We start from the raw sequence: 72,089 nt of genomic DNA, 5'->3' as shown, positions 1-72,089 counted from the left end.
TCTTCTAATATTGCCATATAAATTTTTGAGACTTCACAATTTACATTGCACCAATTACTGACCAATATCTAAAAATTAAAAATTTAAGCAATATAGTAGTTGCAACAATGATGATAATGATTGTATCCTTATTTTGGTGGTGACGGTGGTGACAATGGTAGTGGTAAAATGGTAATGTCAACGATTAGTGATGGTGCTCACAACAACTGTGGGTAGTGGTGATGGTAATGGTGCTAGCGATAGTTATAGTAATGACGACGGTGGTGATGATGGTGGTAATAGTGGCAATGACAGTATTGATAGTGGTAGTGACAGCAATAGCGGTAATGACAATGATGATATTAGTGATAATGATGGTGGCAATATGAAAAGTAGTAATGATAGGTATAGTGGGTAAAAAAAGATCTTAACACAATTTATTTATTCCCAGGTAAACCACAACAAAACCCAAAAATCGGGTATGAGTTAGAAACTTATCGAATTAAAATGAGTTTCTATTCTTATAACCCTTACCTTATTTTTTTATTCAGCGGTCGGGTAGGTTAACGAGTTTGGGTCTAATTTTACTTGGTCTAAACTCTTTAAATATTTTTAAATACCAAATCTTATTAAATTTTTACAATTCCCAAAGTTTTACCATTTATGTTTGAAAATCTCTAACCCACCCGTATATCTTACAATGCAATGGGTGAATAGATCAAGTTGGGTTAACACAAAATTGGGCACCTAAAATACTATTTAATTAAATTTAAGAATTAGTATTCACTTTACACTAAATTTACCGTATTTATAATACAATATAAACATTATCAAAAACTCTTGTTCAAAGCACGAAGAAAATACTAAAAATCCAATGTAATGTTTTTGATTATTTCATATCACTTAACTTCAAATCTTCAAGTTCTAACCATCCAAAAAAATAATGCAACAAAAAACTACCTAAAGTATTATATAAACCCTATTTTTATTAAATAAAATTAATAATAAAGATATTTTAGACCTGATTATTTCGGGTACTTAAGGTGTTAGATGCAAAACCTTTTCAAAAAGTTTAGACCTGATTTTTTCCTAAACCCATTTAAAAATTTCAAAGATCCCTTACTGTTATTATTGTCGGAAGTGATAAGCAAATGTAGGAATTTATATTAAAAAAAAAAAATCTACTCTATTATGATAGATTTCCAATCAGTTGTTTGAAACTCGTTATGTGCAACCATCGTGCACATGTTTGAACTATTAGGGAGACAAACACATTGAAGAGTTTCCTTAAATAATTAATATAACATATAAAGATACAATTTAATCCAAAAGGCCTAAACCCATATATAGGGGCTTGGGCCTGGGTAACCAAGAACGACCCATGTAACCAAGGCCGAAGGCTGGCCTGGGTAACAAAGGCTATCCCAGGAAACAGAAACTAGCTCAATATTGTAGGGATAGGCCCAACCCAATGACAAGTGTGCAAGGGTTCAAAGATTGACGCTCGGGGAAGTCCTATTGTGTCCGGGACAGGTTAGACCCAATATCGACTATCAAGCCAAGGGGAGGCTGATAAGGGGATAGACAAATTCAAGTTGGTCCCCAAGTACTGTTAGTGCCTTTGGGAAGTTCATTGTCGAACTCTATTTGGCGTCTGGAACAAGTTTCAAGAGAATGCTCAAAAGGAATGATTTTTCCTTGGGATTTTAGGCAGAAATGGGATTATGTGGGAAATGATGAAAAAGTAATTATTTGAACCCCCACTAAGGAGAGACTATAAAAGGGGAGGGAAGACGAATAGTGAGAAGGTTCGAAAGGGAAAAAAGGGAGTGATAAAGGGAAGGTGAGGGCAAGTTAAAAGAGAGGGAGAAGAAAAACCAAAGGGTAGGTAAGGACTGGGCTAGAATCATGTAAGTAAAAGAGGTTGGGCTGTCAAGGCAGCGTTTGAGGCAACTACCCATAGGAGTGCAAGGAAACCTACCAACAAGTAAATTGGGAGCCTAAGTCCTTTGTCCCTGAAAGCATCACTCTTGGGTTTGGGCACCACACCACACAAACGATCTTGGGAAAAGACCCAACAAAGGAGTGTTGCTAATGATGCTAAATAACGGTGTGACATGAGATTCCCATGGATATGGACGTAGGGGGTTTCCATGGATGTATGTGCAGGGTTGACACGTGGTTCTCATGGATGGCACACGGGAGGCCCATGATGACGCGTTGATGACAAAAAAGGTCCATAAGGCAAGGGAGAGTATGTAGGACTCATTCAAGGCTCACAAAGAGGTCTTGAAGCCCACAGAGAGGCAAAGATTCACATGTGAAAGGGAGATTGTTGGGTATACACATATGAATGAAGTCTCACATTAAATAATGATGAGAAAAATGAGTAGTTAATATAACATAATTGAGCACGTACCCATTAGGCTTAGACCTTTTAAGTTAAGTGTGTTTCTATAGGTTATATTAACTACTCAAGAAAACTCCCTAATGTGTTTATATTCCTAACAAGAACCCTAATCAGTTAAGCATGAGCATGAGTAGAATTGAATTGATCACATGTTTTATAGTTAGTTACGGAAGTTGGTTGTTTTTAGCACATGTGTGAATTATCTTAATAAACTCGATTGGTTTAGTTGTTTGATGTTAGTTGGTATAGATTGATTAACATGTACTAAATGTAATTCCAAACCTTTAGCATGTACTATTGTAACTCCACATCTTTAGCACATGCTAAATTGGTCAACCATTAGTGATCAAGCTTGGTAATCTATGTAAACACTCTTGTAATTAATTGAAGTCACAGTAAGAAAACTGAAGCATTTTTTTTCTCTCTTTTCCCTTTAAAGTTCTCTCTCACTCTTAGTTCTCTTTTAGTCTTGTTTCTCTTGGAGGTTGAACCGACTTAAGGTAGTCTTCATTACTTGCACATCCATCCCTAGCTCTGATACCAAGTTAATACATTCAATTTGTACACACACCTCCCATTCTTTGTCTACCTCTCCTGTCTATCTTGATTCTTGATTGGAATTAGGGTAAGGAAAAAGATTAATGTTGAGTCTACAAAATGGAAAGCTAAGAATGGTTTTCTTTCAAGGAAACGAAACCTCCAAATATTAATAAAACTAATAAAACTTCTAAAGAAAACAACTTAATAAAAACCACCATGCACCCTTGGTGCGGTGGTTACTCCATAAGTTTAAGTACTTGTGGGGTGTGGGGGGCAAGGGTCGGGGTTCAAGTCTTTAGGAGGGGGTTTCACACACATATACACTTAGGTTATACTAGAGTGGAAATTCTATCTTGTATTTATACTACTATTTAAGGGGTTGCTCCTGTTTGAACCAAATTTTTTTTTTTTTGTTCCAAAATACCCCTATTCCCTAGGTTTAAATAGGAACAAAACTAAAGGATAGTCCGATAAAAATACACTTCTAACTTTTACTAAAACATTGCCTACAAAATAGGACCACAATTTTTTGTTTTTTTTTTTTTACAATTTCAAGCAAAATAAATCCTAAATTTTAGGATTTTAGAATCCTCTACTAATAGCCTATTGACCAACACGGTTTTACATTTAAAAAAAAAATGTTTTAGGTATTTTTATTCCTAAAAGTTTGCCTATTATTCAGAAGCAGTTTCCTCCACAATTTTATAATTTTATCTTTAAAGATAATTTCCCCAGTATCATTTTTCTCTTTCAAACTTTACGTATATAGCAATTGTTTACAGAGTCATCATATGAACAGTCGGTTTTTTTTTTTTTTTTTTTTTTTCCTTCTCATTTTACTTTGTATTTTGCAATTATATTCTAACACAATTGATTCTCTATTTTCTGTATAGTGATGAGATGGTGAAGTTGAAGTAAATGCAAAGGAAATTAAGAAACTTTAAGAACTAGAAAATTCATTGACAGAATCCTCACATGAGCAGTTGGTACATTTTTTTTTTCTTTCTCATTTAACTTTGCATTTTGCAACTATTTTCTAACAAAGTTGATTCTCTATTTTCTATATAGGGAAGAAAGGGTGGAGTTGAAGTAAATGCAAAGGAATTTAAGACCCAAACAATTCATTGTAGGTATGTTCTTAAATTCTTAGGGTCTGTTTGGATTGAGCTTATTTTTGCTGAAACTGAAAACACTGTAGCAAAAAAAAAAAAAATTTAAATGTGTGAATAGTATCGTGTGACCCATTTTTAATGAAAAAATTGCTGAAAAGTGGAATTTGTGGGTCCGTGAACAGTGCACGGGTACACTATTCACTGTGGAAAAGTCAACCTTTGCGGCTACTGTTCATGAACAGTAGCCGCATTACTCCCTGAAATGCGTGAAAACAAAAAAAAAAAGCTAGAAAACGCAAACTTGTAAACGCAAACGCCCAATCCAAACAAATACTTAGTAGAAACTTTCATTAAAATTTTGCATTCTAATTATAGGCTTTTCCTATTTCATATATTCAATTACCGTTTTGAAATATTTGTTTTGGTTTCTTATATTAAATGCCTCTCAAATGTGTATTTGTGATAATGAGATGTTATTGTCACAACCATGCTCTTGATATCATGCTTCCACTAGATCAAGAAGGGCACAACATAGCCACGATTATGTTTCAAGCCATTGGCTCCTCTTGCTTTGTCAATATCTCACCAGCAACCAATTAACACCTATTTGGTGAAATCTTGACTTCACAATATGTATTTGCTTGTCTCCTGCCACATGACAATTTCTATTTGTTTGGTATTTATTTTTCTTCTTTAATGTCAAACTGTTCTTTCTTTTCTTTTCTTTTTTGAATTCAATAATTTTGCATCTAATATGACAAATGAGATCTTTCTTTTGGTTTCCTTTATTTATATTTCTTCATTTTGGCTTCTATTAATGGTTGTCTAGAAAAGTTTTTCATTTTTTCTTTTAGTTTCCTGTCTGTTTAGAATGATGTTGTTTCAAAGTGTTTCACAAGATTAACACAAAGTTTCTATTTAAATTCTTCATCTGCATGGTACGTGCCCAAGTTATTGAATCTTTAAAAAGTTTTTATAAAATATGCTCACCACATTGAGTATTTTCTATTAGTTTCATGTTATTCACGGATGTGAGTTTTTTTTTAGAACACTTTCTTTTAATTTGAATCTATATGCAGTTAGAAACTATTAGGAAATCCAAAAGAAAAGGGGGGAAAAAGAAACTAAAAAGCCTATAAAAATGTGCATAGAGTGTGTGAAATAAAGAAGGCTACACACAAATGTTCTTTTCATGGTTTAGAATGCAGCTGACACATTTTGTTCATTTATCTTTATTATTTTTGTATGCATATGGATATTTTATTTTTTGTTGATAAATATGTATATGAATATTGTACATACGTTGTTTTTCAATGTCATGTAAAAGGTTATATGATTTTGATATTGTATCAAAATAAATTGTTGAGTTTCATTTTAAATGCTTTTGATAATTTTTGAATGTTTTAATTGGCTTCCTTAAATAAAACTAGCCACTGAGCATGCGCTCATGTGCGTGCTCAAAGGCTCTTCTATTTTTTGGGTAAAATTTAATGATTTGCAATTATAATTTGAGATTATTACATTTTCTAATCACAAAAAAAAAAAAACAAAAAACAAAAAAAAAAAAAACCTAGAGGTTTGATGAGTATTATGCATTTAACTCCAAGCATTACTCCACGTTTTCACTTTTTCTTTCTTCAGTTTTTTTTTTTTTTTTTTTTTTTTTTTTTTTTTTTTTTTTTTTAATTTTTTCAATAACCGGTTTCCCTTAATCTCATCTCACGTTTGGTTTTTTTTTTTTTTTTTTTGAAGAAGAAAATATACTAAAAAGTAGAAATCAATCATATCCAAAAGAAATCCAAAAAATTTCAAATACCACATTCAATTAAACCCACGTTCAACTTTTATAAAAAAAAAAAAACCACTTTCAAATTTATCCAAAAAAAAAAAAAAAAAAAACCCTACTTTCAAATATTTAACAAAACTTTCGGATAACTACTACTCCCTCCGTCCCACTTTTTTTTGTCCTCTATTCCATTTTGAGATATCTCAAAATATTGTCCTATTTCTAAAAATAAAAGTCATTAATTTACTAATGTTCCTATTATACCCCTATTAATTTACTAATTCAATTTTTTGATAAAATTTTTTTAAGGGTAGTTTTGAAAACTTATACATTTTTAAAAAGTAGACAAGACAATAAATGATGTTCCCTTAAAAAATTTGACTTTTCAAACAGAATAAAAAAAGTGGGAAGGATGGAGTACTAAAAAAACTTAAGGAAGTTAAAAATATGCAACACATGTATATGTTCTGAAATTCAAATTCTTAAAAAAAACTAGCCTCACGCGCGTGCTCAAAGACTAATAATAATAATAATAATAATAATAATAATAATAATAATAAAACTGCTTAAAATTAAATGATCCCTATCCTAACCTAATAGCTATTTTGGCCAAGTGATAAGACTTGTTATTTAAATGTAAACATATATTATGAACCTAGCTACGGCCAATTACCATCTTATCTTCTACAGTAATATCAATATACATAATAGACACTTTTTGACATATAAAGGATAGTTACATACGTATATTTTAGTTAAAAATTTAAATACATTCATAAGTTTTTGTTTTTTTTCCCCTATTTATAAAAACTTGGTAACGAATTGTGCTCATGCTCACCAAATGGCAGGCAGCATGTTTTCAAAATTTCTCCTTTCTGTCATCATGAAGAAAGTGATTGGGCAACCGGCAAGAATATATTCTACCACGTTTTGCACTTTAGGCCGTAAAACTTTATTGGCATTGTTTTGCCATGATTATTTCTCTAAAAATCAACTAGTTCTTTTTTTTCTTTTCTCTTCTTAAATTTACTAGAGTTTTGTCCCTTCCGAGACAATTAATAAAATTGGAGCTATAGAGTGAATTTATGAGATTTTATATCATAGGATAAAGTCCATAACGTGTTGTGTTGATTGGAATTGTATTAACAGTTACTCCATTGCATCCATAAATATAAAATAAACACTCCTTTCCACGGTGAATATAAAATTAAGGTTTTTCTTAAGGGAAAATTATAACTTATCGATTTGTGGTTTGGTTAAAATTTATTTACTTACATGTGATTTTAAATTTGACACATTATCCATCTGAGACTAACTCAGTTAGAGCTTCATAACCCATCTCTGTTAAAAATAGAGCTAAATATGTAATTTTACTTCACTTTTATGTTTCTCTTCTCCAAAAACACAAAAAACATAAAAATATAATATCAAATAAGATAAAAAAGAATCCAGTAGAACACTTGCATAATGAGATTTCAAACTGTAAGTAGGCAACTTAAATTTCAGTCAAATCTCAAGTGGGAAAAGTGTTAAATTTCAAACCACATGTAGGCAATTTAAATTTTAGTCAAACAATGAGTGAGTTCTAATTTACCATTTTCTTAAATTATTAAAAAGAAAAAAAGAAGAAGACAAAAGGTCAATTCAAATCTTTATAAAAAATGTCCTTTTATAAAATAGAAAAACAAATAGAAATATTTAAAGTGTGTTTTTTTGTCTCCCTCATAGTTTGCAGTGAAACTTAAGGCTGGAAAGATATTATTTTACTTCAAATGTGTTTGGATGAGAAATTTTGATAAGAATGACTATAAGAAAGAATAAAAAGTGTATCTGAAGGAATGTGTAAATTTTTTTTAAGAAAGAATAAAAAATTATATTTAAAAAAATAGAAAAAAAAAAAAACTATAAAGTTTGTAAAAAAGTGTATTGGAAAAAGTATATAGTTAAAATTAAAAAAAAAAAAAAAAAAAACCTTTGCCCTTTTAATTTGGTGAGAAAATACCTACACGGTTGGAGATGCTTGGCCCGTTTGGTAGCTAAGTTTAAGTAAGGTATTTTGAGTATTTTTGATATATGTGTAGATGTAAAAGTGTGTTGAAATATGTGTAAGTGTGTTTAAAATGTGAAATAGCGAGTTAGAACTCACAAAAAAAACAAGCCCTAAAATGTAGTTGAAAAGATAATTACTAAACTGCAATTTACTCTATATTTTCCCCATATTTCTTTCATATTTTCTTTTCATAAAAAAATAATAATAATAATGGAAGCTCAACAAGCCGTAGTGTTTTCAATTTTTTTTAAGGAGAAAAAAGTGTTTTCAATCTTCCGCTCCTCAATTGAAAAACACTTAGGATATGTTTGGATAGAACTTATTTTATTAAAACTGAAAACGCTGTAGCAAAATAATTTTTAAATGTATAAATAGTACCGTGAGACTCATTTTTAATGAAAAAATTGTTAAAAAGTGATATTTGTGGGTCCGTAAATAATGTACGGATACACTATTCATAGTTGAAAAGTCAACATTTGTGGCTACTGTTTATAAACAGTAGCCGCAAACCTCCTGTAAAAAAATAAAGAAAAAAAGAAAGGTAAAACGCAGACATGGATCCAAACCTCCTCTTAATCTTTTTTTTTTTTTTTTTTTTTTTTTTTGAGAATAAACCCCCTCTTAATCTAAATATCTAGAATTTAAATTTTACAACCTTAGTTATGAAATTATCTTAAAAAGAAAAAAAAAAAAAAAAAAAAAAAAAAAAGAAAAAAAAAAGAAAAAAAAAGGGCGAGGATAGGCGTTGGGTAACGAAGGAAGAAAGGAGACATATCGACGTAAGCATGGGATAGGTGTGTCTGTAGGTGTAGGGTCCGTGCACGGTTCCCTAGAAGCGTGGAATCCGGTAAAAGAAATATTTCTTCAAGGGGGACCGCGCCTAGGATCTTGACACGTGGCAAGCACCAGCGTTGACCTGACGTGTTCTCTAAGGGGTCACTCACACCTCACTTTCTTTCAATACAACCAAAAAAAAAAAAAAGGCAGTGCATGGGACCCCTTTGGATTTCGCCAATCACGCCACAGAGATCCACGTGGGCCTGTCGTTTTTAACTTTTGTTTTGGTCGGCCCCAACTTATAACACTGTTTATTTTTGACCCCACTTCTGATGGATATGCTTTTTTTGTTAGTTGGATTAAACTCTGCTGTGAATATTAAAATTATTAAATTTAGTAGGATGGGATCAGATCCCACAGTATATTTTGTTTTGTTTGTTATGTGTACATTTTTCGAAAAATGAATACATCACAACAAATTTTAAGTAATGAATTATTAATGATAATTATTAGTAGGTAAAAAATTATTTAATATTAAATTCAAATTAAAACGAATAATAATTTCTCATATTTTTATATTTAGGAGTTTATAAAACAGAAATACAAATAAAATAATTATAAATTTATTGTTCACTATTAAATATTAATTCTCAAATATATGCTTAGAAGGAATATTTTATCCATTCTTTTCTCATCTCCTAATTGAATTATGGTTAAAGGAATGACTCAAATGTTGTAATGTTATTAGTATTTTAAAAGATAATGATTTTTTTTTTTTTTTTGTAACCATTTAAGATATTCATGATATGTTAAAATTTGAACTATCATTAAGAGTCTTGTACTTCAATTGATATCCTTTGATATATATATAAGGTTTAAATCTTTTTGTTTTTTTTTTTTTTTTTGGTTATAAGTATTGAACTTAAAAAACACACCGAATTGTTCATTTAATCATAAAATTATTTGAATTTTAATAATTTTACAATTAAGTGATCCTATAAACTATAGAGTAACTTTTTCAAATTATCAATATTTAAAAATATTGATTAACATTATTTAATATCAATTTAAGATAAATATGTTAAGTGAAAATCAACCATTTATTTAACCATAATTTTTATATATAAAAAAATTACTAAAAAACCTTGTAGTTTACTTAGTATATATAAAGTTCAAATTCCTCTACCCTCAACCATGTAATTATCAAAAAAAATTATTCAAATTAAAAAAAAAAAAAAAAAAAAAGATCTAAAGGGAATTCAGGTGCTGCCAAAACTCGCAGTGGTAGGTGGTCTAGGCATAATAGGTTTTTTTTTTTCATGTGGAGAAAGTAACGTAATAACAATGACTTTTTCGTTTTTTTCCAAACTTCAATTGCTATCGTGGATGGAGTTGAGTGGGGGAGACCATCACTCATGGTATTCTGATCTCCATATTACCTCAATCATTAGGTTACAATTTTTTTGTCCCAAATTATTAATAGGCCTGTAAAACTAGCTAAAGTGCTCAAGGCTCAAGCTCGACTATAAATATATAAATATAATTTACTCGATAGTAGTAGTACTTTCTCAGTACATTACTGTACTATATTTAAATAATAAACAACTTACTGCACTTAGGGGAAACGAAAGCTGCTTATGCTTTGTTGGCACTTCTCTGTGGAGAAAATAGGTAACTAGCACTAAAAAACTAACTATTTAGTTAGTAGTTAAGGTTTCAAATTTTTTTTTTTTTTAGCATCTCGAGTCTTTTAAACTTGATTTTGGCCAATAAATCGACCATCAAAAACTCGATTTCTATGCTCTGATTACTGCCGACGTGGCAAACTTTACCACGTGGGAACACAGAAATCGAGTCTCTAAGACTCGATTTCTAAGTGTTATATATACGACCAACTCAGTGAGGAACCACAACTGATATAAGGATATTATAAATCTTTCATATATCAAATTGCTGCTCTAGATTTTGATTTCATTTTTGTTCCTAGATATAGTAATATGTTTGGCTAGATTTTGGAGATAGAATAGATAAACAACATAATATTTAAGATAGTGTTCAAATGGACTCACCACAAAACAAAAACACATAAAAATGATGTAAAAAAGTCAGTGAAAGATATTAGTATCATCAAGATAGAATGCTCCTTTGTGATGGTTCTTCTTAGATATTTTTTAACAAGTTATTCTAAATTTTACGAACCAATATTAAACTTAAACAATTAATGACTTACGTATTCTTAATTATAAGCCTGCTCAAATGGATGAAAAGATGCGTAGTAGGCTTGATGCTCATGCACCTCATGAAGTACTTTTCTCAAAAGTATTGTTCTACTCTATCCCCATAATTTGTCCACTTGGTACTTTTTTCTTTGTTTTTTCATTACTTTTTTAATGTAAAATTTTCTACAATCTTTGTATTTTTAAGTACAATAATATTTTTATTAGTTTATTCTTAAGCAAAATAAGCTATAACACACAGAACCAAATATATATGATCAATATATATATATATATATATATATATTTTATAAAAAGTTTCTATTAACTTTTTTCCCCCACTATGATCGTAGAAGTGACATTTGCTGCTTCGATCGTCATTGCAATAATTTGGTGGTGGAAAGCTACATCTATGACATTTTATACGATGATTAACTGGTTCACGTGTAAGTAAAACGATAATAAAACAAAAAAACAAAAACATAATGAGAGAGGTTGGTTTCATTGAGGGGAGAGGATTCCCAAGCATCTAAACAGCGATGATGAAAACACAGTTTTGAGTGTGATTGAAAGATATATGAATGAATGAATAGGGATCAGATGGAAAGTTTTGAGACTATTACTTGACAAAAAAATATTAGCAATGCTTTTCGCGACAATTAGTCCAACAATGACAGAGATAGCGAGCACTTATAACTGCATTGAGCTTGATGACAAATCAAAAGTGAAAATTTATATTTCAGGGGAACAAAAAAAAAAAAAAATCGATGGATAATGAAAGTTGTGACAATAATTAACCATAGGATGATTGATAGATGATTCACTGTTCAGTGTTCAGCATGCAGTCAGGCTTGTTGCAAGAAAAGTTAGCTGAAAAAGTGAAAGAATGACATGGGAATTACGATTTTTGAGAGTAAGATGATAGATATATAGCTATAAGATTAGATGAAACCAAGAGAATTTTTTTCGTTTTGTTTTTTTTGTTTTTGTTTTTTGGATGAAAACATTTTCTGCAAAAATAACTAAGTATTTTGTTATTATTAATATATTATTCCCTTTGGTCATTACTAAAATATTCTTACGGACAATATGCTTTTAATTCCCTTAATTTGTTGTACTGCAATATTCTTTGGAACAATACATATTTACCTTCGGAAATTCATAGATAAGAGAGGGCCATGAAAATTAAATGAAAGAAAACAAACAAAAGAATTATATTTGTGGACATATTTCATACAAAGAAAATAATAATAATAATAATTTCTTTTATTATTTAATTTATTTTTTTGCCCTCTCATCTGGGTGTTTTCTTAATCATCATACATGATAAGTGCTAGACAGTTCAGTTCACCATTATCCAAATTGAGTCAAAAAGTTGAGAATTCAAACAAAAAGAAGTCCCCGTAGTGGGTAACATGTGTATATATTAACAAAATATATATCATACTACATTATTATAATATTAATATGAAGAGCCAATACTTTTAGAAAAGATATATTATATATTATATATATATATATATATAGGTGCAGTATTGTTGGGCCAAAACACACGTGAAAATGTAGGGTTGAGCACGCACGATGAAGGTGACTGGTTAAAACGGCACAACTCCGATGGACACGTCCGACAGTGGACACAAAACACGTGTGCATCCTAAAAGAATGTTGACTTTGACTGGCCCACCCACACGTGAGGGCTATAATCTATGTTTCCTATATGGGCCCTTATCGTGGGTTTTGGTCGGCCCAGTTTGGGCCCAAATACTTGTCATCCACAGTGGTCTTAAAGTCTTGTAACTATATCATGAGTTATAGCCTTCTTCCATAAAGATTAACTCCAAACCGATTTGAATGAATTGAAAGAGATTCGCTATGTGGTAACTTATAAGGTCTATTCATATATATTATTTAAACAAGTTACATGATTTATTAAAAAGTTATGTGAATAAAATCACATATAGATAGTCTTTACATCACCACATAAGGACAAAGTTTGATTACAAACTTGATTGTAGTCAATGGTTACAAACTACTACTAAAAAATATTAACATGATTATATATTTTAAAAATCTTCCTTTGGATTGTATATTTTTTATGTTACATATCAATTAGATGTTATTTATTGTTCAATTTATAAACTTTAAAAAAAAAAATTAATTACAAAAACTTGAAATTTAAACATTTAATTGATGACATAGCTATTTATTTTTAATTTTTTTGAAATTTTGTAAGCATGAAAGATAGAAGAAGAAAATATTATCAAATGAAGATTTGTTAAAATTCATATCCAATAAAAAAAATATTGAAGAAATTTTTGGAACTAAACTTTGTCCTATACCCTTAGCTTTAAAAATAAAAAATAAAAATTATACTTCCAAACCGGTTGGGAAGAAATTTTTTTCAACCCACCACATGGCGATTGATAAAACCATTCACATGTACTTTTAGTTACATAAAATATTTAATGAATTATATGACTTATTTAAATAATACACAATGATGATTTTATGAATTACCACTAATTTAAATACACTTATTTAAATATATCTTCTTCTTTTTATTTTTTTATTATGGATATAGTCAAAATTGAACTTATGGTCATTGCTCTATAATGATTGTTTTTTATTATCAAGACAAAATATCAATTAATTTTTTATATAAATGAAATTTAAATGCATATTCATTTATTTGCCGACGACCTACTTTACATGTTGGGTTAACTAGAAGTCTAGAACTAGAAGCCACGAGAAAGCATACTTCCTGTACTCATTCTAAGAGTTAAATCTCACTTGCATATAATTGGTTCCAATAATTGCAGGAGATTTAACTATTATGGCAGAAAAGAAACAAAGACGCAACTATTATGATAGGAAAGTGGTTTAAATTTGTAGCCATGGATGTTGGACTTGTGTCTTAACAGAGAACAAGCAAGTATATTGAAACTACTTAATCAATGTCAGATTTTTATGCAATTTGAATGAAGTATCTATGTCAAACAAATAGCGTTATGACAAGATTCATATAACGACATTAAGTCTTACATAATCTGCTTCAACATTAGTTTAAAAGATCACACAACACAATCATGCCATGACAAAACACCTAACTTATCCAAATATTATTGGTTAATGACAAACCCAATCATAATTAGGTTCATTTGTGGCGTGTTGTTATAGCAAGTTGTAGCATAACCTTGGAATTTTATGGGTCCTAAAAATTAAATATATACACACACCTTTTCTTTTCTTATACATATTGTTGTAGATTTTTTAATATGTTTATAGAGAACATGCTTTTTTATATATTAGCATAGGGCTAAGATTCTTCACTAAATAACTACAATGTCATAGTATTATTAGTAGTAATGGTATCTTTCTTTCTTTTCATTTCTTTAAAACTCTTTTTAATATTATCTTGTTGAGGACTGTTGAGCAGTTTATGTCTTGTGTCCTCCTAACACCTAGCACTGTTGAATTCAAATAACACCTGATAATTACATGAAAGCTATAGAACAAAAAAGAATAGGGATTAACAAATAAGAAGGAAGTTGATGTTGAAAATAGATAAGTGAAAAGATATTACAGAATATTAATTTGAAAAGAGACACTTAGAAAATATGGATAAAGAAATAGTCACCTAAACACAACCATTGGTTAGTCATGGATCACTCCAACCACATGTCATATTTTTTGACCGCACAAGCTATTAAAACAAAGTCGTAAAACCAAGTTTCATCACTGATTACTACTTAAAACATTCTTAAATACATAAAGAAAAGGATGTTCCTTTTGTTTTCAAATTAATATTGCACTCTCAGTCACCCAAAAGAAAGAGCAAAAAAAACTAAGGAAAAAAAAAAGTGTCATAGTCTAGGATGGTGACCTCAAGCATTACATTCATGAAACACTTGGTTAGCACCGAGCCACTTTTTTTATACATATATATAAAAAAAAATTCCCTCCATTTCTAGTTTCTTCTGCTTCTTTTACCCTTATTTCTAACTTGTTTAGGGGTTTTGATCTTTTCAATATGGGGTCTGCGCATGATGCCACAATAGAAGTGGAAGCCTGAAACCTGATAAGATTAAATTCACCCCATATTTGAGGCAGGTTGTATTGAAGCCTTGGACCACTCTAATCACGTGTTAGCTTTTGAAATGCAACGTGCTTGGGTTTTTAGTTTCTATGCTCTGTGAGTGAAATGCTTGGATTCTTTAGTGCATGATTGGAGTATCAAAGCATAATTACTGGTTAATAATTGTTATCTAGTTTGGACCATCAGGAGTAGTATATATGTGCATATCTAGTGTAAAATCACTCTAAAATTGAGTCAGGTTCTATTCATTGTAACCTTTTGGACCACTTAATATAGTAGGCTAACTCCTGAATCACATTGTGTTTGGGCTTTTCCTTTCTTCAACTTTCATTAGTTGGACAATGCTTATGCATGCTTCTTTTGTATATTAGATTACTGCTAAGATTCCACAATACTTGCCTGCTTCAAAGTATGATTGATGGTTAATGAAAGTTGACATGCTTATGCATGCTTCTTTTGTATATTAGAGTACTGCTAAGATTCCACAATATTTGCCTGCTTCAAAGTATGATTGATGGTTAATAATTGTCATTATTCGTTCAGTTAGGGCTGTTGAGCAGCATATATATGTCTTCCTAATATCTTAAACAATGCATAATTAACTAACTCTTGTTTTCTTAGCCAATGGCTACGTCCTCAAAGCTATTAAACAAGCAAATAATAAATTGATTTGTGTTGATGATGAGGTTTTAAAGGGGAAGAAAACATAATTATATGGTTAGGCAGAGTGTAGTAGACAAGTTTGATAAAGAGGTAGCTACGAGAACCACTCTTTTAGAGAGCTAATTATATTGTTGTTTACTTCTTGTTGTTCTCATTCTATGAATGGACCACATGACTGCTAGAAAATTGTGGTAATTCAAACTTTAGGTAACACTCTCCTGTGTGATTACTGCGGAAAAGACTTAAAGGAACCCAATTTAAAGTAGGAGCCAATTCTTTTCTATAACACACTAATTTTTGTTTTTGAATTATCAGTCACATCTGGGATGTAACGCTTTTGCTTTGGAGTCAATACCGTACTGAAGGCTGTACCAATTTGGCCAACGGTATGATATATTTCGGATACCAGTCAATACCGGTGTATTGTTTCGGGTTTACCGCTATTTTTTATATTTATAAATATATATATATATATTTATATATATATATATATATATATGTATGTATGTATGTGTGTGTATATATATTATAATAAATATAAAAGTTTACCATAAAATATTTCCTCAATTAAGAACTAATTATTTATGGTTTTAGACTTTATCAATTAAAAGAAAAAAGAAGAAAAAAAACACAATATAAAAAATAGAAAGCTTAAAAGTTACCATTGCATACTAAGAAAACAAATAATACTAATAAGTTAATGCAAATAAGTTATCATTTTGTCTTAACAAAAATTCAAAAATTACAAAACTTAAAAAATAAAAAAAAAATAAAAAAAAAAAATAAAAACATTTTCAGTACCGGCCGGTATTGCCCGAAATTGGCCGGTATGGCCAGTACATAGCCGGTACGGCTGGTATTTAAATCGGTACGAAACGTTGATGTTTCAATACCGATATACATAATGGTACGATACATACCGGCTGGTACGGCCAGTACCAATACGGTATTGACTTCCTTGCTTCAAAGAAGAATCTATTTAGAGACATGAGAGTTTGTCTTCTTATTAACTTTTGTCTTGTTCTTTTCTCCTTTTTCTTCTTCAAATGGGGATTGGTTTCATTATTTTTCTATACTCTGTCTATTATGCTTTGGATCACACATGCATGATGATTTTTAGAAAATATTTTACGAAGCAAACGGAAGATCTTGTAATCCTTGTTTTAAAAATAAAAAATAATAAGTGAACGGTCCCAAAAGGAGAGGAAAAATTATTCTCTTCTATGATATTTTTTCTAACATAAAAACAGTCTTATTTGGTGAGGTTGTTTTTTACCTGAAAAAGGGCTATATATGTTTAAATGTGAAATTTTCTGCCTTTGTTTTTTTCAAGGTTTTTCTTTGCTTTTTACTATTCTTTTCATCATAGTGTCCAATGTGCTTGTAAAGAGATCTAGTATTGAAGTGGAACATTAAAAACAATGGGCATCAATAATTAATAATTAGCAACCTATATTCTTTCCCTCCACACCAATGGGTTCTAGCCAGTAAGAAAGCTGAATCTACACACCTTATTTCACGTTCGATTCCCCAAGAATATCGTGAGCATTGATGTCACAAAAAAAGTACTTGTATACATTATGAACATTTGATATAACAAAGCACTTCGAGCGTTATAGGCTTATAGTCCTTTTTTCATGCATGATTAATTCCAAAGTACCAAATTCTATAGTGTGGACAAAGGAAGAAAAGGGGAAAAGGAAGAAAAAGGAGAGGGGGGGTAGGGCATTTTTACGTACAATTTCAACAAAATGTCTTGGTTAGCACAAGAGACAAAAATTACATAATAAGAGAGAGATAGAGAGGAGTTGCTTGAGTTGAACATAATCACCGTACTCATATTATTGTTTTTTTTTTTATTGTTTTTTGTTTTTGGGCATGCAATACCATGTTTTTTTTTTTTTTATATGATTCTTTAATTGTCTTTGCTAGGATAGATTCGAATTTCGACCTACCATCACATTACCCCACCTCATTTCACATACAACCAATTTTATTGCCCTTTTGTCACAATGGAGAAAAAGGAGGCCCTCTCTTCATGTTGATAAAATTATCATTTGCTTAAAAATAGAGAAAAAGAAAAGGCAGTAAAGTAGAACATGAAGTGAACAGCTTTGGCATGGGTAATGTGCATTCACCAAAAAAGTTGTCTATTTGTTATTGGATTTCTCCTTGCTCGACAGCCTCCCTAAATTCCATCCCACCCCCATTACCACCTGACCCAATGGACCACTGGTAATAATAATGCATGACTCCAACTTTGCATTATGTGCACAGGAAAGATACATAGCTCCTCCCCACCCACCACTATACCCCTTTAGCAAATATCTATGAGAAAGAATGATTTGGTTTAAGTTAAAGAGAACGAAAAATGAGAAAGAATTATTTGATTCAAGTTGAAAGAATGAAAAAATGACAATTAAAAAAAACATAAAATAATACTAAAAAAAAAATTACATGTTTATTAAAAGGGTGTGGTTGCTTTTTAGCATTGCACAAAATCATAATTCTCTACCCCAGGCCCAATCCAGCCCATTTTCTATCACAAAATTGTGGCAAGGGGATCTCCTTAAAATTCTGACAGGGGTCCAAGTCCATACCAGACTAACATAGTGTTCAATTCGTGTTATTACACTATCCATTATCCATATGAACATAACATATATGTGAGAATACAGAAAACTGGTTCCAATGAAACCCGAAAAATGTACAGATCGACGAACCAGGCCCAACCAACTAAGAATAAACTCAGATGACTAAGACAAACCCACCCCAAATTCTATCCAAGCACGTTGTAGAATGAGATTTTAGTAACCCAACACAATAGTAAGAAAAGTAACTCAAGCCCAGTTTAAATATAGAGACTAGAGAGTTTAATCTGAGCAGGAGCCAAAATCACCAGTCTCCCCGGGAAAATAAATTTTCTGACCGCCGAATATGATTATTGAACAATTTCTAGTGTCTAGCATTCCAGAAGAACCAGTAAATATATGGGATTTAACAAGTTTTCAGGAAAATAATGTCAAATTGTTAATCTTCCTTTGTTGTCCATTCATATCCTAAAACGTACTCCAACAAGCCCATGTCTCTCACTTCACCATTCATTCATAGAAAAGGAGGGAGAATAGACTCTCAAACCTTGCAAAGACATCATTTATATTCAGGGATCGATTTCTTGGTAAAGTAAAAATACAAATAATAATAAATTTAGATAGTGCAAGTTTACAACACTGGCTTTGGGAAGCAAGACAAGAAAATATTTCTCTAGATTCTAGAGGGGAAAGAAAAAGTATTTTAGGAGATTTCAGACAAGCATTGGCTGCAATGAGGAATCTTCAACTAGCTATGAAGTTTCTTTTTAATTTCAGGAATGACTCTCAAATGTAAAAGAACCAACATACCCTGAATGCAGATTAATAATTTTAGTTAAAAGAGTAACATTCCATAGATGTAACTATGTATTGCTCTTGTACTTATGGATGCGAAGAGGAGAAATAAAACTTATACAAGGTAACGGCATTATGCATGACACGGTTCAAAATCATTGCTTTCTGATTTCAAAGAATTTGACAACACATACCATAATCTGGAATGGAATTCTGTAAATATTTCCACCAGAAATTAATTTTCAACAAAAAAGATAAACTAGCAATCCTCACAAAAATATTTGCGTTGAAAACCAACGCTGAGTCATGTTACACTTAACAGGGGCATTTAAACATCAAAAGGAAAGATAACATGAATCTGAAATTGTAGTGCCTGGCCATGTGAGTAAAATTTCTGTGGTAGCACTGCTCAAATTGCTGAATCTTTGTAATAGGATAGTTCTCTGTAATGACAAAGTAAAAGGTATTAGTACCAGTCTACCAGAGTAAGTGCTGTTAGCAGACAAAAGAGGTATTTTTCAAATGGAGAGAGACATTCATAATAATAGAAGTAATTCACACAAAAACATCAGATTTAAAGAGGTGCAGGTTCTTATAACTCAAGCCAAGAGTTCAGTCCAGCTCTGCACCACGACAAATTCAAAAACCGTAAAGGAATCAAGAAAGTCAGTATGGTCTATGTGCATCCTCTCTAAACCAGCGGACTAGAAGTAATAAGAAATGACACAGACCACATCACCCATCAGGCCACTTATTATAAGACACGCATTCCCAAAATGAGCAAAGCAATCCAAGTGGATAACCAGAAATAAGGTAGAGGAAGCACCAATTTGCATCTGGTTTAATTGCCTATACAAACTTTATCAAGTTAAAGAACATAGATAATGCAGCCATTCAAGTGATGTGCTATTGTGTGGAAAGCCATGAGCACAGCAGTTCAATTTTGTGGATGGTTTAGGATTTAAGGAAAATAAACTCAGCCATTCAGTGTCACGGGCTTCACTCATGCAGATTAAAAAGGTAAATTTTTATTATCCATTTTGAGCTGAAATCAAACAACCATCTTAAAATGGCTTGATTTACTCAATCAAAGCTTAAGGAGGTTGAAAAAATATAAAAAAAAGGATAACAGAACCAGTGACTATTTAACAAAAACTTTTATTTAAGAAAAAAAAAACACCTTTTACATATCTGACTATTTGAGAGCTATGAAGCACAAGTGCTTCCTATGACCCCTATATTTTAGGCACCAAAGTTTCTATAATTATGATATGTGCTATTATCCTTTTCAACATTTGAAACCAATCAATGGCAAATACAGAAAGAGATCCAGCCATGGAAAATTAATTTATTACTATTTCACAAATTCATCTATTCAAGACTAAGCCCTGTAGCCTAAATGTCTCTACTTTCCAAAATAAATGACATATGGACACTATAGAGGGACATCACAAACCTCTTACATATGCAAGTTAAATTTAAATCAGACTACATACATTCCAACTCTGATCAAGCAACTCAGTGGCAGAAATAAAATTAGAGAGATATATTTTACAAAAATATTTTATATAGACAATCCAAAGAACTATTTTAAAAACCTAAGACCAAGTACTCAAATTCTACAAAATAAAATAGCTTCCACCTAATGCGATAGCTAACATGGGTTGACAGATTGCAAATGGATTTTCATATTGGTGTGTAGTATAACTTGCCCCACCTTCCTTAAAAGTTACTATAGCTTTTGAGTAGAGTTGTGGCATGCCTTTGTGTTAGAACCCCTTTCTCTCTCCCTTGTGTGTATGTGTGTTTGTTTCTCAAAAAAAAAAAAAAAGATTTATTTTATAAGTCCCATATGTGAAATCCAATTAAAGTAAAAGTCGTATGGTTTTAAGGGCCTAGTTATAGTTAAAACAGTTTTTAATTTGGGTTATTATTTTACAAGTTAAGTTTAAATTTGTATTCAAGGGCAGAACTGTAGTTTATGCAATGCAATTCCTGTGAAGTAAGGGTATTTTGGTAATTTACTTGAATATAGAAATATCTATGAGATTCTAAACATCCTAGGCTTATTTCCTTTATTTCCAAGTTAATCTTTTGTTGACCTTATTAAGATTTTAGTCTTCTACTCAAAGTAGGGATCCTAATGCTACCAAGACAAGAAAGAGGCCTACATATTCAAGGGTACTCAAAGAATAAAGAGGGTTGAATAATAGGAATTCAGTATTTTGGTTGTGAAAGGCATGTGTGCCTTAGTGCGATCTTCACTCCTTTCTCATTTCTTTTCTCTTTCTCATGGTACTATTCACGGGTACTGTTCATACAGCTTGTGAACACCCATAATTTTCTCTGTTTCCCTTCTTTCTAACAGCTTCAAACCAAGTCACTCCTCATACCTATCTAAACCTAAAACTCCATGTACTTTCTCTATCAAATAGCCATCAAATGGCTCATCAAACTACCATTTTATTCCTAAAAACTACCACTGTGCATAATTTTCTAGCAACTTGTTTACTTCAATAATTCTTGTCCTTTTCCCCATCTTATCAAACCCTAGATTCACAAATTCTCTTAACTTTAAACCCACCACAAGCATATTTAGATAGGTGTCCCCAATTTTTCATACATCAAAGATGCTATGGATACCAACCCACATTGCATAAAAGCATATGTACTCAATTCTGTATACATTTCTTAAGAGATATAAGGCAACTTCATTTAATATACCTCTGTTTAAAAGACGTATGTAGAAAATCTTAGGAACATGCAGCAATACTTTTTCTCCTTTTTTTTTTTCTTTATAAATAATAAGGAAGAATCTCATGCACTCTTGGTGAAAACATGGAATAGTCCTAAAGAAATAGGGAAAATAAATGAGAATTACAATCGAAAAGAACAAAAATTAATAAAATCCATAATAGAGTGGATCTTGCTATGGCCCAAAACACAACCATTTGAACAATGATATCATTAAAGACGATGTTAATCTACCAACTAAGAGTTTCGCCTCTTCCAAAGTTTGCTGGTTCCTCTCCCTCCATACTGTCCAAAATTAGACACAAAGTAGTTAAATTCCAAACAAAATGAGGAACGTTTGTCAGGAACGGAATGCGGCAATAAAGGCAAACAATATATAGTCACCTTGCCTTAGATTGATGGCGCAACCATAGCGTGGTTGGAGAAGAAATATCCTCTTTGGAAGCCTAAGATTAAGGCAAAGCCCAAGAGTAAGCATCCATGGTAGCTAAATGGGGTTTTATATTTTATATTATATTTTATTTGGTTATTCTGGAGTCAATGGTATTTTCATAATTCTACAATTGTTGGGTATGGGAATAGCTCTAGGCCTTGGTTTTCTTTTATTAAGAAGTAAGTCTTATTTAGTTCATGGGCCTTTATGTGGGAGCTTTAATTCAATTCAATTAAGATTTGGTTTACTAATCAAAGTAGAAGACCTACTTTCACTAGGAGATGTTTAAGGTCTATACAAGTGACTTATTATACTCAAACAATAGGAGTTTGATTTATAAAATATTGAGTGTTTTGAGTATTGAGGCATGTTGGCCTTAGTGTTCCTTTTCCTCTCTCTCTTCTTTCTTTTCTTGTGGTACTTTTCAAGGTATTGGTCATGGACACTATTCAAAGATATGAAAAAAATTCTATTTTTGCATCTTTTTCTTCACTCTTTGACCATAAATCAAATCTTTTTTGTTTAGAACCCTAACCCTTCTTTTAAAAGGTTCTAAACCCAAAATTCACAAACTTCCCCAATTTTTCCTATTTCAATTTGGTATCAAAACCAAAAATCCTACCACATGTTCTTTGCTAAAAATTTCTTCCGCCAACTACTTGACAAAATTCCTCATCCAAAATAATTGTGACTAACAATTAGAGTCTCTGTTTAAGTCTTCTTATCAAGACAAAAGAAGACTTTTAACTAGTTGCGTGAGAAAGGGAATTCAGTGGAAGGAAAGCTTGAAGAAATTATCCATTATGAAAGGAACTTTGGATAGACTATCAGCCATCATTCTTGGTAAATTTTGTTGAACCCACCATGATCAAGACCCCAAATCCTATAAATCAAGTCCAAGTTCAGCCCCAATATTTCCCTCAACTTCAACACCTTTGTCCTCCATAAATTCTTATGGACCAAGCACAAACCAGATGCCACCATAGCAAACACAATCCAATTCTGTGTTCACACATCAAAGTTCTGGTTTTATGGAAGGGAATCAGCCTTATCATCTCAAGGTGAGCCTAGATTGGCTGATGCAAACGGTGGTGATAGACTAGAAGTTAATGATTTGTTTGGAGAGGGCAATCCAAAGGTGTTCTTTGATTGGTTGCATAGTGTGTGTGTATAATAACAATTTTATTGAAAGCAGACAAGCCCAAGTACACCAGGGGTGTACAGTGGGAACAATACAGTCTCTTACTATGCTCAAACATATCAAAAAGATTAAAACACAAAAAAAAGATTGAAAAGCTATACTCCAATCAGGCAAAGTATGAAAGAAAAGGGGCTTAATCTCAAGGATAGACCATTCACATTCCCACCAAAGACACCACATAATATAATGTGGCAAATCTTCAAAATAGTGATATTACGATGCCGGCCAAAATTACCCTGTCAAGATGCTAACAAATCTAGAACCCTCTAAGGCATATCTCATTGAACTCCAAACAAACAAAACACCATGGACCACAACTTATGCGCTATAGGATAGTGAAGAAGAAGAAGATCCAGGGACTCCCCCACTCCATTTACACACATAGCACGAACCTAAAACAATACTGCTTCTCTTCCATAGATTATCTATAGACAATCTTTCCTAAGACAAGTCCATGAAAAGGGACCTTTGATCTCTACACAATTTTCCAAGGAAACAACGTGACATTAGACGAAGATGAAATCTAAGCTTTCTCAATTAGTATAGCTTAAGTGAACAACAAAAACTCTTATTCACAAAGGCTAAACTCAAAGAGATAGCAAGAATACAGTGGGAAGAGTATCAAAAAGCTCACTATTAGCCATTCAATCTTGGGAGAACATTCAAAATGCTATGACTCGTTACTCTGTACCACATAATTACAAGCAACGAGCTCACTTGCAATTTACACAAATGGGGTGAGGGGGTTATACCATTGAAGAGCACACCAACAACTACTATAGCTTGGCTAAGAGGTCAAGTTTTCCATGAAATGAAGATGTGATGATATTACTAATGTATAGGAGTCATTCCATTGAAGAGTACACCAACAACTTCTAATGTAAAGGAGTTGTTCCACACTACCATCGCAGAACAAAATGGTATCATTAGTGAATAGTGAATGCGAGATTATTTGTATCCTTTCTAACTTTAAACCAAGTGATTTCCCAATTCTCCTCAGCATTCTACATAATACCCCCATGAACTATATAAAAGGCAAAGGCAAAGGCAAAGGTAAAGGAGGATTACCTTGCCGTAGATTGATGGCACAAGTATAGCATGGTTGGAGAAGAAATATCCACTTTGGAAGCCTAAGGTTAAGGCAATGCCCAATAATAAGTGTCCATGATAGTTAACTAGGGTTTTATATTTTATTTTATGTTTTATTTGGTTATTCCAGAGTCAAGGGTATTTTAGTAATTCTACAATTGTTGGGTATGGGCCATGGGTTAGTTTTCTTTTATGAATAAGTATCATATACAACTTATGGGTCTTTATGTGTGGGCTTTAGTTCAATTTAATTAGGGTCTGGTTTACTACTCAAAGTAAAAGCACTACTACTAGGAGAAGTTAAGGCCTATATTAAGTTTCATATTGTACTCAAACAAGGGGAGTTTGATCAATAAAATATTGAGTGTTTTGATTATTAAGGTAAGTTGGCCTTAGTGCTCTCTTTCTTCCCATTCTTTTCTTGTCTTTTCTTTTTCTTCTCTCTTTCTTGCAGTATTGTTCATGGACATTGTTCTCACAGATGTGAAAAAAAATTCTATTTTTGTTTTTCTTCTTGTTTCAACCGTAAATCAAACTTTTTTTGTTTTGAACCCTAATCCTTCTTCTAGGAGGTTCTAAATCCAAAATCCATAAATCTTTCTAAACCTTAACCCATCACAACCACACGTAACTAATTGCCTAATTTTCCCTTCATCATAGACCCTCGAACTAGTTGAAAAAACCTATTGGGGAGCTATTTACCATCACTGAAAACCATATTATAGTCACACAAAAGTGAATCCGTCATTTCTACCTATCACCAAAACCTATTCTCTACATCAAATAGAGTGGAGTATTCCATTTTGCCTGATCATAATGTCTCCTTCCACCACCCACCAATAGTGTTGAAAAAATGTTGTTGTAAAGCCATCAAGTCCAAAGACTTTATCTCCCCTCATCTCCCTAAAAGCCTTTATTACTTCTTCCTTCCCAAATTCCCTCCCAAAGAACGACTTATCTTCCTTTTCAATCGATGAAAAATCTAACACGCTGACTGATGGTCTATAATCCTCCAATTCTTCATACAAAGATTCATAGAATTGGACAATCTGGTTTCTTACCGCTGCTTCCTCCTTGTAAGTAAACCTGTCCACCTCCAAGCTCTCAATGCGGTTTTTGTTCACATATGTGGCTATGTGAGTTGCCAATTTATGGAAGAACCTAGTGTTATTGTAACCTTCTTTTAAATATATTGCCCTTTTATCTCCTTGAAACTTCCTCCAAACTTTCCACCCTCCCCACTTCTGGTTTTAAATTTTCCCTAGCTCCCTTCCTCCTATGACAACCCGTTTTCTTCTTTCTCATCTATGCTTAGTATGTCCCATATCCCCAGATTACCATTTGCTCCATTCCTTCAAATCTTCTTTTCGGGTTTTAAGTTTCCTTGCTAGAGTGTAGCTAAGGAGACCATTAAAAGTGAATTCATTCCACCAATTCTGAACTCTTGACCACAAACCCATCCACTCGCAAAAATATTTTCAAATTTAAAAGCACACTGACCTCACATCATAACCCTTACCCCTACAAGAATAGGGCTATGATTGAAAACTGGTTGTCGCATTTGCCTTTGAACAACATCCATGAAATGCTCTTCCCACTCCAGTGAAACCAATGCAAGGTAAACATGGGACGTGGATGGTGGATCATAATTATTTACCAAGTAAATGTGCCTGCCTCAAGTGTCAACAAAATTTTGTTCTGTTATGAATTTGGAAAACTTCCAACATTGCAGAACCATTACAACAATACAAACTAGTATTTCGCTAAGAAATCTAAGCACATTAAAAGTCACCTACCACACACCATGTCATTCCCCACTTCTACTTGACTTCTCTCAACTCCTCCCATAAGTTGTTCCATTCTCTATTATCATTTGGGCTATAAACCCCATTGCACGCCAATATAAAACCACCATCTATATTTTTCAGTAAGAAAGACAACAATCTACCAACCTAAATGTCAATTCTTTCCGCTATTCATTTGTCCCAAATCAACAGGACTCCCCTTGCATGAATTATATCAAGTACCACCTAATCAACAGAAAGGCTTCTAATAATATTGAGATCCGTGCTGTTAATTATGGTTTCCTGACAACAAAACAAATCATATTTCTAATCTTTTAACATGTTCTTCATCCCATTTGTTTATTATGGTCATTCAACCCTCTAAGATTCTAGGACATCTTAAATAACATCATTTGATGTAAGTTAATAACCTTGGCACTGAGGCACCCTCCTCTCTCTTGCAGCTCCCTACTCTTCTCTCATTATAATCAACAATGGATACCATATTTCTAAGCTCCTGGATACCCCTTGATTCTGGATTCACTGTATGACAAGAACTGTCCATCCCTGTTGGCCTCCTACAATATCCTCAACGGCACAAAACAGGGCCATTGATTGTTCCTCAAACCCGTCAAATTGGAAAACCCAAGTACTTGTTAACGCCTCTCAACTTCCTCCCCACCCATTCTGAAGTTTATGGCACACTAGCAGTAGGTTTTGTTGCATACTTGTAATTGGGTCCATTCGACTTAACAATACAGTAAGGGGCTTACCCCCTCCCTTCTGGCATTAAGTATCAATACAATGTCAGGATTAGAATCAGGCTCCCATTTTGCAGATTTTCTACCCACAAAACCTGGACTGCATTTGCGGTCAAACTCAACTTGATTAAAGCTTCCTTGTGATTTGGGTTCATTGCATTTGGTTTTGCTGCCAAAAATTCGTCCTTGACTTGACCTTCCTCCAACAACTCATAGATCAGCAACAATATCATCACCCCTCAACTTATTTCCTTTTCACTGATGCCTCCTACAACTGGATGATCTTCCATCAATTTGTCTTCAAGAAGCTAGGTAGAAGAAGATCCGAGTTTGTTTGAAAACGTTGTACCTTGTTCATTCAATAACCGAATGATGTCCTATGGAGCTTGTGCTAGCTCTATTTCTTCAGCCTTGATTCTCATGGTCCAAGCTTCTCCTCATTACTAACTGATACTTTACATTTTAGATCTGAGTTTATTTTAATCCCAATTTTAGGCTTGAACCCATGCTTCTTAACCCACCGAGCCGCCATTTACTTAGGTCAGCCCAGCAAACTTGCATATTTCTTGTTGGCTCAACTGTGATATGCAACATTTCTTTAAAAGTATCAGTTTGAAAATTGAAATTTCAAGAAGGTCACATGTTAATGGTATAGCCTTGATGTGGACTATTTTCCCTACTAGGCTTTGACATTGAATTACCTCCCTCTGTGCTTCTTAGAATAACATGCTTTGTTTCCTTACCTGAGTAGGTTCTGGGTGATAATCATGTATAGCAATTAATCTTCAATGCGCAGAACACCACTGTGAAGGGCCTCAAAAATTGGCACCCTTTTCACCAGCTTGGCATGAAAATCCCTCTTCCCCATTTTTACGTGTTACCTATAGATAGCCCTTCAGTACAGTGTCAAAACTTTCCCACTCATTCCTTCCAGAACCTGAATAACTCCTTTAATCCTTTTCACGACTTGCATGATATTCACAAATTTCCACAAACCACCCTCGTTCATCCTACAAGTCATCTTGGTTGCACAATAGTCATCCTGACAAACTTAAAGGTCTTGGTCACATTCCTCCAATCCCTTACCTCTTCCGTGCAACTTGTAAGACATTTTATGCTCCCCAATCCCATACAATCAGACCCTCAACATCCGCTACTCCTACTGCTCATGTCTCCCAACATTAAAATCGAGAGAATGAATGCTTTTGATTCAATTTTAAACAATCCATCTCCCTTATTGCTATTAGGTAGTTCTGTGTTGATAGGGGTTTATGAATCTCCCCATAGGTTTTCTGGCTTTCCCAAAGCATAGGAGTTTGTGAGAGATGAGGTATCGGTATTAGGTAGGCAGAAATAATGGGTTATAGATGATCAGCTGTACATGATATGGGATAATCTATTGATGATAAAAATTTGGAAAATTGGGTGTAGGTTGATTGGGTCAATTCCATAACTTATGCAGTGGTTGAGGAGAGGGACGTTGAATAGGTTTACTCAACTAAAGGTATTGAGGTTGGTTTTGAGTTTAGTTTGCTGGTGGGGGTGTTTATTGTAGATGATGGCAGAGGGTTGTAGTTTGCAGCAGAAAGTTATTCACTTTCAGATTATCTTCTCTCAATAATATATTAGTGTGACACTTGGGGTTTGCAACTTTGATTGATTCTCCTACTATCAAGTGCTGCTTAAGTCAAGCACCCTCTACAAATTACCACAATCTCAACCATTAACTCCAAGAACTAAACAAGTAGGCACAGCAACCACACTCAATATTTAGCCACCTCTAATTAGTAACAAACCTATTCCTCTGAGATAAGACACTTTCCTTAGTTCCTCCCCCAGCCACTTTGTATAGTTCCTTCTCTCACATTGGCTTCTCTCTTTTCTTTGGAAAAAAAAAAAAAAAAAAAAAACATGTAAGGAGCTAGGAATTGAGGCAACAAAATTTCTCAAATACAGTGGGATTAAATTGGGATGACAATATAGGCTTTCCATGTTTAGGGAATCAAAATATATAATACAAACGTGTTGAAAAGGGGTTGCAAACACGGAGATGCTAGGTACAAATTTTTGTTAAGGAAATCAAAATACATGCCACAAATATGCATCAGAATTATTCAGAAAGTGTTTAGTAAATTGAACCATTTGTGGGTTTATTCTCTTAAACCTATTTTCAGCTTTTGTAGTTCAGGTTTTAGATTAAAAAAATAATTAATATAACAAAAATGCATCTATAAAAAATAATGGCACATCACATATCTATATCATATTGCATTGTAGTTTGACGTAATAGAGCTAGGGCTTTTTCTTTTTCTTTTTATAAGTAAAGACTTATTATTTTAAGACATTAAAACTAATAAGACTTTACTTTAAGAAAAATGACATGCCAATTAAGTAACAAAGAGTAGGACTTCAGATAGAATAGAATGACAGAAATGAATACATGTAATCTGACTAATCTGTTGAAGATCTATAACTGAGCCTAAATTTTTAAGATTAAGGTTTGGTTGTTGTTCTTCTTGTCGTCTTATTATTTTTATAAGGAATCATAAATAATAAGAAGCAAAAAAAATATATTGTTTTCATCCTTAAAGTTCACATGAAGTTAGGTTTTCGTCCCTAAAATGTCAAAAGTTTTTTTTTTTTTTTTCCTTTTTTTGATAAGTAAAAGAAAATTTATTGCAAGAGACTACTTCACGTACAATTGACATAAAGAAGTCTAAATAATTACAGATAAGCAAAATAATGTACATAAAGACAACAACTTTATAAATTTTGAGATGGAATTGGTAGTGGTGAATCCCCAAACGTGAGACCAATCAAATAAAGAACTAGTAAATAGAGATCATAAATGAGTCCCTATAGTTTCCGCATCCTCAAACATAAAATTTCGTTCCCGCCATATTGTCCACATCAAACATAATGAAACTATGTTCCAGATATCCGACAAGTGCTTGACAACCCAATTTCTCCACCCAAACAAAAGATCAATAACCTTTTTCCTGTATCACCCATTGAACACCAAGTGATCTAAAGGCAAAATTCCACAAATCAAACACAACAGTACAATGCAACAAAAGATGATCCACTAACTCCCCGGTGCACCAACACATACAACACTACCCAACAAGCGTATAACCTCACTTCAAGAGATTATCACACAAGAATTTTCCCTAAAATTACAGTCAACACTACCCAACAATAAACTATATTTCTTCTCAACCTCCACTGCAATTGGTCCCCACCTTCTCTTAGTGGGAGATGTGCATAAAGAAGATACACTACCGATTCAAACATCCAATCATTAAAGTCTCAATGAAAACATCCCAACCCCTCCCATCCCCCTCATTTTGTCTTACCAAAATGGATTCCACTGACATATCTCTAGCTAATGAACAATTATAACAAGACTGGAAATGCCTCCCTCAAAGGCAGATCTCCAAACCAACTGTCATGCCAAAAATGGACCCTGCTACCAGTACCTACTTAAAAGTAACAGTATTGCAGGAACCTATCCCACCCCTAGTGCTCTTACATAAACACCATCCATGAGCTCTTCAAACAGATTTTGTACTCCAACCACCCCAATCCTCACTGAACTTCACAGATACAACATTCTGCCAAAGACATGTTTCCTCCATTTCGAAATGTTATGACCATTTCCCTAGTAGAGCTTGATTAAAGGTGACTAACTACCTAACTCTCATTTGTCAAGGTGCAGCCTAGTAGTTGGAGGCTTAAAATGAGTTGTAAATTTAGACATCCTAGGTTCGATCCCAACTAGGAGTTCCCTTAGATTACCTAATACACAATTCTGGCCAATGGGGTTGTGTATTTGTGGTTTACTCTCCAAGGGTGGGTCCAAAGAGCCCTACCTTGGTGAGGCTCCATGTCATAAAAAAAAACTACTTAACTCCCAAACCCCCATTAGCAATCGGAGTACACGCCGTGTCCCATCCCACCAAATGATGTTTGAAATTGTCACCGATACCACCCCACAAAAAATTCAATTGTAATCTCTCAATCCTAATTACCACACTAGTAGGAATGGTGAATGAGGAACTATTGAAAACATTACATGATATCCTTCTGTCCACATTTGTTAACTTTCTAACCTACATGTCTAACAAAATGCCTAGGTGGCATTACTTAATCTAACATTCACCAATAAATAATAAAATAGAGCATTGCTTTATATGACATGGACCAAAACATTAAAAAAAATTTTAAATCTCTAAATATATCAATTTCCTTTCCTTTCCTACATTTACTCAACAACCAAACATAAGCTTCCAAAAAATCAAAACTCAAACACCAGAACCATGGCCAAACCTCATCAACCAAACCAATAAGTATCAAATAAGGGTACCACACTAGTCAAAATTGCTAAGGTACTATGTTTCTAATCGATGTGGAAGAAGAGAGAGCTACAAGCTTTTGAATAGCGCATGGGAGCTACAGATCATAGCTTTCCATCTTAATTTAGCTCTAATCTTAACTTAGCTCTCTCTCTAAATGTTAGACTTCAAAAAATTATGAAAGCTCATCAGAAAAACAGATTTGATCATACCCATTTTCTTGGTATAATATAGCTTCGGCTTACAGATTGAGAAGCAGCTAGCAAGGACTTCGAACCTGGGTTGTTAATCTGTTTCACTAAGCTTTAAACCCTCTTTTTTTTGGGATAGGGAAATAGTTACAAATTTTCTTTTGTTTCTTTAATAAATTTAAAAAATAAACCATATGGAATTTTTAATGCACATGCAACTTAAAGTTCTATATTCCCTGGCAGCCTCTTCCCTACATATTCTCTAGACTTGTCTTTCATGAACCTGTTTCTTTTCCATTCAAGCCAACCCCAAAACAAAGATTCAGTGGGTTACTTTACAATTTCGTGAATACAATTGACGCGCTTATAACTTATTTAATTTCAAATAATTCTGCAGTTGCATCAATAGTACCTCAAGTATGTGCGCAACTAGTGCCTCAGGCACTGAAGAAGAAATTATATAGATGCCCTAAGAAGATAATAACAATGGGTATCTACCTAAGGAGGGTTAAACAAAGTGTTGGGAACGCCACAAAGTTGGACACATATACGGCAAACATAAATGCATGCCAAACAGTAAGAGCGACTATGCTTGCTACTACCTTTTAGATTAACAGGAATAGGAGTCATGGCTGGAGCTGGATTAAACATCTGCACAGTTGAGGGACTTGACATTGGAAGCATTGATGAAATAGTGGGATGCCAGAAAAGCCGGCCATTACTAAAGATTTTAATTTTTTTAATGTGTTTGTCCATGTCATATCAAGTAATGTTTTTTATTTATTTAGTGCTCCATGTCAGATTAAGTAATGTCGCATAGGCATTCTGTTAGGCACGTAGGATAGAAAGTTAACAAAATCGCATAGAAGGACATAGAGTGTAATGTTTTCAATAATATTTTGGGACAAAAAAAACTTTTAATAGGTTAGGGACCAAAACTGAACTTCATTTAAACTTCAAGGACGAAAACAATATTTTTGCCATGAAATAACCACAGCCATGCCATATAGCTCCTCAGCATGAAGGAAACGTGGCTTTGTAATTTGTGAAATATTTATTATCTTCTCAACAATACTCCATATTTAGTGTCAAACTTCCAATATGAAATATACGACAAAATGAATTAAATGCATTTGCATCTCAGGTGGAAAATGTATAAAACTAGCACCCAAGAAATGGTCCTAGTTTATTTCATTTCCTTATAAGAAGAACACACACACGCACGCGCACGCACACACACACACATATATATATATATAGAGAGAGAGAGAGAGAGAGAGTTTTATTTATTTAGTACTCTATGTCAAATTAAGTAATGTCACATAGGCATTGTGTTCGACATGTAGGATAGAAAGTTAACTGAAGTAGACAAAAGGACATAAAGTGTAATGTTTTCAATAGTTTAGGGACAAAAAATAAATTGTTGATAGTTTAGGGACAAACAAAAATTCATATGAACTTCAATGACCGAAACAATATTTTTGCCAAGAAATAACCATAACCATTGCATAAAGCTCCTCAGTGCATGAAGGAAACGTGGCTTTATAATTTGAAAAATATTTATTATCTTCTCATAAATTCTCTATATTTAATGTAAAACTTCAATAATGTGTTATCAAAATGAATTAAATGAATTTATTGCACCATTAATATACATTTAAAGCGGAAAATGTAAAAAAAAAAAAAAAAAAGTAGCAAGAACACCATAAATATATAAAGTGAAATCCAACGGTGGGATTTTCAAAATATGAATTCAATAACAGGTTATTAAGTGGTGTAACATTGCTTAGTATCACACCAGATGTAACTTGAGCCCAACTCATATATATATATATATATATATATAATGAGAGAGAGAGAGAGCGAGAGGTATCAATAAAGTATATAATAATTTTAATGATTTTAGAGCTACATGAAATAAACTTATCAAAAAAAAAAAAAAAGTGCATGAGATAATTTGATGAAAAAAAAAATGAAACACCATATATGATAACATTAACCCATTTGAAATGCTAAAAATATTGTCATTTCCATATTCTTTCTTTAATACACTATTAATTATGTTCTAATACATTGTTATTAAAAGATAAATTAAAAATGAAAAAAAAAAAAAAAAAAGAGTTAAAACAGCATACCTTTTTTTTAACCAAGAATGGCATTAAAATCATTGCAAGACACTGCAATGGTAGGTTGGTAGCTGTCAAGCAATACAAACACATGTCGAAAAGAGGTTGCAGTGTTGCACACGTCTCTTTTCTGTGACTGGCTTATCTATTGATATCTATATATGATCTCAGTCTCTCAACTTCCATGCATCTCCATTGCTCTCCCTTTCATGTTAATTCAACCCTTGATGATGAACTAGCATCTACTATTTATTCCATTACTCCCCTGCAACAATCGCTAGAGGTAAGAATGGTTTAAGGTTGCCTTTCATGCTTTATTATTCCTTTAGCTTCAATAATCATCTCTCTAATGAATATCATGTCAATGGAATCTCCAAGGATTAGTTCATACTAGCAAATAATCAAAGTCACTCATTTTAAAGAAAAACTAATGGGTAAGCTTGATTTGGTTACCACCCAAACTTTGCTATCTAGATTGTTTGGAACTTTGCAGCAGAAGAAAAGAATATGATAATAATCACCAATGTTCAAGAATAAATATAATTTTATGGGTAAGCGGTAAGCCTTAAATTGTTAACTACTCCATTATGTTTCCAAGATAAATGATACTGACTTACTTTCCCATGAACTTCCCAGCTTTTGATTTTTTTTGGATATTCTATCTCATAATTTTTTTTTTGGAGTTATTTTCCCTCTATGAAGCACATAATAGATCATTCATATCAGAAATTTTTTTGCATTCTTTGAACTTTACTTTTGTTCCATTTCAAATACAACATCCTACCCCAGAAAGCAATTTCCATTATATTACTGATTAGGAAACTTGTTTGGACTTTAATATTTTTTTCAATGCTCACCATCTAAGTACATGATTGATTTGCCATGATCTGACTATTGAAACGAATTGACAAAAGTTTCCATAAGATTTTTTTCTTTTCTTTTCTTTTTGCATGTAATTAAAAATTTTCATGGAGATTAAAAATTAAAACCCCTTATGAACATGAACCAGTTTTAAGCAAGGAGGCAGGCACAAAGGATAACATAAGGGAACACACCATCACATGTGCTCTTCTGATTTAATGTATAGTTTATTGATTCTTGTGCCTCAACTTCATTGATTCACTAACTTGTCCATGAAATTAAACTCCAATCTAGCCTAGTTAACTGATTGATGATAAATAGCTCACCAAGTATATAGGCAAGCAACAAGTTTTCTTCCTTTAGATTTAGATATTCAAAGTCATACCTCCCTGATATGCTAACATTTTTTTACACAGCTCTCAATCAAAGATCAGTTCTCATAAATGAAGAAAATTAGAGGCAGCAATAACAGTAACAACAAAGGCAAAAATGAAGGTAGGCAAAGTAGAAGAGAGAACAAATCTGAAGGAATTGATTACATAAGCCACTTACCAGAAGCAATTATACTTCATATCCTCTCATTCCTGCCTTTAAAGGAGTTGGTTGCAGTAAGCTTTTTATCAAGACTCTGGAAAAGCATGGTACTGGCCCTCATCTCAATGGTACCATCAAACTTAAATCTTGATGAAATTAAGATGATGGGAAAATATGTATGTAGGAGAGAAATCTGCTATCCCGAATATGGCGATGGTCATACCCCCAATAGTGCTCATCAATGCCTATGCCATTCAGTACGAGCAGCAAGGAGGAAATTCGAGGAGTTTGTGGACCGAACTCTCCTGCTTCACACTGGATGCACCATTGAGAAATTACGATTATCTATCTGTTATGACCAAAACATGCCACTAAAAGACTCTACTGAGACTTATGATGCACACAGTGAATACACCAAAAGAATTGACAAGTGGGTTCAATTTGCTTTTAGAAATAACATAAAAAATTTGGAATTAGACTTTTCCAAAGGGAAAATGTTTGAGCCCACAGGCTGGGATAAAATATATGACATGCCTCATGGCAATTTTGCACCCAAAAACTTGAAAACTTTTATTCTCAACTACTGCAAGCTAAGACCATCTATTTTTGTAGTTTTTGGTTCTCTTCAAAGGTTATCTTTTAAGCAGGTGAAAATTTTTGGCTGCTCAGTACTGACAATAGGAGAGCTTGTAGCCAAATGTCCCACTCTGGAAGACTTAAGCCTGGAATACTGTATTATTCCTAATGACTTTATGGTAAGTGACCAAGACATGAAGATCAAAAGATTGTCACTGATCAACTGTAAAACAGATGAGTGGCCCATGTTTCCTATAGAAATATCAGCTCCAGACTTATTGATGCTGACAATGGTAGGAGTATACCTTATGAACTCAACCGTTCGAAAAGCATTGCATCTAGCCGATGTTGTAATCGACATTAAACAGAAATATGGAGACCATATACAAGGAGATGCTCTAGGTATACTGCTGACTAGTCTAAAACATTGCCAAACTCTTACATTGAGCACTTGGTGCATTCAGGTACTAATCCGTGCTCTTTGTTATGTATTTTTACATATTTAATTTTGGTATATCTTCTGTGATGAAATTTCCTGTTCTTGTCTGTAAGGTTCTCCCTACTGGTGAAAATTTGCTACAGCAATTGCCAATTCAACTCCTAAATCTTAGGCAGTTAAAAATTGTAGTGGGCTTAACAAAACAAGAATATCCTGGAATAGCTTGCCTATTAAGGAGTTGCCCCAACATGGAGAGATTGACTCTAGATATGCGTAGACCTATGAATGTTGTTTGGGTGGGTATTACTAAACACTCCTGTTTGTTTTGGAATTTTCTGTTGGAAACTTCTTAATCTAAGGCTTTTATATGTTATTCATTTAACCATACAGAATGCACTCCAAGATTTCATTCCAAACATATTTGACTTTGAAGAGCACAGCTATTGGCAATCACAAAATCTGCCATACCAGTGCCTGCAACACAGTCTTAAGAAAGTCGAGGTGAATGGGTTTGTTGGAAGAAGCAATGAGATGAAGATGATTCAGTTTTTACTGGAAAATGCAAGAGTACTTGAAAAGATGGTCATCTCCTTCATTGGAAGGAATGCTTTTGCAGCGAGCACCCAGCAACAACAAAATAATTATATGCAACTCCAGAACAATTCACTTCAGCTGTTAAATTTCCCAAGGGCATCTTCTCAAGCTCAAATAGAAATTTTTGGAAACCCTTACAACAACACCATGTGATATTTTCTAGAATTCTCTTAGACCTTGTCCATTGTCCTGAAGTATATCATCATCAAGCATATCTTCAACATGAAGAATATGACCGTCCTATTTTCAGTCTTTGAAAGGCTTTAGGTGTCATATGCAGAGTTGTCTGTGTTTCTGTGTGTCAAATCTGATATAAACTTCTTCTTTGCACAACTGGAAATCAATTAATATTCTCTAGTCTATTTTAAATTGATTATAGCCAAGAGGTAATCCATAAGAAATCACTTTCAATATCTTGGCCTATCATCCACTGGCAAGAAAGATCTCATCTGAAGGGAAATGGGTGTATTATATTTGTGTTCCAGAAGGGCTGGTATGCCTCCAAAAACAAACAAACAAAAATAGATTATACTGAAAATTTAAGATTTTGAGACATATGAGCGTTAACACAAGAAAAAATTATCCAAGAAATACATTCATAAAAAGTCAGAGGTGCCACCAATCAAAGATAGAATAAGGGAAACTCTTGGTTCCTTCTTTTGCAATTATAACTAGCGAATGAATAGGATTGGAGGCATTGTGAGAAAGACACAAGGATGCATAACATCAAGTCTATTTGTATATAGACTTGTGAGGAGAAGAAGAATGCTGACAATAATAAGAATAAGTAGAAGCTGAACCATGAGGCTTCATTGAATTAAAAGAATAAATAGTGATAAGTATTTCTTCACATTTATCTTCCTATATGTGAACTAGAGCTCTTTATAGGCATTGAACCCAACAATGCTAAAAAAGACAAGATAAACCCATTTGAAATAACAATCAAATGCAATGATATATTAGTATTTAAAAGTACCACCATCAATCGAATTTTATAACAATCTGTGACAACAAAAACAAAATTAAATTCCTAGAGTTAAACCAATTACACAACCTAATAAAAAAAAAATACAGCAATTTGGAAAGTTCATCACATGCAATCACTACAAAACATGTCTCACAAAAGAACTGGCCAACAATGAAACAGTGTATCAAAAGAAACAATGTGTAAGTAATTACGAGAACCCATTTGAAGATTAACACAATCCTTGAACAATTAATTTCAAAAGCAAAATTTTGGGAATGTTAAAATTCAAAAAAAATAAATAAATAAATAAAAGAAACAACGTTTGCAATAAAATTTAAGGAAGTTAAAAGACATAGTTACCGGTAACGATTAGTGTTTTTGATAATTCCGGAAGATAACGAGAGGCCTGGCATAGAATAGTCCCATGAATTCAAAACCAGAGAGAGAAACTAATAAACATTGCAAACACAAAAACAAAAATATATATATATAATAACATCGCTAGCATTAAAGCGGCGTCGTTTATGTTCAGGCCCTGCTAGTGTGTCAAAGTTGGGCCGGTGCAATCCAAGACTGGCCTATACTGGACTTTCTTGGATTAAGCTGATGGGCTGATAATTGGGCTTAATTGATAGTAAGAGTACTATAAGAGAATGTTCTTCTTTTTTTTTTTTTTTTTTTTTTTTTAATTCCAGTGAAAAAACTTACAATTTTATAAGCAAAGACTTTTACTCTAAATATTGGGGTTTCTATTCTGTTGTGCCTCTCGTTTTAAATTTAGTTACTACAAAGAATTTACACACTTAATGATTGATTTTTCCTCGGCTAAGAATTTGCATACAACCAACCAATTTTTTTGTTTCTCATGACAAAAATTAAAAAATTAAAAACACCAACCAATTTGATGAGCCGACCCAATGCAACTCAATGCCCGAGTTTTTTTTTCCTGGGTTGAAGGCTTGGTTTGGGTTCTAAATTTTTTTTTTTTTTTAAAGATTAGGTTCATGTTTAGTTTATTTTTGTATTTTGATTTAATTTTAGTTTGTTAATTTGATTCTTTTAATATCTTGAGAACTATTTTTTTATAAAGTTTGACCATCAAGGCCAATTGTGTAGATTTTAATCATTTTTTGAATAATGAACTTAAATAGGTGAAATTTCCCATTATCATTTATTAGGCCAGGCCGAACAAATTGATCCATTACTCAACTTGACAACCAAAACAACTCAACCTAACCCAATCCTCATGGATTGGATTGGGTTGGTTTTTAAAGCTACCATGAGTTATGTTTGAAAATTTTTTAACTCAGAGTTGGATTGGGTTGAAAAATACTCATGACCCAACCCAAACCCAACTCATACATGCCCCCATCCTCACCCTTCACTATACTCTTATTTTTACCCTTCACTATACTCTTATTTTTATAAAACTATAAAATAACGCTTAAGCATGAGTTTTTAAAGATAAACTTAAAATTCATTTTAGTTATAGTTTGATATAATTAGTGAATTTGGTAGCACAAAGTTGGACTATGTTTATGTATGTGTATATATAATCTAGGAAAATTTCTCATCCAAAAAAAAGAAAAAAGAAAAGAAATCTAGGAAAAGGTTTTTATTGAAGGAATTTTTATGCAACCCACTAGGTGTTGATTAAAAAAACAATCCAATTGTACTTATAGTCACATTACATTTTTAATGAATCATATAACTTACTTAAATAAAACAAATAGATGGTTTTTTTTAACTGCCACATAGTGGATTGCATACAAATTCTTGCAATCCAAGTTGCATAAAAACCTTACTCTATAATCGAGAGAGAGAGAGAGAGAGAGAGAGAGAGAGAGAGAGAGAGAGAGAGAGAGAGAGAGAGAGAGAGAGAGAGAGAGAGAGAGAGAGAGAGAGAGAGAGAGAGAGTTTTATCAATTAAATTATTGCTCATTTTGAGAAGATCTGTCGTCTAGGACTCTCGTTGAGATTATTATGAGCTAACGTCAAATCAAAAAACAAAATCACCAACAAAGAAACATAGTATAATCATCATTGACTATAATTATTTTTATCTTTTTAACAGATACAAAATCTTGACTATCCCATAAGTTAATTAAAACAAATTGATCAAGGCAATTGTTCAAAACAAGCAACATTTTTTTTTTTTTGGAGAAAAAAAACAAGCAACATAAATGCACTCATTTTCGGCAAGTTAAACTAACCTTTACACTTTGTTTTTTTTATTGGAAAACCTCTGTAAAAATAATTTTTCACATTTTCCAGCATTTGGTAACATATAAAAAATTGGTCAACGAAAAACTATTCTTAATTAATGAAAAACTCTAATAAAAATAAGGCTAATTTTCTATAAGTTGTTTTCAAAAAAAAAAAAAAAATCTCTTTCTCACGCATCACATAAATCCTATAAATATTATCTTCTTTTGTTTGTAGATACATTATGTAGAGTATTTGACTTTTCATAGGTTGTGTTCAACTCTCTGGTCTTTATTTGATTTTTATTTGTACATGTTGGATGTGTATGGCCTAGCATTGCAAATGCATTATGTAGAGTATGTTTTGAGTAATATTTGATGTTGTATTGTATTAATATTTGGTTGTTGTTGGGCTAGTATTTCTGTAACCAAAAATTAGAATTAATATTTACATAACCTAAGGATGGCAATGGAGCGGGGGGGGGGGGGGGGGGGGGTCTGAAGGATGGGGTCTTCGCCCTCCCATGGTTTTGTCTTACCCCATTCTCGCCCCACCCCACATGATGGGAAAAATTTTCTTTCCCCATCCCTACCCATTGGGGCTCCACAAAGCCCCGCCCCCACCCCGTAAAACTCTATTTCTTGTTAATTTGTCCAAAACTATTACAATTGTTTTTAATAAAACTTTTTTCATTAATAAAAATATACTTGAAATTACAAATGAATTTATCCCATCAAATCAAACTAATTTTTAGCAAAAATTGAATAATATTATTAAAGTATTTAACAAGACAATATCACAACAAAAACAAAAATCTCATAATACAAGATTAATGATTCAATAATATATAAATTTGTTTATAATAAAAACAAAAGAAATTGTTAAAATTGGTACCTTATTTCCAACCTTGCTAGAGAGAGAAAAAAAGAAAAAGAAAAAAAAGAGGCAGAAAGCCTTGTTGGATAAAATAAAATAAGTTAATGATATGTTTGTTTAAATAGTAGGGTTTTAGGGTATGAAAAATTTACAATTTAACCTTTATCAATGCAGGCCGGGGCGGAGCTGGTTGAGTTTAAAAAGTCTAAACTCATCCCCACCCCACTCTATGGTGCGGGGCTAAAATCTCATCCTCGCCCCACCACCTTTGCTGGGCAGGGAAAGCTTGCATGGGGAGAAGCGGGAAGGGGCGGGTCAAGCAAGGCGGGGCAAAATTAGCATCCCTAACGTAACCTCATATTTACTCATCCATGTATCTTGCTTTAGTAACACATCCCCGTGGGATTAAACTATTCTCTTGTTACTAAATTTTTGTTAATGATTTTTTTGGGAAGTAGAAATAGTTTATCGAAACAACACATTTACCATATGGAGTTACTAGAAAAATTGAAGATTTGTGGTTGAATTGAGTAGAAAATTAGTTTTCTAGCAAAAAGAGTAGACAATTAAATAGTGTAAATTTTTATTGATAGTGTGCCAAGAAAAGGGAGAAAAAGAGTAAAAATTTATCCGTTAAAAAGTTAAATATGGTGACATTTTTTAAAAATGTCACAATAGACCTATAAAGATGGTGATATTGTGGCATTTTTAAACGTTGCAAAAAAAGGTCGACGTAGACCATTTGTGTCTACATTGACGTTTTTTTAGTTTTTTGCGACGTTTTACAAATGCTGCCTAAACTCAAATTTTTTATAGTGTGAGGTCATTACTAAACACTAGAAAATGAGATAGTTTTTCAAAAAATGCTCTCTGAAAAATTATTTATTTTCCAAAAAACGTTAATACTAAACCAAATAGAGCGTTAAAGTGAAATTTCCATAATAAGAAGATTGTTTCAACCTCCTTTATTATTCAACACTTTTTTTGGAAAATAATCATCTTCTTTTTCTTTTTTTCTTATTCAATATCAAGTCATATATAAAAAATAAAAATAAAAATAAAAAAACTTTAAAAGATAAATATAACATTCAAATTTAAAAGAAAATCATATTTATCCACCCTTATATCTTTTTCTTTTTTATGAACGCCCTTATCTATTTCCCCAATTTCAAACAAAAAAAAAAAGTCTCTGGCTCAGATTTCTGGAATGTAAATAACATGTGAAACTGAAATCCTGAAAAGGGAAGTTAGGTAATAAATTTTAGCAAAATAATACGGGATTCTTGATAAACTAACAAAACATGTTGTGCAAACTCAATTTTTTTAGTAAGGCTCATTTTTTTTTATTTTAGGTTTAGTGAAATAATGTTTAAAATGGAGATAAAGATAGTTTCCTAATTTTTAGGATTTTGATAAAAGTTTGAAAGCCTAAAACTAAGGAACTCTTTTAAAAATAATAAATTATTATTTTAACTAGATTGTGTTTTTAAATTTAAAATTATTGAACTAAAAGATTTACTCTTTTAACCAGATTATGTTTTTAAATTTAAAATTATTGAACTAAAAGATAGGGGTATTTTAGAAATTTTAAGAATTTGTGTGAGGGTATTTTAATTTGCAAAATGTTGAAAAAAAAAAATCATATTATTAATAGTATAGATATATAATCTAGCCTGCAGAAAAGGAACTTAACCCATAATTATGGAAGTAAATTCACTGAGAACCTTTAAAAAATTCCTATTTTGTAAATAAAACTTAAAAGAGATTTTTCTGAAAAATGAAACATCAAAGTTGCCTCCATGCAGGATCGAACTACAGACCTTCAGTTTACAAGACTGACGCTCTACCACTGAGCTATAGAGGCTCACATACTATTTTGTTATGAAATACATATTTTTACCCTTTGTTGAGTTGTTAATGAATACATATACAGGTACAGCATTGATAAAAAATGACAACCATTGATTGTTGAATTAGACGATCTGATCATGCCAGGCAAATGATGCTGGTCAAAAGAGTAGCAAAAGTTAAGAAGATTCTGACTTTGAATGTACCAATCACTGGTTTCTTTGAGTGAAAGCGACTAGGGTCTAGGGTCATGATATATGTACGGGATACAAACATAAAGATACCTTGTTTTCCTTCATGCCCTTTTCGTCAATGCTGATTTACACTGTTTTCACCATGTGCACCTTTTTATGAGGTCTCGATGCAATCAGTATCTCACTGTAAGCGACTAAATTTCTCGGTTCGAAATAAATCAAACAAGTAAAATAGTTTCACAAATGCGAATTTGTATTGATGATTGTGTGGTACAATTCTCTGGAATTACAAAAGAGTGATCCTCTGATTCGATCTCCTTAAAAGACTTGTTGATTGGATTTGTAGTAATGTGATTTTGATTTGAACACCCAATGTACTTCAATTTGGCTGAAGAATGGATCGAAGATCTTTGGAACAGAATTACAATGAATTTCTGGCTATGAGCTTGTTGGAAATCCTTTGTTCTTCACGTTCTTCGTGTTCTTCGTGTGTTCTTCGTCTTCGAAGGTTTGTTGTGGAAGTTCTCCGGGGCTTTAGGGGCTTGAATCCGTGGAGCTTCACTGATTTGTGGTTGTTTGAGGTTTTTGGAGGCTTTTGAGCTTGATTCCAGTGAACTTTGAGATCTAGGCAGATAGTTTGGATGATTCTGCTTCGAATGTTCTTCGATTTTGGGGCTGAAGTTCTTGAAGTTCTTGAAGGCTTTGAGGCTTGATCTTCGCAGAGCTTTTTCACTTCTGAATCCCCTGGTCCTCTCAAATGTCTCAGGAAGGCTTCTATTTATAGGAGTTTTGGGGTGGGTGAGCGACACGTGGCGGAGCTTGATTGGTGACACATGTCACAGCTTGATTGGTCCGCTTAAGTCATCGCTTACACGTGCGAGGTTGCTTGAGTCATCGCTTACACGTGCGAGGCTGCTTGAGTCATCGCTTACACGTGCGCTGATGCGTGATTGGCTCTTGCATGACACTTGGCAAATTTCTGTTGGCTTCTGAATAGTGATAGCAAAACCTAGCAGCAATACATGGTGTTCTGTAATTGGCTGTATTTTGTGGACTTGATAATGTGATGTGTCAGCTTGTGATAGGTCGGGAATTTTCCCTCTCTACAAATGCCCCCTCGAGACTCGTTCACGCACACAGATTGATGATTGTGGTGTGGGAATGAGTTTCGAAAATGGATTTTTGGTACTTGACTCTTTAAGTGAAGTAGTTGAAGGTAGTGGAGCTGTTGAAGGTGGTGGAGCTGTTGAAGGTGGTGGAGCTTTCAGGAGGATAAGATTAAGTTGAAGTACTTTCAGAAGAGTATTTTGGATCGTTGGCGGCGATCACAAGATGTTGAAGATGGGGAAGATGAGAGAATGGTGGCTGGATACAGCATGCAGGGTCATGGAACTAACCTCGTGTTCTTAAGAACTTCTGGTGAAGTTATTTCAGAAGATCACGCGTTGGATTTCAACGAGGACAGGTGGGAAAATGGCTGAATGCACCTGCATATTTGTATCACCCAAATTAAGTTGAAGTAATTTCAGAAGCTTATGTATTCTGGGTATGCTGGTAGCGGCAATGAAGCAGATGGAAATGAAGCAAAGCAAACGAGCAAAGCGTACACCACCATGGTACTGGCCCTGTATGCTGGGACCCTTCTGGTGTAGATGTTTATGGGAAGTACAACTTGGAATATGGGACTGACTGTGCGTTGCATGGGGTCCGGCAGTAAGCAATTGAATGCGCCTGTGTAATGGGACCATGCCAACGGACATTATGTTGAAGTAATTTCAGAAGAGTATCTTCTGAAATTCTTCAAGCTGATTTTAAGTTGGAGTAATTTCAGAAAATGAGTTTTGAGGTACCAGCAACGATGACCTTTGGGTCCCCCAGTAGTGGGGACATGGAATAAGGCTTTGATGACCATTTACCAGCACCAAAGGCTGAATTCTGATGAGCTGGCGCCTTGGAGGTTGTTTTAAGTGTTGATGGAAAACAATTTGTAGGATACCCCAACACTTTTTTACCATCTTCATCTACTGCCACTTGTTGGAAAAGCACAGAAAAAATGAAAGATGGAACCAACTTGTGAACCTGGTTTGGAAACCAGACAAGTTGCTGTTTGTTCCGAACCACTGCTGCTGCTGGAAGATCAGGCAATTGGAAAGAGACTACAGGAGCCCTGAGGTTAGGAACAGGTGTGTCCGCTGGACTTGGATTCCCTGGCCAACCAAGTCCACGGAAACATGGGAGGTCGATGCAGACCTTGTTATGAGTAATCTTATGGACAAAGGTGGTCGTTAAGTGGAGAAACAAAGTTTGTTTGGATCTCAAAATTGCAATGATGTTGTAAATAGGGTTTCGATCGAACCATGGGAGGGTTGATCTCAAACCGATTATGAAGCAAAATCGGTTGCTAGGTGTTGAGAATGATGAGGTCATAGTGAGAAATGGTTGTGGAAATGAGGATTTGAAAATCTGAAAGAGGCAAATCTTCATTTCATGATTCAGTGTTTTTTTTTTTTCTGGATGAGTTTCTGATGAACCCGGCCCTCCTATTTATAGTAGAGAGATGAAGAATGGTAGGTAGGTAGTTGAGAATGGTAGTTGAGAGTTTTTGGTGAGAATGGTAGATGGGAACGGTAGGTGGGAACGGCAGGTGGAAATGGTAGGTTGGAACGGTAGGTGGGAATGGTAGGCACCGAACGGGAATGGTAAGTTGGAGACTGGTAGGCACCGAACGGGAATAGCAGATTGAACTAATGACCTAGTGTAATTTTAAGACACACTTGTGAGAGTTCATTTGTACTTTGAAAGGCAAGCCTTGATGAAATCTGGAGAATAACCCTGCGAGGATCCCAATTAAATGGATGAATCTCAAATTTTGTTCTTGAGGACCTAAGTTTTGAACACTTGGAATTGAGTCATTTTTGCAATTTTCAAGTCTCAAATGACAGAACGGACTCCAAAATTGGAATGTACTCGAAAAGTTGAGCAAGATAGGTCCATCTCAAAAATTTTGACATTTGGTCAACATTTGCACAAAAGTCAACTTTTTTGGAAATTGGACGTTTGCACAATTTCTGAGCTTCGAATGAAGAAACGGGTCCCAAAATCGGAATGTACTCGAAAAATCGAGTGGGACAAGTCCGTTTTGAAAATTTTGATTTTCTGGTCAAGGTCAAAGGTCTATTTGGTCAAAGTATTTTTTTTTTTTTTTTTTTTTTTTTTTGCAGGCGGTTCGGATCCGGGTCAAATTTCCGGGTCGGTCCAGGTCGGATCTGGGCAACGGGTCAAGCCGGTTGTATGATGATGACGTCATCCATGACGTCATGGAGCGCGTCAACGCTTGAGAAGCTGCCAGCGCGTGTGAGCGCGTGAGGAAACCTCCCGGCGCGTGTGAGCACGTGAAAGAAGCTGGAGGCGCGTGGCGGCGCGTGGCTTATCGTTTGGGCCTGGAATTTTGGGATTTTGTAGATCTAAGGCCGTAGAAGATCTCTGTAGGCTCAGTTTTGTTAAATTATGAACAGATTTGCACAGATTCGAGTGTGAAGGCCGCGGATCATTGCGAGCTTATGGCGGCGCGTGGTTGCGCGTGCAGCCGTTTTTGGGCTTGAAATTTTTGGGTTTTGCATATCGGGGCACGCTGGATCGAGTGGTACGCTTAGTTTCCTGAAACGGTGTCTGGATTTGCACAGATTCGAGTGTGAAAGCCGCGGGTCGTTTAGGAGTTTGTGGCCGCTCGTGGTGGAGCATCTGGGCCTGGAATTTTCAGGTTTGGTGGATCGAAGGCTGTAGAAGACTTCTGTGACGTCGGTTTCTTGGATCTATAGTCTTCGGCGGCTCTGACAGTGGAGCATGTGTTTCTGCTTTCAAGGTCGGCAGCTTTGAAAAATATGTGGGCTAGATTTTCATCCCAAGTCTTGTGTAGTTTTTTAGATGACATGTGTACTTTTGTAGGTCTATAAGCCATCTTTTCTGAGGTCTGGCGTAATATTTTCTTCCTGACAGTATGATACATTTATGAGCACCATTTTCTTTTCAAGGTCTGGCGCAGACTTCTTTGACCTTTAGTGTTTGTAAAATCTGACTTTGAGCTCCACAAATCTCTATATAAGGCCATTCAAGACATGCACTAACTTGTACAAGCAGCATCTCTGATGAGTAGCATAATTCTCTAAGCTTAGAGAAATTATGCCTTTCTCTTCTTCTCCTTTTTTTTTTTTTTTTTTTATTATTTATATTTACATATATATATATATATATATATATATATATTTATGACTTGCTTTATTCGTACTGATTTTTTTTTTCAGGCTAGATATTGGAAATGAAGCTCTCTCTTTGATTTTTTTTTTTTAGACGTACCATGAGATTTTCTTCTGATAAGCTCTTTGTTGTTGCTTATTTTTGTTATGTAGCATGCTTTCCTTGGCAATTAAGCTGCACCAACACTTGTCTTTTCAACGCAGCCATTTCAAGAGTCTTTGTAACGTAGCCGTATCAAGAGTTTTTTTTTACCACGAAGCTGTGCTAGCATCTGTCCTTGTATTGAAGCCGTGCCCACATTCAACTTTGTCATGAAGCAACGTCAACACTTCATCCATGTCGAAACCGTGACAACACTCATCTTTGCCATGAAACCACGTCAACACTTCATTTATACCGAGGCCATGCCAACATTGCATCTTTGCCATTGAAGCTACGTCAACACTTCATTCATACCGAGGCCATGCCAACATTGCATCTTTACCATTGAAGCTACGTCAACACTTCATTCACCGAAGCCGTGACAACATTCATGAAGCCACGTCGAAACTTCATTTGCATAGAAGTCATGCCAACATTCAACTTTGTCATGAAGCCACGACAACACTCCACATTAGCACTTGAACTCGCATTAAAGTCGCACCAAATTTTTAGAGGCAACATAGCTCAGACATCAAGGGTGCATAACATTGTAGCCAGACATCAAGATTTCAGAGATGCCAACAAGATGTTGAAAATGCAAGGAGATGCCAAGACTTTGACATTGCAAAGAGCTCTCATTAAGACTTTGAAGATGCAAGGAGATGCCAAGACTTTGAAGTTTTAAGAAGAATGCCGCCAAGACTTTGACATTGCATGGACATGCCCTTGGAGGAGAGAAGATGCAACACCAACTTCAGATGCCGGAGGAAGGTGACATTGTCCAACTTTTGGAGACATGATATGAAGCTGCACCACTCAGAAGGGAGATGATGCCACACCGACTTTAGATATATAATCTACCATCATTCCGGAAGAAATTGACGTCATCCAGATTTCAGAGACATGATGTGAAACAACACCACTCAGAAGGGAGATGATGTGGTTCTAATTTCAGAGCTATGAAACGGCACAACCTAGAAAAAAAGACGATACAGCCTAGAGATGGAAGGTACAAGGAGATGCCCCCTGGGGATAAATGATACAAAGTATACTTCAGAGATGTAGGAGGATGGCCACAGAAAATGAGCAATGCCATGAAGACCTCATTTCAGTCTTCATTTTCTACTGCGTCGATCTTTGATCATCCTATTGAGCAATGCCTTGCCAACCGAAAGGACCTTAAAAGCACATTGATAACTGTTGGAAAACTCTTCAAGTTAGACTGGCCATCCTTCTTCTTTTCATGTGACTGAACTTAGCAACAAGTACTAAGCTGCTTACGTACCTCGGAGAGGGATCAAGTCATCACGTAGTTCAACAGATTTTTTTTTTTTTTTTTTTTGATGATCTTTTTTTTTTTGATGATTTTTTTTTTGATGATTTTTTTTTTTGATGATTTTTTTTTTGATGATCTTTTTTGATGATCCTTTTTTTTTTTTTTTTTTTTTTTTTTTTTTTATGATCTTTTTTTTTGATGATTTTTTTTTTGATGATCTTTTTTGATGATCCTTTTTTTTTTGTTTTTTTTTTATGATCCTTTTTTTTTATGATTTTTTTTTTCTTTCTTTTTTCTCTGATAATTTCTTTTTTTTTTTTTTCTTAATGATTTTTTTTTTTAATGCGTGACTGAACTTAGCAAAGGATACTAAGTTGCCTACGTACCCTTGAGAGGGATCAAGTCATCACGTAGTTCAAAAGATTTTTGTGTTTTTTTTTTTTTTTTTTTTTTTTTGCAAAAAGGGGGGGCGCAGTGTGTAATAGTGGGTATCACCACTGATCGAACCCGAGATGGCCTCAAGGGTGACACGGGCGTCCAACCGCTACGCCACACTCGCAATTGTTGACATGGAGTGAGATTAATTTCTCCTTATTGGTACACTTTCAAGCATAGAAGCATTTGAGGAACTTCCCATTGATGGGGCCGATCTTTGCATCGTCATTGTTGATCAACTTGTGAGCTTGGTTAGTGTTTGCCCCCTGCTTGAGAGTTGGAAGTACACCATAAGCAATGGTCACATGGTTTGACCTGACAACTTCATTGAAGTCTAGATCAATCTTGTTTTCTTTGGCAAAAATGGAGGGCTCACGTGTGTAATCCTCGCCCTACGCCCCACGGTATTTCATGGGTACCAATTGCGCATAGCGGGTATTACCACTAATCGAACCCGAGACCTTGGCCTCAAGGGCGACATAGGCATCCAACCACTACGCCACACTCGCAAATGGTGTCATAAAGGGGGATTAATTTTTCTTTATTTGTACGCTTTCAAAGGTAATGGGAAGACATCATGTACCCTTGCAGCGTTATGGTGGGTAGTTTAAGCTCTTACCGAGGAGCACTTCTTGATTTTCAAGTGTAGAAGTGTTTAAGGAACTTCCCATTGATGGGGCCGATCCTTATGCCATCATCATTGTCGATCAACTTGTGAGCTCCAATGGTGTTTCCCCCCTGCTTGAGAGTTGGAAGTACATCACAAGCAACGGTCACATGGTTTGACCCAACAACTTCATTGAAGTTTAGATCAATCTTGTTTTCTTTGGCAAGCTTCATGATTTGTTCTTTGAAGACGAAGCATTTTTGTATTGGGTGGCCAATGATGCGATGATATTTGCAGTAGTTAGGGTCATCAACTTTCCCCATGTCTTCTGGTCGCCTGCATTCTGGCAATTCAATTAGCTTCAATTGCAATAGTTGTTCTAAGATGTTTGGCACATCTTCATCGGGGAACGGATATACTTTTTGCTCACGTTCCTTAAAGGTCAGGCGACGCACTTCATTCTTTTGCCACCCTTCAAGCTGTTCTTCATTTGCCTTTGCTCCTCTTCTTGGAACCTTGATTTCGGCAGTGCTAACAACCATTGGGTCTTTGAGGCTGACTTTTGCATTTCTATCATTCCTCCTTACTTCCCTTCTGTTTTCCTCAGGTATGGGAGGGTTTGTACTTCCGCGGCTAGCAATGCTCAACTCCATGTCATGGGCACGAGTTGCTAACTCTTCAAATGTTCGGGGCTTTATCCCTTGAAGGATGTAAAGAAGTCCCCAATGCATGCCTTGGATGCACATTTCTATAGCAGATATTTCAGTAAGTCTATCCTTGCAATCTAGACTCAAAGAACGCCACCGATTGATATAATCAACAACGGGCTCATCCTGCCACTGTTTAGTATTGGTAAGCTCCATCATGCCTACCGTACGCCGTGTGCTGTAGAATCGGTTGAGAAACTCTCTTTCTAGTTGTTCCCAACTGTTGATTGACTCAGGTTCTAAGTCTGTATACCAATCAAAGGCATTCCCCTTTAGTGAACGGACAAACTGCTTTACAAAGAGGCCTCCTTGAGTCCCTGCATTCTCGCAAGTTTCTACAAAGTGAGCAATGTGTTGCTTAGGATTTCCTTTGCCATCGAACTGCAAGAACTTGGGAGGCTGATACCCATTTGGCATTCTCATGTTGTCGATGCGTTTTGTGTAAGGTTTTGAATATGTGAGAGAACTTGTAGAAGAACCTCCATATTGTGCTCGGATGGTATTTGTTATCATGTCTTGTAATTGTTGGACTGACAACGAAGCAACCGAAGTAGATTGTTCTCGTCGGGGAGTGTTTTCAATTTCTCTCCCTTCGTCATCTTTCGTAGATGTGAATTTATGACCATGGCTTGATTCACCAAGATCTTGCACTTCGAGCTTGTTCATCAAAGTTGCAATTTGGAGGTCCTTATCTTCAAGTGCTTTTGTGAGAAGGACAACTTTTTGTTCCATTTCAGCCATCTTTTCTTCCATGGTAGAGGTGTTAGTCATCATGACTGACACAACTTCCCAAGATGATGGAGAAGAAAGTGAATTGATGTGAGTCGGTGAAATCTCATTTTTTTGGGTTCCCTTCGGTGGGAGAGAAATCATGCGACCAACTTCTTGTGAAGGAAGAAGGGGATTTGCCCCCATACTTGAGGTGTTCCAAGGTGGAGATGTCCTTGTTGATGACCTTGTTTCTTGTGAGAGGGTCTAAGGAGATGATTGTCTGGACCTTGGCTTCCTTGATTGTTTGAAGTTGATTGTTTGTTTTAGGTTGGCTACAATTGATTGCACCAATGCAGTTGTTGGTGGTAGCCATACCAAGTTTAGTTGAAGCAGCTATTGTTGAAGCTTGAATGTTCTTGCTAGAGGCCATTGAAGTTGGTAGCAAGATGATGAAGATTTATTTCTTTGAAAGAGAATGAGATGAGAGGCAGAGATGTCCCACTGGGCGTGCCAGAATTTGTAAGCGACTAAATTTCTCGGTTCGAAATAAATCAAACAAGTAAAATAGTTTCACAAATGCGAATTTGTATTGATGATTGTGTGGTACAATTCTCTGGAATTACAAAAGAGTGATCCTCTGATTCGATCTCCTTAAAAGACTTGTTGATTGGATTTGTAGTAATGTGATTTTGATTTGAACACCCAATGTACTTCAATTTGGCTGAAGAATGGATCGAAGATCTTTGGAACAGAATTACAATGAATTTCTGGCTATGAGCTTGTTGGAAATCCTTTGTTCTTCACGTTCTTCGTGTTCTTCGTGTGTTCTTCGTCTTCGAAGGTTTGTTGTGGAAGTTCTCCGGGGCTTTAGGGGCTTGAATCCGTGGAGCTTCACTGATTTGTGGTTGTTTGAGGTTTTTGGAGGCTTTTGAGCTTGATTCCAGTGAACTTTGAGATCTAGGCAGATAGTTTGGATGATTCTGCTTCGAATGTTCTTCGATTTTGGGGCTGAAGTTCTTGAAGTTCTTGAAGGCTTTGAGCCTTGATCTTCGCAGAGCTTTTTCACTTCTGAATCCCCTGGTCCTCTCAAATGTCTCAGGAAGGCTTCTATTTATAGGAGTTTTGGGGTGGGTGAGCGACACGTGGCGGAGCTTGATTGGTGACACATGTCACAGCTTGATTGGTCCGCTTAAGTCATCGCTTACACGTGCGAGGTTGCTTGAGTCATCGCTTACACGTGCGAGGCTGCTTGAGTCATCGCTTACACGTGCGCTGATGCGTGATTGGCTCTTGCATGACACTTGGCAAATTTCTGTTGGCTTCTGAATAGTGATAGCAAAACCTAGCAGCAATACATGGTGTTCTGTAATTGGCTGTATTTTGTGGACTTGATAATGTGATGTGTCAGCTTGTGATAGGTCGGGAATTTTCCCTCTCTACACTCACAACTCATATTTTTAACCCTAGGGGATTGCAGTCTAGAAAGTAGAAACTTCATTATTCAAATTGAAAGCTTGATACCTCACGGGGATGAAATTTCCTGGAAAATGTTGTTCCCACATATATAGCTTTGCTTCAACAACAAAAAAAGTGAGGAAAATGAACATAAATACTTCTTCTTTTTTCTATTGAAAAGTAGGATTTGAAAAATGGATCAATTTTAGTCCCAAAAAATAAATTTTGAAAAAGAGAACAAAGGAAACATTCATTATACATGTTAACGTGTCAATTATCATGTTCATTATTATTTTTGTGAAGTGCTTTGAATTGATGTCTTTTACGTATGACCATTTTAAGAAATATTATATATATATATATATATATATTTTTTTTTTATGTTTTTGTCTTCATTTTAGATTCCATGCTAGCGTAGGGAAAAACTTCCAATCTTTTCAACTTTTAACATGTCTAATAATTATAGCAATTTTCTCTTTCAGAGTTAATTTTTTTTGTCCTCAACCAAGTGATATTTAATAAATTACATTAAAAAAAACATAATCAATGACAATAATGATATTGGCTTGTAATGGGTCAGGATGGGGCATAACTATCCCTTCATTAATGAGGTGAGTGAGGCCCATGGCATTCCTTACACTTTCCAGAGTCTAAAAACTCTCGATATGCCCCCACTGAAATTTATATATATTTCACAGATCACACTGTCTTAAAAAACCCATGTATAAATTATGTTAAGAATCAATCAATTCAGTCCCATACGACCATACCTAACCCCAGTTTTCTCCCATAAATGGAAAAGGATCTGCGGGATAAATTGGGCCATTTCTCATTATGTTCTGATAAGTGCTATACCTGCCGCTGCATCATTTTGCTTTGACTTTTACCCAAAAAGAAGAACATATTCCTCATCAGTCAGTCAGAGTCACTTTAAAGTTTAAAGTGTAGGGCATGCAAATAAATTGGCTTTGTCAAATACAAAGCTCTATAATAGATCCTCAAGGATTCATGTAAAAAAGGGTAAAAAAATTTAATATTTTTTTCTCTCAATACATATAAATAATAGTTTTAAACAAATTAAAAAGCCTGCCATTTTATGGAAACACACCCATAACGAACAAACAATAGCCATTACAGAGAGACAGGTTAAGCAGAAAAGACCCTGATTTTCATAATCTCATTGAAATAAAGACTGTGCCACTGCCACATAAGAGTTTTTTGGCAATGAGTTACAGTAAACGACACATTAATGAAGCATCATTGGAGGTATAATAATGATTGATCTGTGAACTACTTTTTGTTGGTCCTCGTGGTAGTGGCTTGATTAAGGGGTCTCTTTTTCAGGTATATACTCTCTTTTCGAGCATCTAACCTAATACTATCATTTTAATATTTTTTTAATTGCAGACTGAGTCTTCGATTCATTTTTTTATAGTAATTTCCCCCAACTCAAATATTGCCAATCATTTTAGCTCACTTTTTTTATATTTTGGTGCATTGGATGCTTCCAAACCCCAGCTAATATTGAGCCTTTGAGCTATTCATGACCACCTTTAGAGCATCTATCGTCAGAATTATCATCTCATCCTATTTTATCATTTCAAAAAGTCACTTTATCAATTATACAATATCATTTTATAATATCTCCAGCATTCTAACTTTTATTTTTCTATTCTACTCATTAAAATAATATATATTCACAATAAAATATTTTTATTCTTTTTTTCTTTTTTCTCAATTTTCTCCCCCACACGCGTCCCTTCCAGAATTCTCCATTACGTTACTTTTCACCTTCTTCCAGCCTCCTCCTCCATCATCCATATCAACCCAACTCCTCCGCACAACTCCTCCATCATCCATATCAACCCAGATCGGCAAAAAAAAAAAAAAAAAAAAAAACCATTAATACCCACACCGATCACAACGCCACAGCCACCACAACGCCATAGCCACCATAGCTCCACCGATCTTGCCACCCACCGATCTCCGCCATGCCACAGCCACCACAATGTCGATCACATATACCAGCAAACCCAAAAAAAAAAACAAAAAACCATTAACACCCATGTCGATCACAATGCCACAGCCACCACAGCTCCACCGATCTTCGTCACGCCACAGCCACCACAACGCCGATCACATATACCAGCAAACCCAAAAAAAAAAAAAAAAAAAAAAAAAACCATTAACACCCACGCCAATCACAACGCCACAGCCACCATAGCTCCACTGATCTCCACCATGCCAATCTCGCCACCCACCGATCTCCACCACGAAGTCTTGGGTATGAAGAGAGAGAAAAGAAGAGAAATAATGAGAGAGGAGAGAGAAATTTCAGGGTTAAAAAAATGAGGAGAGAGAGTATTAATATTATTATTTAAGTTTAGAATTGTGCTACAGTACAATTCTAAAGGTAGAATTGTATTGTAGCACAATTCTAAATTTTTTTACAATACTTCCCTTTTACAATCCCAGATGCTGAGGCTTTTTGGGCTTAAAATGCCAAACTCACCTTACATTTGGCATATACAATGCCCAATGCTGATGCTCTTAGAGATAATAATATTTTAGAACCCAAGCCAATTTATTTGAGCATTGGCATCAAATCCGGAAAAACTTTAAGCTTTCTCCACAATTTAGCAGACCAAAACCCAATTTCATACACCCATTAGACTTTTAGGTACTTGGAAAATTTTGTAAAAGCTAGTAGTCTAATACAAACCAAGCGAACCACTATAGTTAAATACCCAATATTTTTGAAAAAAAAAAAAAAATTTCTCATTTCCAACTATCACATAAGCATCCTCGCTCACCACCAACTTTGTAAAGTCATTGGTAAATTTTATAATGGCCTAAATGTAAAAACACCTGGGAGTTTCGGTTAGTTGTGAAAACACATCGTAGTTGCAATTCTTCATTGTAATTCTTTGAGGTTTTCATATTTGTTAAATTGACCTCTATTACTAACTTTTGTTAGCTCTTGTGGAAAGAAAAATCATGTGACTATTATGTGAGTAGTGACACGAATAAATCAGTTAGTCTTCTTAATATGATCACATGATGGTCCCGTGATTTTTCCAAAAGTTAGTTCAAGAAGTTAATTTGGTGGATATGAAAACTTCATGGAGTTATAATGAAGAATTAAAACATCAGGAGGTGTTTTTGCAACTAACTCAAACCCTAAGGGGTGTCTTTACATTTTAGCCTTCTATGAGTTCTATCAAAGCTAGTATCGAAGCAAGCACTATAACTCAAAATCCTGCAATTTCAACAATTTTTTATTCTCGTCTCCAACAGTCACACAATCATCCTCATTATCAAGAAGTTAAATATATAAAATCGCAACCAGCACATATGATGGCTCAAACTCCAACTCCCCTTTTAGATACCAAAATCATTCAAACCCCAAGATAATCCACATATCATGTACCACCACAATGGCTATGGCAAATCAGACATTGGTTGCAACAATGGAGGTTGTGTCAAAGATAAAGAACGTTGAATCAAAGACACCAACAATGTGCACCCCGTGAGACTCGTCACCCATGGTTCTTGTAATGAAGTTGCGGCCACGATGGAGTCCATACTGCCAAAAACTCTTCAGTCTTCGTCCATGGTCACTCCAAATTAAGAAATTGGCATTCCTAAAGGTGTGAGACGATAGAGAGCTTAAGAAGAAACATATATATATATATATATATATATATATATATATATTTATTTATATTAATAGACAAAATTCAGAGAAAGTTCAATTAGAATTTGAATTAGAATCCAGTTTTGAGTCATTGTCTAAATTTATGTGGGAACCATATCATAATTATCCACTTAAGTTTGTGCTATGTGTCCAATTAATATTTTTAATTTTTGTGTCAAGTAAGCTAATTAATGCAAAATACTAAGAATCTAATGTGGCATTTGATACGGGGGAATTCACATTACTCTTCGCATCTAGATTACTGGGAATGTGATGCCTTGCAATCTGGTTGTTTATAAATGTAACTATTTCTATGTTTAGTTTAATTGAAAATCTAATAAGATTACTAAGAATGTGAAATTATAATGTTTGGTTTATTCCTAGGAATCTTAACTGAATTATTTATTTTTCTCATTCTATCCTTAGATTTGTAAATCCAATATAAGTCTTTTTTTTTTTTTAATCTTCCTCTAAATAAATAATGAAAAACAAATATAAACTATATATTTTGACAAATTTATTAAAACTGTAGTCTAACATTTCAAAATGATAAGTACAATACAAAAATAACTATTTAAATTCTCAAATGCTTTATTCTTAATAATAATTTTTAAAAGAGCTTAATCCATAGCAAAACAACCTGACAACGTTTAGGTCTATAAGACCATAAAGTAGCAATAAAAATAAAAGTAGTTCATCAATAATGAAACAAATGCGATCTATTACATATATAATGTATTCACCCTTGCATCTATGAGCACTTGAATAACATAGTCATACCTAAACAAAACAAAACGAAGATCTGAGATACGAATAGATACATTAACAAATTTTCATGAAAATAGATTCATTAATAATTTGTTGAGTAACACACACATAACAATAAAAGTGAATACCTGGCAATAATAGAGGGTCCCCTTCAAACTTTTTTTTTTTTTTTTTCACACGTGAAACCTAAATAGAACTTTATTAATGAATATATCAACAGAGTTGTCTATTTTGTTTATGTTGTTTTAATGGGAAGAGATAATGTTGTTTTGGTGGGAAGAGATAAAAACAAAAGAAAATATATTGATGATTTGTTTTATATTTTATCTCAATTGCTTAAATGATAAAGAAAAAGGGTTAAAATTGTCAATTTATAAAAAATACAATTTTCTTTAAACTTGAAAATTTGGATACCCACATATTTTAAAGGGAATCCACAATCCTACTAAAAGGGGGTTAAAGGGGAAATCTAGATTCTCCTAGCATCTGATTCCCTAGTGTGATTTGCAACAAAACATGGGAATTTTTAAATATTCTTGAGGATCCTAAAACATTATCCCATATCATACGTCACATAATATTAATGAACTATAATTTTTTTTAAACTATTCACATATTCTCAATAAAAATCACCATACAATAAAGATTACCACACATTCTATCGTATTAAAAATTAGAAAAAAAGTTATCATAAGTAGTATTAAATTTGGTTTTTCAAAAAAAAAAAAGTAGTATTAAATTTGGATGAGAATTTTAATATATGACTAATTACATTTACTTTTAAAAAAAATGATTTAACTAATTATTTATATTTTTATGATAAAAATTGTATTTAATTTTAAATATATCCACACGTATACATGTGTTACATGCTTTTTAAAAAAATAATAATTTCACTAATTATTTATATTTTTATAATAAAAATTGTGTTTAATTTTAAATGCATTCATGTGTTTGCATGGGTTACATGCTAATTGAAAATAAAAGGTGGGAAGGCGCATACTTAAAAAAATAAAAGAACAATAATATTTAAATAGAATAAAAGAAAATAAAAGGCTTTATTTATACATGATGAATATGAAAAGTTGGCTAACTAATTTATTTATTTTAATGTGAGTTTTTAACCACAATTTAATAAAATTATGTGCAAGACTGGTGCAAATGATCTCAACAACTTAAAATTATTCTACATTCATTGCGGGGATTATGATTCTTTTTTTTTTCTTTGGCTCTTTTTTTTTTTTTTGGAGGGAATCTTTGGCTCTTAATTAAGAAGAAATTCTACAATTGCAAAAGACAAAATAAGAATAAGATCAATCATATATATATGAATATTACCCTCACTCACAGACAGTTCAAGTGAATGAATCGCAACCTGTAAATGACAGTGAACACTACCACTTCCTTTTCGCTTTTATTCCACCTTTTAGGACCAAGCCTCTTCGATCATAATTGAAACTTAAAAAATCAAATATGCCCCATGAGTCCATCACCACTTTCAGTACCACAAATTGTAGTGATAGAGACAAATTACCCACCGACCACCGTATATAAACTTGTAAGGCACTTTGGTTCGGATTTTTTCGCCTACATATTTATTATACCATAAAATTGTTAATACGTAAAAAAATCATAGCGGAATATCTAGGTACTAGCTAGATTATATACTTATTAAAGACTGAAGTGAAAGGTGGAAGAAGGAAAAAAAAAAAAAATTCATCCTCGAGTCTTAGCAACGTTCAACAGATCAAGTGATCAAGATATTGTTTAAATCTAAAGAATGAAAAATAAAAGATGAGATGAAGTTTTGCTAACAATGCTAATTAAGTATTACTGTATACTTTTTTTATTATTATTCTCTGGTATTAAAAAAGAATCCATTTCAACAAAGATTTATGCAAATATCGCAAATCTATATATCATACATTTATAATAAACTGTTATATTAAGCCAATTCTCATCACTTGAAAATTGAAGTTGTCACTTATCAATTGTTTTTTTTTTTTTTCTTGGAAAAGCCCTTTATATATATATATATATATATGTATATATATATATATATATATATCCACTTTATTTAAGTTTGCAGAAAAAGTAATAAATTTAAATTTCAATTTGTAACCGAATTGTAAACAACCTTTCACTCTCTCCTACCTACCCAAACTACTATTTAAAAAATTGAAGCAAAAACATCCACAACCTATCAATTTTTCTCAAACATAAATTTACATCCTCTCTATCCCAGGTTTTTTTTTTTTTTTTTTTTTTTTTTTTTGGCTTATAAAAAAGGGTAGCTCTGTACCAATTACTCAAGCTTGTAGATAATTACCATTCCCTTTATCCTTAATGAAGAAGGGGAGGAGCAAATATATTTATCAATCTTTTCTCCCTCTCTTTCCCAAATTCTTTACACTCTCACTGTCAAACAACAATATTTACCACTAATAAACAGTTAGAATACCAAAAAAAAAAAAAGGGAAAGAAGGAAATTAGTCCTTTCTATAATTTTTATGCATGATGAAAATATTTTTTAATCAAAGGGAATATTTATTTATTTCTTCAGCAAAAAAATTTATGTATAGCTCAAAATTACTAGAATTTGGAATATGCTACACATAGAGGGTAAAACTTAGGAATAATTTTGTAGGTCAATGCAATAAAAAAAATGCATGAATTTAATTAAAAAACCTAAGATACAACAATTAAAGAACTGTACTCAAGGTTTGTCTTCCACTTAACTCTATTATACATAAAAGGATACTTGTGGTCGGGATATTGAAAGGTCAATCTGTGGCTATCACTTGATTTGTACATTGATTCACTTTTTTCGGTATAATGATGAATTGGTGTTTGTCAATCTCTAGATAATACGTGTCTGCAGTAAAAAAATCTAATAGCATGAGAAATCATGTCATCATGTTAATGGTCGTAAGCTGATATCCTAATTCCAAATATGCAGTTGTTAAATTATTGATTGTCTCAAAAGTTTAAATTATTGAGATATGATAAATTTAATCATTTAACCAATACTTCTAAAAAATAGTAGGTAGTGAAATACTTATACACACAACTCTTGTGTTGATAAATTACACCAAGAAATAGAGTAACAAATGATCAACTAGTATTGATATGTATGAAAGTAGGTACAATTTTCTGTATGATTTATTATAAGAAAAAAATACAATGAATTGTTCTAATTCAAGCTTCAATACACTCTATAATCCAAGTAGTATGAAGCTTCATCTTGAATCGGTTATTGATATCTTCCAACTAGATGTACATGTGTAGATGAAAGTGTTGGATTCAATGTTGAGGATCATTGGCTTGATCTCTGCTACAATTTATGACTCAAGGGCTATGAGCTTGAGCTAAAATCGTTTCATGCTATCTTCAAACTCAAAGTGTATATGGAATTAATCCATTCTTATTTAACTTGACTTGACTTAATAGTGAAGATCACTAAAAATTATAACATGGAGTTGGCCTAAGCAGAGGCTCAATAAGAACTAACTAGATGAAGAATTACCATAAGTCATTATTTAAGAATTTGTAGTGAATATCAATAAATATTACTCAAATGAAAATGTGAAAATTAAATAACACATAAATTGATGTACTTGTCAGCCAATTTTGAATATAATAAATGGAAAATAAATAAATCGGATAAAAAGAATTTTTTTCCATTTCAAAAAACTAATTGTTTATGTAAGAAATACAAACTTTTTTGTAAAAAAATTTTACAAGCTACTAATGTGGTGAATAATTATTAATATATAAAAAATAGTATTAATGATAGACGTAAATGAAAATTAATAAAAAATTGGTCGTATCAACAATCAATAAAAATGTTATAAAATAGTATATAGCAGTAGCATTACTCGAAAAAAAATGCAATCAATTAAGTATCAGGAAAAAAAAAATCAATGAGTACTGTTAATGATTAGATTAAAGTGAAGGATAGTTGCAAAAAAATCTATATTCGACCTAACCCAAAGAAAAAAAAAAATCTATATTCGATAGTATTACAATCTTTTTTGGGCCATTCTAATGATTTTACTGGTACATCCATCATGGAGGAGGTCACGATTCTCACGAACAAGTCACGCGCGGGGACCTGCAGAACACACGCGTGGGCCATTTCAACCGGCAACCTGGTATCACAGGAGCCCACAAACTCAGCTAGATTTTTCGAGAAGTTAAATAAAACTAACCGTATGCCTATATGGAATTATTATTTATTAGTATAAAAGAAAAAAAAAATCATATATGGAAAGACCGGATCGAGATCCCATGCAATGTGGGATAGTTTTGAAGGATTTAGATTGAAAGTTGTTTTGATAATTTTGAATTGAATTAAAAAAAATTTGAAAGAGTAAAAAAGTTAAAAACGTTGTAAGAGACTATTAAAGGTAATTTAGTGATAGGAAATCCTTATGGCTAATTTCTTTGTGAATTTAAAGTTGTGGGACAAAATATTAGCAAGTACCATTATTGCATGGATAGTTTCACATACGACCACATTTAAGAGTTCTATTAGTATCAATAAGCCTAGAGACTTACCAAAATCAATAGCAAATTTCACATATGTATGAGGTGACAAGTTGTTGATAGTAAATAATAAAAAAGTCTTATTAAATGTTGACCTGAAATCAATTGTTATTAGACCATTTTAAGAAAGTTTAAATATTACTTTTATGAAAAATATAAAAATTTTCAAAAAGGTTAGTTACTTTTTTTTTTCTTGTAAAAAGTTTTTAAAAATAGTTAAACTAATACACTTAAGACATTCATTAACTTTTCCTATAACAAAAAAGTATCAGTGGTGAGCTCAAGGCCAACTCAAGGCCTAGGCCCCTACTTGTACAATTTTTTTGGAAGGGTTTTAAGGCCCCCAATTGCATAAGGAAAAAGTCCCCAAAATTGTATAAAAATCTCTTTAAAATTGTAAAATGAAGATTTTTTTTTTTTTTTTTTGAAAAAAAAGGGTGAATTTTGCATTTTCCCCACCTTCAAGAAGACCCCAAAATATTGAGCCAATAGAAATTTAACTCAATTAAAATTAAAATTTATTTCCCCTAATAATATTATTATTAATATGTCGAATAATCATTGACAAAATTTTCCTAACAACTTCTGAAAATGATGTAAATAAAATCTAATACAAAAACTTAAATAGCAATTTTACATCTCAAAAAATAAGAACAATTTTAATTAAAAAAAGTATATAAAATAGAAAGTGAAACAAATAGTATTTAATTGATATTTAGTATTGTAAAAACCCATTAATAAATATTAATCTACCAACTCAATATCTGTGAAATTTAGGTGTTGTTTGGGTATTGTGTTTTCTGCGGTATGTTTCTTGCGTTTTTTTTTTTTTTTTTTTTTTTTTGGACTCGTGTCTGGCACTGTTCATAGTCCATGAACAGTGATTTTAGGTTTATGAACAGTACCAAACATGTGAATAGTAATTTTTTAATTATTTTTAATTTTCTACAAAATAAACAATATCCAAACAAAGTCTTAATATAAAAAATAAAATTTAAAAAAAAAAAAGTAAAAATTGTTGGGCATATATCATCGTAGATTTGTATTGCACGCAATGTCAATCCCCAAAAACCAGGGTGAAGTAGGCGATCACTCCTTGGTCCACGTGTATTGAATGATATGGCATCTTAGCTGCTAGCACCTACTAGAGGTCCCCCTATGTGTAACGTAATCATTATCTCTGGAAACTTTTTTTTGTCCAAGCACTGTCACTGCGTGATACTACAGTGGCATAAAGGAAAATATAATATTTTCATTGCCCTCTTTTGTCAAAAGGTATGGAAACTTCGTAATTTTCTCCCCGGGTATTAAGCTCTCAGATCACTGACATGATTCCTACGCCTCGCTCATGCACTGGTTAGCCAATCTGTGTCTCAAAGCATTCAAAAAATAAAGTGCTAACATCTTAGCACAACTATGCATTGTGAATCTACTTTTTTTCACCACCCCATGCGTAGTTTAATGGTTGGAAGTTTTTGTAACTCATTACGCATATGTGTCTCAAAATAGTGAATTTAAGTTGAGAAAAGTGCCACTAATGCTTAGATAGTCTCACGCCATGCATGATTGGATTTAAATAAGCGCGGAAATGACTAAAGGCGTGAACTTTTTTTTTTTGTTAATTATAAAAAAAAAAAAAATGGATTTACCTTTTTCACTATCCATTTAGTTAAAAATTGATGTGAAGGGTCAAGGGGCCTTCTGGGTTCTTGACTTTTTGACTGTAGATACAACCGTTACTTTGTGTGACACTCCGTTGTCCCTACTATGAATTATGGATTTACTAAAATACCCTTTTCACTGTTAAACCTTGGTTAATTTGATAATTTTGTCTTGGGGGTAATAAATGTTTTGGATGGTGTAACAACTAACAACTGAGGCTTGCATATTAATTAACCTAGCTGTCCATATCTGTGATGAAATGTGACCAATGTGGATGTACATTGATTGAGCCGTTTGGACCACTTTGGAGTTTAGAATGAGATATCCTTATTCATGACTTATTTACTTGTTCATAGAGTAGAGTATAAACTATAAATAGTAGCAAAATTGATAAGCCAAATAAAGTACAGAAAAATATGCAATTGTATCCTCTCCAATTATTGTGGTCATTGGCTTTGAGAGGTTAGGTGATGAGTGCACATTCATCAAGTAACTATGGAAATTCTCTACTATTTAATGAAATTGTGAGAATCATCAAATCGAAGTACATAGGATTTGAGTCATTTGACTGCAGAATTGACTAGATGAGGATGCAAGAGAATTTATGAGGACCGGATAATAATCTTTTTGATAGAAAAAAAAAAGGGAATAAGTAAAACTAATCACAAAGTAATTTTACCAAATATAAGATAGAAATTCTATTCTAATTTAATCTAAGTTTATATGTGTAAAGCTCTTTTTTGAAAATTTGAACCCTAACATTTGCCTCCTATACCCAACAAACACTTATACTTGTAAAAAAACCATCACACCAAAAGTATACAGTAATTCTAATATGAATTTCTAGTACTAACATGGTACCCGCATAAATTGGTGTTAATCATAATAAATAAATTAATTAATTAAGGCTTAGAGGACAAATAAATGAGAGATTAAGCAAGGTACCAAAATATATTTTTTTTTTGGGAAAAAAAGTACTAAAATGTTACTCCCATATAAAGTATAAACAACCAAGATCCAATTAAGGTTCTTTAGGTGATACAATACAAAAATAATTAAAACTCCAATGACAAAACCCAATTGGCCCCCACTTAGTCACCAAACAAGGGCAGAACAGTAATTCAACATCGCCCAAATACATCTTTTTTAAACAGTCTTTCCACTTTCCAACCTCCCTCCAGCTCTCTCTCAAAAACCACTCCTTAAACCTCATTTCTCTCTCTCTCTCTCTCTCTCTCTCTCTCTCTTTTCTTTGTTCTAAATTCTAATCAACCATGGCCAACTTCTTTAACACCCACTTCTCAGTCTTTCTATGTACCTTTATGATCTTTTTCTCTCTACCTATCTCTCTCTCTTACACCTCCTCCATCCATGACCTTCTTCGCTCCAAAGGCTTACCACCTGGTCTACTTCCTAAGGAGGTTAAGTCCTACACACTCTTAGACAATGGTACACTAGAAGTGTTTCTAGATGGGCCATGTCTCACCAAGTTTGAGAATAGGGTCTACTTTGACAGTGTTGTGAGGGCAAATCTTAGCTATGGAAGTCTCATAGGTGTTGTTGGTTTGTCCCAAGAAGAGCTTTTTCTATGGCTACCTGTGAAAGATATCATTGTTGATGATCCAAATTCAGGGCTTATACTGTTTGACATAGGGGTTGCTCACAAGCAACTCTCTTTGTCACTTTTTGAAGATCCACCTAGTTGTAAACCACAAGGTAAGTGCTTTCTGGGTCTTGGATCAAATTTGCTTAATTAACTTTCTTTAATTATAATAATACTTTGTTGTTTTTTAATTGAATATTGTCTGTTTGGTTGGGTCATGGGTGTGTCTTTTTCTGGCTTTTGTTTTTGCTTTGGAGTTTGTAACAACTGTAGCAGTTTGATTTGATGTGGGTTTCTGTTATTTATTTGTGTACGAAACTGCTTTTTGGATTTTAATGCCTGTGTTATCTGATAATTCCAGTTACATGTTATTCATGGTTTTGTTTCAGAAACTGATCGCCTTATTTATATTTATTATTATATCCCTTGTTTTATTATTTCCTCTCGTTTTCTGTATTATAATTATAAACACCCAGAAAATATTAAAAGAAAAAAACAAGTGGATGAAATTTCCCAACCTCACAAAAGGAAAAACAAATAGAAAAACAAATTGAAGGAAATTTCCTATTAAAATACAAGTTAAACACTTTTTTTTATCCAGCAAAGAAAACCAGTGCAAATGGCAGAAGTTATATATATATACATCAATTCTTGATTAGAAATATAAATTGAAGAGTGTTTGATTAATTGCTGAATCTTTTTTTTTTTTTTTTTTTTAATTTTAAAATTTAATCTACATGGGTTTTATGATCTTTGATGCTAATAAGTGATAACTATTATGTGGCTGTGCAGGTGGTTTGGAGAATCATGTGAGGAGGGAGAAAGGTTTTGAGGCTTTGAGATAGAGAGATTTCAACTGTCTCAAAGTCTGTCGTTTTCAATTTTATGTAATAATTAATAGTCTTCTAATTATAGTTATATGTGTAGGTGGGTTTAGATTAGAGGCTGAGCAGTAGTTTGTAAAGATGTGAAGTCCTGGAATCAAGGGTCCCAATCAAATTAGAAGCGAGTTCTAAATTCTAATCTTCAAACTTTTGTTTATTCCTTTTTGTTTAATTCTTTATAAAGATAAAGATTTAGATGACTATCAAAGTAAAGAATCTAATCTTGTTAACTCGATCATTATCTCTTGGGTTTTCAAGCTCCTTAAAAAACGACGAAATATTAATGTTGAAACTGTCAACAATATCTAAAATCAATTTTCATTACTGAAAACAAATATTTCATTTTTTATTTTGAAAGGTTTTTCATTTTTTATTTTTTAAATTTACAAATTAACATGGAGAATTGAAGTTAAGAATATTATTTATATTCCCTAAACTGGGGCCTTTCTAAATAAATAAATTATTGTGAATTTATGAAATATACACATGGTTGAATTTATTTGGACCAAAAAATGGTCCAAATAAATTCAACCATGTGTTTTTATTACCTCTAAACTTTTTCTCTTTTGCTGACCTAAGATGGAAATTTTATTATAATTTAATCTAAGTGTTATGTATATGAAATTTCTTCTTAGAAACTTGAACACTAGCCTTTACCTTCTACACCCACGAACACTTATACTTGATTATCTTCTTATCCAAACACATAATCAAAGAAACTCCACATTGTTTTTAATTTATCATTTTCTTATTGTTTTATGCTTCTATTTTTACTTTTCTATTTTATTCTGAAAGTTGTTTGAATCTTTATAGCCTTATACAGTCTTATAAAACTAGGTATATGTAGATGTTCAAATCAATAAAATAAAATAAAAGCCTCTCTTCACGGGCGAGCTTTGTGCCATATTGTACAGCAAATTACAAAACCACTTTCTTTCACAAACTTATGGTCAGATTATATTCTTGAATTTTTTCAAAAATATTCCTTGGTAATATCATCTTTTCATTTACGTCCCTAGGGACCCTTTTTTATATATATATAATAATTAGGCGGGAAATGTGGGCCAGTCACGGGTGGGGTCACAGTGTATTGTTGTTGTTATGTGTGGTCACACGCACCTTGCTAGAGGGGGTGGACCCTATATGCCTTTCACTTTGTCCCTTTTCTTTAGCTCTTTTATTGTGCCGTGAAACTGTCACAGACTTTTCCCACTGAAAACACAAGTTATCATGTTTATCCTCATTTGGTTAGAACTATGATTGAGAGGGATTGGGTCTGTGTTTTAGTTTGGAAATTTTCCCCCTTAACCCTCTGTTCATGAATTAAATGAAAACATTTGCCATAAATATAGAAATATAGAGATAAATACCAATTTGGCTGCAAGTGTTCCATGGTCTATTTTAACAATTTATAGTTTAAAGATTTTTTTTAGGATACAATATAATTTTAATTTATGATGTCCACTTTATAATAATTGTTCGCTTTTATCGTTAGGTTAATATATCAATTAGTTTTTTCATATAAGTAGGATTTAGTTGAGCTAACTAGATTCTTGATCAATAAGTTTTTTTGTATAGACAGGGTTCAAACTCAGATTTCTTATTCAATGATAAAAAAACTTTACCAACAGAGCTAACTAGTATTGGAACTCATATAAAAAGCTTTTTTTAGTGAACGGTTACAATGAAATTCCAATTTGTTTACAATTATTGACCATTGTAGATTATCGCTGTTGCTTGTAATATTGAAAGGAATTGTTGAGCAGTATTTTTTTTTTTTGGTATGTTGTGGCCGCAACATGAAGAGTTTCATTACGTTGTCTGATATTTGTTATTGTTCAACTTGAGTGAGCTGGTTGGCAACTTGGCTGTAAAGTCGAAATTTGCTATTAGTTTTCTCGCCAAGTTACATCTACAATCACATTCTTCATTAGAAAACACTTTTATTGACCACATACAAAGATTAACAATTAATTAAAAAAAAAATAGTTGTCATTATATCATACGGCGTTGCATGCAGCCTGCCAACAAAATAATAGACCAAAACATCGTCTGGAGTCTGGACATGACAGCAAAATTTAACTGGGACACAACTGTTTTACACTGTTTTCAATTTGAGAGCAGAAAAAGTCTTTAAAGGGTATTGGCCAAACAGTGGATTGTAGTACTCTCTTGGTATATATTAGCCACACTGTAGATTCTAGTCGTTACTCGTTAGATAAATAAAATAATAATAATAATGGGTCATGCTAACGAGTGTTTGTAGGACACTCATTAATAGTTCATTTTAGGAAAGTTTTGATACCATTTTTATGGAAAATGAAAAAACCTGTGAAAATATTTTTTTTTTCTTCATTTTTCATAAAAATTTTCTTTAAATGAATTATTAACCAGTACCCTAAAGGTACTCATTAACATTTTCCATAATAAATAAGGAAACAAGTAACGGAGTAAAAAGCATGGTTTTCACCTCTCTTGGAAGTTGCAATAACTACAAAAATTAACAGAATGCTACTGGTTACATTTTAAAATCATATCAAAAGATCATAATGGCGCTAATAGTTTTGGTCAATATAGGCCAATTAGTCTTAGTAATTTCACTTGCAAAATCATATCAAAGATTTTGACATAAGAAACCGTTAAAACTTTTCTTTTTTTTTTTTCCAAAAAGAAGAAATAAGGGAAATGAATACTATGTTTTCCTTAAATTTTAATTTTTTTTCAAAATATTCCTTATGCTTTTAAATGTTTCATTTTAATCCTTATATATATATATATATATATATTAATATTGTTTCAAAAAAGCCCTTGACATTAACTAAGTAATTGAAAATGTTGATGTGGCAAAGTTTTGTATTTATAAATCATTCTTAATTGACAGGGCATTGATCATGTGGGTAAAAAAATAATTTTAAATGATTTAAACAGCAATAATTTTAAGCAATTTTATATATTAGACTCTACGTGGTGTGAAATTAAATTCCACATAAACATGTAGGAAATTGCAAAAAATAAACAAATAAAATAAAATAAGACCATTAATTCGACCACATTTTCCTTATTACCAATCTAAAATCCTTAGCCCTGTTGTTCTCTCTAACTTTCTTGCTTGCTACCCAAACAACCAAACAAACCCTTCTCTCTAAACGTCGGCCAACGACAATCCAAACTCAAATCACTCACAACCACAAATTAAACACAACAAAATCCCACCCCCCCCCCATTGCCAAACTTGATCTTTGTACGCAAGAGTGACAAGACAGTGGTGATAAGAGTGCCTTAGGTGGCCAACTTGGACTATGCGGAATGTTGAGGACCTTGATGGGGTTGGGGTAGTAACAAACTCTTAAGACTCCATTCTCATTCAATTATCAATCTGCATATTGATTGCAATTACATTAGGCTTGTCTATTTATAGTTTGACAGTAATGTATGTCATTGGTTGGCTTAACAAACATAAGCTCCAATCATTTTATTGGCTATTTGAGTACTTAACCAAGCTCCTTGCTTATCTTTAACTACGACCTTTGTTAGAAAAGTATCTCTAACCACCTTTGTTAGAAAAAGTTAAAGCTTAGAATTTATAAGAAAATATATATAAAACACATTACAATTATCAAAATGCACCGCATCACTTGGATTGAACCCACCATTTTGATGCCCTTGATGGCGTATGAGTAGCATTGGATTCATACTATGTTGGTGATAACTGATAACAAAGCTGGCCATGAAGGTTTCAATAGGAGGTATTGGGATAGGAATCTTAATTAGGAGAGTGAAAAATCATATGGCTCTTGCTAGTTTTCCAAAAGAAGAATGCTATTGAACTATAGTAGTGCCAATCTATATAGTGATGGACTTGGCTTTTGCTTTGGAGGTAGCATTTAGATGTGTGGTTTTGTATTTTAGCCTTTTGGGAACTTTTGAGGGATGAGAATTGAAAGTACTAGAGTAGTATTTTGGGTTTTTGTTGGTTATGGATTTTGTGTAGTGTGTCTATTGATGTCTAGAAAATGCTGGCAAGAAAGAATACCTGGGGATTTTAGATTTCTTCCCCAGCTATTCTCTCAATCTAACCCAAATCACCCAAGTTCATGTGAGTATCACATGATCTTATTTAACTGATATACCTTTATTTTTTTTTCTTAATTAGTTTTAATTTTAATTATAGTTTTTGCTGTATAGACTCAACATTCATCTATTTAACCCAGGTCATTCCTATATCATTTAAAAAGTAGTGTTATACAAAACGTGTGAAAAGCGAAAACAACATTTTTAGTTACTCAATTAACGGTAAGGACTCTTGAAATATGGGTAAAATTTTGAGTCAAATGTGTAATTAAACCATTTAAAATATATATACAAATAATAAATAAAAATAAAAAACCCCGTGATAGGAATCTTTCGTCTAAATTTTCTAATCGTTATTATTGTCAACTTGAATTCTATTGGCCTGTATACATCAATATCACTACCATCCATTTAAATATCATAAGTCCACCATTGAACTTATTCAAGTACTGGATTATAAAATTTTAAAAAATATATATATATATATATATATATATATATATTCAAGTACTTCTCCAAAAGCTTTCCATTCAATACTCTTTCGTATTACTACCAGACTTGTTAGTTTATGTGGTCGATCCAAGAGGGTCAGGTCGAACATAGGAATGGCCATTTAGATATTTTATTTGACAAAAAAAAAAAAAAATTATTAATTAAATTTATTTAAAACCGCTGTAGTTTGTAGGTGCCTAGGTGGGATCTATTAATTAGAAAATTTCCCATCATTTGCATATTTTTTTTCCTTTGATTAATTATTTGGCATCTGGTGTTGGTAAGTTGCTTTGTCCTTTGGTGTTCATTGGCTTGCGAAAGGTCACGTTCCTATGTCAGTTTCTAATAATGATAGTCAAGTTGCAAGGTTGGACGTGAAAATAATTAATATATACTTATCGAATAATAAAAGATGGGTTCGTTGTCTTGAGCTGTTGGATTATATTGGGATTACAGCCTTACGCTAATTATATGTGTACTTTGTTCTGTATTTAGTGGTTTTTCCTGTGCTTAAACTGTGATTATGATATTGATTGGGGTTTTTTTTTACGTTACTGAAAATGGTTTCACACTTCATCTAGCCAACATCATCATTGGACCACAAGTAACGTTTTGTTACAATCAGTACACTAGGGATCGATACTGATGGCTCAACAACTGTAAATTATATATTTGTTAAATTGAATTGATTAACTTGGGCAACAAGTAGTGTTTAAGAACTTGGAAAAAGTTTATATGGGTTAGACTTAGACCCTTCTTTGGACCTTGCAGTTTCGATCGGTTTGATCTTTGGCCGATTGATATATGTATATTATTTGAAGATAAATAGTGCTAGTAACGCATCATCAAACATGACATGCTTATTTTCATTTGGCCTTTGCTTATGAGATATTTCAATGATTATTTGTTAGATGAATTATTTATATTGATATTTAACCTTAAATTTTATAACGATGACCACGTTTGGTGGTGCTTATTCAAAAGGATGTTCTTGGCCTTTTTATGTGCAATGGTGTATGGGCTAGATGAATAAAGGAAATTGGAAATTTTGATGAAGGCAAGATTTTTTTTAATCCATTTAAATGCATTCAATTTTGGGCGTGGCTGTCATTTTTTTAGTTTTTGGTTAGCCTTTACTAATTCATCAAGTGATCCTCTATTTGATAATTAAAATAACATTATGAGAGCTATTGTTAATAATTTCAAATGAGTGGATATAAGCCCAAGAATGAGACCAATAGCACATTAGTGGGGCTGTAATTATGGGTTTCACTCTAAGTTAGAGAGAGTACAATTCACCCCTTAGCCAAATGTGTTATTTATTTATAAAGTTTAAGGCTCAGTTGTTTGTATTGATAAGGAGGACACATGATTGTTGTATTTGAGCATATATAGCCTTATTTAGTTACATACATGTGTGTGTGTATATATATATATATTTGTGGGCATGTGTGATCTTGATTGGATATTAATGTGTTTAATCCCAATATATGTTTGTAATATTTCTTTGGTTGAAGTATTTGTTACATGCCTTAGTTGATATGCTTAAGTTGTCTAATGTTTTGAAATGCACAAGAGTCTGTTATGAGTGTTTATTAAGTAAGCAAGAATGAGGCATTAGAGATATTCATTCATTATAAGAATGAAATTGAGAAATAACTCAATGAATATAATATGTTCTTGGTTATCGTAGAACTTGTGGGGGGAAGCTATTATTTCCACAAATTATTTGTTCATTGAGATGCCTGAATAGAAACCACTAAAACACCTTGTGAATTATGGAAAGAGTAATCGCCTCTCTATAAATTCTTTAAATGTGGGGGTGTTTGATGAAGGTTGTGGTTCCTATTCCTAAATGATAAAGAACCATTGATTGTGTTTTCATTGGTTATGGTCATAACAGTAGTGCATAGTGCTCTCTAATTAATGAATCTATTATTTTTATATGCATGACAATTAATTATAATATATTTCA

At 33.3% G+C, this 72,089-nt stretch overlaps 2 protein-coding genes and 1 non-coding gene across 3 annotated transcripts; 2 read left to right on the top strand and 1 right to left on the bottom strand.

Annotated features, from left to right (window-relative positions):
• The first annotated feature begins 35,013 nt into the window (after window positions 1–35,013).
• On the top strand, window positions 35,014–36,866 carry LOC126695939 (putative F-box/LRR-repeat protein At5g54820). Its single transcript, XM_050392733.1, has 3 exons — window positions 35,014–36,144; window positions 36,233–36,415; window positions 36,510–36,866. The coding sequence occupies exons 1-3, from the start codon at window positions 35,014–35,016 to the stop codon at window positions 36,864–36,866; spliced, it is 1,671 nt and encodes a 556-aa protein (XP_050248690.1).
• A 5,687-nt stretch (window positions 36,867–42,553) lies between these two features.
• Window positions 42,554–42,625, bottom strand: TRNAT-UGU (transfer RNA threonine (anticodon UGU)). The gene has a single exon. It is a non-coding gene; the product is annotated as a tRNA-Thr (tRNA).
• A 21,605-nt stretch (window positions 42,626–64,230) lies between these two features.
• Window positions 64,231–65,684, top strand: LOC126694783 (uncharacterized). Its single transcript, XM_050391277.1, has 2 exons — window positions 64,231–64,780; window positions 65,460–65,684. The coding sequence occupies exons 1-2, from the start codon at window positions 64,339–64,341 to the stop codon at window positions 65,510–65,512; spliced, it is 495 nt and encodes a 164-aa protein (XP_050247234.1). The 5' UTR covers window positions 64,231–64,338; the 3' UTR covers window positions 65,513–65,684.
• Window positions 65,685–72,089: the final 6,405 nt, after the last annotated feature.

The sequence above is a fragment of the Quercus robur genome, chromosome 8 (genome assembly GCF_932294415.1).
Source record: "Quercus robur chromosome 8, dhQueRobu3.1, whole genome shotgun sequence".
Classification (NCBI taxonomy): domain Eukaryota; kingdom Viridiplantae; phylum Streptophyta; class Magnoliopsida; order Fagales; family Fagaceae; genus Quercus; species Quercus robur.
This window is presented reverse-complemented; position numbering and strand designations above follow the sequence as displayed.

Coding starts and splice junctions, on each gene's coding strand:
- LOC126695939 (XM_050392733.1), top strand. CDS start 35,014: ATGAAGAAAATTAGAGGCAGCAATAACAGTAACAACAAAGGCAAAAAT. Junction 36,145..36,232: donor TGAGCACTTGGTGCATTCAG/GTACTAATCCGT, acceptor CTTGTCTGTAAG/GTTCTCCCTACTGGTGAAAA. Junction 36,416..36,509: donor GACCTATGAATGTTGTTTGG/GTGGGTATTACT, acceptor TTAACCATACAG/AATGCACTCCAAGATTTCAT.
- LOC126694783 (XM_050391277.1), top strand. CDS start 64,339: ATGGCCAACTTCTTTAACACCCACTTCTCAGTCTTTCTATGTACCTTT. Junction 64,781..65,459: donor ACCTAGTTGTAAACCACAAG/GTAAGTGCTTTC, acceptor GTGGCTGTGCAG/GTGGTTTGGAGAATCATGTG.